The sequence below is a fragment of the Chaetodon trifascialis genome, chromosome 11, assembly GCF_039877785.1.
Source record: "Chaetodon trifascialis isolate fChaTrf1 chromosome 11, fChaTrf1.hap1, whole genome shotgun sequence".
Taxonomy (NCBI): domain Eukaryota; kingdom Metazoa; phylum Chordata; class Actinopteri; order Chaetodontiformes; family Chaetodontidae; genus Chaetodon; species Chaetodon trifascialis.
This window is the reverse complement of record NC_092066.1, coordinates 26,230,105-26,302,193: the sequence shown is the minus strand read 5'-3', so window position 1 is coordinate 26,302,193 and position 72,089 is coordinate 26,230,105. Positions and strand designations below refer to the sequence as shown.

The following is a 72,089-nucleotide window of genomic DNA, read 5'->3' as shown; positions in this document are numbered from 1 at the left end:
GTTATTTTATAACGAGGTTAGCTAACTCATTCAATAATGCCTAACTAGCTGTTAGTAATATGATAGTGTAAGGTTATGCTGTGATCTGTACATTGTAGCTAGGTTAGCGGTCACAGTATTTTGCTAGCTAAGTTTGTTAGCCAACCTAATGGAGATGCAACATTAATGAGTTCCCTACAGACCACTACTATACGTTACCATTTTGTTGCTTGACTTAACGGTAAGTAATAATAAGATGGGTGCAATTGATCATAAATACTTATAGCTCTAATGGTGAATTATTCATAATTGATTCACTTACCTTTTACACTGACATCTGGGCTGTAAAAGTTTTCCAGCCGCCTTTAGGTGGCTTTACTCCAACCGCCCCATGTTCCACCAGGCCAATCCTCTTTAGGTCACTTAACATTTTTTTGTCTTTCACATTTCTCTCCAATCCCACACTTACTTTGTTTTCTTCTATCCACTTTATTAGCATATACATAGCTTTCTTGTCCCTTTGCTAACGTAGCTTATACCTCTGGTCTACTTAGCTTTGCCTCAGCAACTGACAGTAAAAGCAAAGCCAATCAGATTTTTCAGCGGGCTTGCAAAGTCTCCACGTGCATCATCTATAGCTTCTAACAAGATGGCCGTGTGGTGATTTAACAGAATTGTTTCCCCTCTTATACAGCAGTCCTTTGATGACAACACTGACAGCGATGGGACAGGCGCAAGTTTGGACTCTGACTTCGAGGTGAGTTTGCATTTTAAGTTTTCACTTTCAAAGCGGAGTAATCAAACATGATGTCCTGGGGGACCTCTCAGAACCAAGGACAGAAAACATGACAAGTAGTTGTGCTAACGAGGCTAGAAATTGATTTACAGTATTTATTCATCATCATCATCATCATTATCAATACGATGATTTTGTATAAATACTGCATATCAACTTCTAAATCCTTTCCCTTTCACAGAAACTGATTTAACACAACAGTTTAAATCCAACACTTCTCTTAACTAATAATAGCTATAGGTGTCTCTCCTCTCTGTAGCACTTTCTCAACAGTAACACGGATGACGATGATGGTGGTGATGGTGATGGTGATGATGGTGGTGATAACGGCTCAACTTCTGATTCTGAACACATGGTAGGATCATTTTTGATACAAACCAGTCTGATTAGAGATATGAATCAAATCATTGTTGAAGTTCAATCACTTCCTGTAAAATATGAGCTGTTGTGGTTCACACTACATGCAGTTGGATAATCTTTATTATAATATATCCCAAATTTGCACAGTAGAGCAATCAGACATTTTGTCCTTGTACCATAGTTAGCTTGGAATGGGCACTGGGAATGGCTGAGCAGGATTCCAAATAATGACAATTTCTGATAATGCACTAATAACTCATAACACTCATAACAACCAGTGGTTCTGAATATTGTGCCATCATAGAGCCAATGGTCAATATTTAGTCAATATTTTATGGCAGCCCCCTGACACTTCACAGCTGGAATCCAGATTCTTGATTCTTCTGCCAATAGCAAGCAGTTTAATTTATGATGTCACAACATTTCATACTGTCTCTGAAAGAGGGTGCCTCTGCTGCCAAGAAGCCAAATGGTTCGATCACATCTCCTACTTTAACCACATTACAGGAGCTATAACTAATAGGGATCCTGTTTTTTATTCCAGGTTAATGATGACATAATGAGGTCCCCACTGTACAGAGGAGCATCTGTTACTCTTGGACAAACCATCCTACTTTTGATGGCTTTTGATGGAGCAGTGGGATTGACACAAAATGGTCTGCAAACACTTCTCCAAATTGTGATACTTCTTCTACCATAAACTTTCCTCTTGCCATCCACCAAATATCTGCTCAAAAAACTTTTCAAAACAGGGAAATATGATTTTCATGTATATTGGCCCAACTGCTTTTGTGCTTTGGAAAACAATGCATGCAAGACTTGCCATCAGGTATTTGACAAAAATGAACTAATGAAAAATTTTGTCTTTACCTTATCCCTTGTCGGCCAACTGAAACATGTCCTAGAAACTCTAAATCTTGGAGAGTTCTTTCAATACATACAGTACTGCATTACTCTCAAGACTACATCTGGTGTCATTATTTCATACTTTAGTCCAGCTTCACTAACTCATTCAGTCAAAATAAAATACTTTTAAATGCCTACCATCTTTGTAGTGTATGTATCGACATTATACAGATTCTATATGTATTTATCATTTTTCAGTATTGCTGAACCTTTGTGTTTGTCAGTACACAAATTACTGCACTTATTTAAAATGTTATGGTGAAACCTTGAAAATGTGCAGTATTTCTCACATGTGACCTGCCACGAGAAAACCAGCAACAGGTCGGCCCGGTGCAAGTTGTGTAAACAAAGAAAAATCGATTTTTTTAAACAATTAGGGATTTTAATTTTTTTTGCAGAATATGTAAGTTGAAATCCTGAAGAAGCCACTCCATGTTTCAAGTAACAGTATTGGGGGCCTTAAAACCATAAGCTTTGTATTTGAATTTGGGTTGACCGAGGAAATTGTCGGTCCTAGTTGGGGGTGTGGCGATGGTATGGTATGGTATGGTTACATGATTTCCACATGTGCTCCATATGTTGCAACATGGTAAAATGTTTGCTACATGCACTCCAAATTACCACATATTAACAACATGTGGAAACACATTTTCCAAATGTGCTCTATATGGTACCACATGTTACCATGTGCCTCTGTGGGAAAAACACATTTAAAGTGTTAGTCAGCATCTCATCAAGCTCACGTCTGCATTTTGACCCACGCGCACACACACACACACACACACACACACACGTTTCACATGTGTCCACATGTGATGACGTGGTACCACATGTTACTATGTGTGATAACGTGGTATCACATGTGATGACATGGTAACCATGTGGTACCACATGTCATCACATGTGGACACAAGTGGACACATGTGTTTCACCTGTGTCCAAACACATGTGAAATTCGTGTGTTTTTTTTGTAAGGGTAGGTCAAAGCTGGGTTATTTTAGCTCTTATTCCGGCTCACTTCCCTTTCTACCTGGAGCTCTCACTGCTTGTGGTGGTGTTTGCTCTGACTGGGTAGTCAGGAGATGTTATCATCTCAAGGTCTGCTGCACAAAATCCAGTCCCTGCATTTCCTTTTCTGATGTTGATGAGTGTATTTCTGTCATAATATGTGCTTCAGTAATAAAGGTGCAAAGATAACAAATTATACCAAAGATGTAGCAAGCTACTGGCTACCACATCTGCATGTGTTGTTGTCACATTCAGAACAAGTCTTTAAAGATTAAAGGCAGCAGGAGCAGCTGACCATGATTGTATATGATAACTATTTGGGTAGCACGGTGGCACAAGTGTTAACACTGTCGCCTCACAGCTAGAAGGTCCCCGGTTCGAATCCCACTGTGGGCGCTTGTGGCGTGTCCTCCACCATGTCTTCAGTGCCTGCTGCTCGAGGAAAAAGGGGCCTTTCTGTGTGGAGTTTGCATGTTCTCTCCGTGTTGACCCGGGGTTTCCTCTGTAATAACCCCCACTAAAAACATGCAAGATCACCACCTGACCAATGGTGACGAGAAGTGATGGGTCCCTGGGCGCGGGCACCGGCATCGGCTGGCAGCTGGCAGCCCACCTGGTCTGCCGCGGAGGATCGACAGATGGATGGGTCAAATGTGGAAAAATAATTTCACGGAAGCATGGTGTGAGCATGTAGTGCATGTAGTGTGTGCAACTATGTGTGATAAAGTACATTTGTGATAAATAAAGTACATTTCTCTTCTTCTCTTCTATACAGCATCCTTCAAATCAAGAAGAAGGATGCTTGACAGTGCTCTCATCAACTGCAATCAAACAAATTCACTTATCAGAGCAGTGTTGGAAGGCAAACACCGTAGACTAATGTGAGCTGGATAGTCTTGTGAAAGCAGAAAGTTGTTTTGACTCACCCGACAGTTAAAAAGATCAGTAATACAACCCTGATTCCAACAATGATTTTACAAAGTGTTCCTGTGTCCATGTAGTAATAAATACAAACTTTATTTGTATAGCACCTTTCATAGAAGAAATGAAGCAGAAAGTGCTTTACAACACAGAAGTTACCTATGCCAGTTGCTTTGCAGAAAAATAAGACAGAATGAACATAAAAACATGGATAGAAAGTTCATGTAAAACAAGATAGAGAATAGATTATCACCACTGACCTTTTAAAATGCAAATGTTTAAAAGTTGAACAGTGTTGTGAACTATGGTGTAAGATCGCTGTCAAAAAGACAAGTCCATAATTAAAGGTTCGTATTTGTAAAGTTAACAATTTGTGTATCATAAAAGTTGTTATACACAAAATTCTGCTGTCGTATACGTGAGTCTGTGAAATTGGGTTCGGGTTACGATTGTTTTTATGTGATTATGAGCCTAAAAGCTGTGAGTGCAAAGTCTTGAGAATAGAACTCATTTTTCACTGCATGAAAAGCAACATTTCCGTCAATTTCCGTCACTGTAAATTGCCGTGGAATTTCTCTCTCAGCCCCTGTGACCATGAGGTGTTAAAATGCAAATGTAAATGCTGCAAAGCTATACAAATGCAAATTGGGATTTTGTGTGTGTGTGTGTGTGTGTGTGTGTGTGTGTGTGTGTGTGTGTGTGTGTGTGTGTGTGTGTGTGTGTGTTCTGAGGAAAAAAAGATTTTTTTTTTTTTATGAGGATTTAAAAGTGTGTTTAAATAATTTTATAAGTTACGTACAGGATAAGTGTCCTGACTCTCAAAGGCCTTTAATCTTCCACTTAAATCGCTAAATCAAATTATGAAAATTAAAGCATCTACAGTTTTGGACACTGGTCACAATTTTTTGCATTTTGCCACCACAACACCAGATGAACAATGCTTGTGTGATTAGCTTGCAAAATTCCAGCAGAGTAAGTCCACTGATGATTCTGTAAGTAGGAATAAAAAGGGAACACACCAAAGAAACTTTTCTTTTTTTATTTTCGATGATGTCAGTTTAAAGAAGTTTACATGTTTTATAAAATATTCAGGTACAAAAATAGAAAATCAAAGTACCTTACAAAATCACAGCATGTTTTTCATTCTACGCAACAAAAATGGTCTCGCGAGAAATTCCGAGAGCGCGACGTTGCATATGATTGGACGCCTCCTCTGACGCAACGACGTCGGCAGAAAACGACCGCGGTGCGTCTGTGAACGCGAATCGAGCTTGGATTAGAACAGTTATGTTTCGGGTTTTGCTAAACTTTAACTCTGTTCATACAATGGCCGGACGTCGTCTTCAGTTCATCCTCGAAGGCACTACTGCGACAAGTGGACGGCCTGGCTGCGGAGCGACCATATCCAGAAAGTCCAAACAATTTAGAGAAGAAACTGCTGAGCACCTTCAGCTCCAGGCACATCACTATCAAGGAGCAGCACTGCTGCCCGGACATTGAACTGTTGGCTGTTAGTCTGAGGCCATATTATCTGCCGCGGGAGTTCTCACACGCCATAGTGGTGGCTGTGTATATTCCCCCCTCTGCTAACGCCGACACAGCCTGTGACGTCATCAACACCGCGATCAGCAAGCTGCAGACCCAGAAACCACAGGCCCTCTTACTGATCTCTGGGGATTTTAATCATGCCTCTCTGTCCTCCACTCTGCCCAAATTCATCCAGTATGTCACATGTGCCACCAGAGACAATAAAACACTGGACTTATTCTATGCCAACACCAAGGAGGCATACGAATCATCACCCCTCCCTCCTCTGGGAAGAGCTGATCACAACCTGGTTCATCTCCTGCCTGTCTACAAGCCCCTTGTCAACAGGCAACCAGCTGTGTCCCGCACAGTGAAGAGGTGGTCTGACGAGGCTGAAGAGGCTCTGAAGGACTGCTTCGAGACAACCGTGTGGGATATATTCAACGACTCTCATGAGGAGGACATTGACAGTTTGACAGACAGCATCAAGGACTACATAAACTTTTGTGTGGAGAACACTGTACCCACCAGGACTGTACGGTGTCACTCCAACAACAAACCCTGGATTAATCCTGATGTTGCGGAGAACATCTTGTTTAAACACTCTAACATCTTGTTTTGTACTCTGGCATACGAAAACATCTTGTCACTGTGATAGAAGGCCTGACTTAGCCCTGAGTCATAAATATCATATCCCCAGAGACAATCAGTTGTGGCAAACAAGATGTCCATGTCACCTCTACTCCTTATTTACGATGTCTGCAATATTATCCTCACGCCGGACACAACACACATACACACATATGTTTTACTTATCACATGTTTAGTGGTTAGTACTTGAAGATGTCTAGAATGTCCTGAACTGATTAATGTACTGGGCTGGTCAATCCCAACTCCTTAAATGTGAACGATTGTCTGTGAACGGTACTCATTCTGGCTGAGATCCTGAGGGAGCTCTGTCAGTCTGAGTCCAGCGCTGCATTGCTTTACCTGTGACCTACAATAAATACTTTGACTGTGAACTGAAGACTTCTCCGGACCATTCTTGAGCTTCCAATAAAGAACCGAGCTTCAAAGCTAACACTGACATTAAGGCTCTTCTAAAGGAGAAGAAGAGGGCCTTCAAGTCAGGAAACAAAGTGGAGCTGAAAACTGAGGGAGCTCAGAAGGAAAATCAGGGAGGAGAAGGACAAATACAGGAGGAGAATGGAGGAACAGCTGCAAGAGAACAACACCAGAGGAGCCTGGAGAGGCCTGAAAACCATTTCAGGCCACCAGAAGCCAAACTCCCAGGCAGCCGGGGATTCAAAGTGGGCAGATGAGCTGAACAGCTACTTCTGCAGGTTTGAGGAAGCATCTGCCCCTCCCCCAGCTGTACCAGCCCTGCAGCAGCCCTCCTTTGTTCTGCCAGCACTCTGACCAAGTACCCCCCCCCCCCCCCCCGCAGTATTCAGCTCACCACCTCCAACGCCACCCCCCACTGTTCCTCCCAGCCCCCCAGCCACTTCACAAGACACTCAGCCCCCCTGCTCCAACTTGTCTCTCACACCTCTCCAGGTGAGAAATCAGCTGAGGAAGTTAAAGACCAGGAAGGCTGCAGGACCGGATGGCCTCAGTCCCAGACTCCTCAGATCCTGCTCTGATCAGCTGAGCGGGATCATTGGACATTTGTTCAACCTGAGTCTGAGGCTGGGAAGGGTGCCGCAACTCTGGAAGACATCCTGCGTGGTACCTGTGCCAAAGACCCCACATCCTAAGGACCCTAGCTGCTACAGGCCGGTGGCACTAACATCGCACCTCATGAAGGCCTTGGAGCGGCTGGTCTTTGCCCACCTGCGCCCCCTGGTGAGCTCGTCCATGGACCCACTGCAGTTCGCGTACCAGCCTGGCATCGGAGTGGACGATGCCCTCATCTTCCTCCTCCATCGAGCCCTGTCTCACCTGGAGCTGCCGGGGAGTTCTGTTTGGGTCCTTTTCCTGGACCTCAGCAGTGCTTTCAACACCATCAGGCCAGCCATCCTGAGGAACAAGCTGGAGCTTTCAGGAGTGGACCAACACCTCACATGCTGGATAGTGGATTACCTCTCCAACCGTCCACAGTATGTGAGGACATGGGACTGTGTCAGGGACTGTCCTCTGCAGTGTGGGGGCCCCCCAGGGAACGGTGCTGGCACCGTTCCTCTTCACCCTTTATACAGCGGACTTTTCCCACCTGTCACCCACCTGCCACCTGCAGAAGTTCTCTGATGACTCTGCCATTGTCGGCCTCATCACAGATGGGGACAATAGGTCATACAGAGGACTTATTCAGGATTTTGTGGACTGGTGTCAGCAGAACCACCTGCTGATCAATGCGGACAAAACCAAGGAGTTGGTTGCGGACTTCCGCCGCCGCCGCCCGCACTCTCCCCCATCACCAGTGAACATCCAGGGAAGGGACATTGAGATGGTGACATCTTATAAGTACCTGGGTGTTCATCTGAACAACAAACTGGACTGGACTCATAACACCACTGCACTTTATAAAAAAAGACAGAGCAGACTCTACCTGCTCAGGAGGCTGAGGTCTTTTGGGGTGCAGGGGGCACTCCTGAAGACCTTCTATGACTCTGTTGTGGCCTCTGCCTTGTTCTATGGTGTAGTCTGCTGGGGGAGCAGCATCACAGCAGCTGACAGGAAGAGGCTGGACAAACTCATCAGAAAGGCCAGCTCTGTCCTGGGATGCCCTCTGGAACAGGTGGAGGAGCTGGGGGAGAGGAGGATGACAGCCAAGCTGTCCTCCATGACAGACAATGACTCCCACCCCCTCCAACACACACTCACTGCACTGAGGAGCTCCATCAGTGACAGGATGCTACATCCAAAGTATGTGAAGGAGCGGTATCGCAGGTCTTTCCTTCCTGCAGCTGTCAGACTGTACAACAGAAACTGCTCCAAATAGGCGGTACAATAATCTGCATAACATTCTGTGCAATAACTGAAATGAACAATTTTTTTGGAAAACAATCTGTGCAATAACCTGGGCAATAATATGTGCAATATTTCAGTACATAAAAGCCTGTAATCTGTGCAATATTTTTTGTGTAAACTGTGCAATATTTTAGGTTTGTAAATACTATTCCCGGTACACCCTTTTGTATATACTTTGTGTTAACTGCATGCACTTTGTCTTTTAATATTCTATCCTGTTATTGGTGCTGCTGTGAAATTCGGAATTTCCCCTCGAGGGACGAATAAAGGAATATTGAATTGAATTGAATTGAATTGAATTGAATTGAATTGAATTGAATTGAATTGAATTGAATTGAATTGAATTGTCTCGGCTGCTAACGCAGCTGATCGCGCAGTTGGCGAGGAGAATGGCCGTGATAAAAGCCAGACTGCTTGCTCTGGAGGAGCAGCCCCGACCGAACTGCAGCTGCGGAGACGAAGAGACGGGTGCCTAAGTTGCAGTAAGTAACGTTAGCATTTAATACTATATTGTGCAGTTTTTAGGGCGCCAAACCTTTATTATTCTTATTGTACCGTTCACGTTACATTTAACATTACTATGTATTTTGTATTTTAAAGGAAAATGTGCGACGTCTGCACAATAGTGACGGAAACGACAGACGATATGAACCTGAGCAGGGGTAAGTTAATAAAATACACAGGAAATACACAGGATACATTCTGCAGAATGTAAGTAAATGTAAACGTTGCATGACCTCTTTTTGTGTTTTACAGACTAAACTCGCCCCACAACGAAACGGTGACGTCATATTTGATGGCGACTTTAACTGGGAGTCCAGACATGGATGGTGTGGACAGCAGTCTTTTTTTTGTAAGATTTTTTTTTTTAAACCCTTTCTGTTGTTTCTTGTTGTTGTTTTTACTGAAACCTGTCTTAACCTGAATTATTTCAAACGAATATATATTTTCTTCCAGCGGCCTGTAAGACATATTATGAGACGGTGCGGAGGAGCTTCAGGTATGCCCAGGCAGCTCTTTCAGGTCAGGCAGCAGCTGTGAAGATTTCAGCTAGCAGCAGACAGAGAAGGAAGCGGGTAAGAGTCCCATGAATGCCGCTTTATTTTCACAACAATGTAAAAATGGGCTAAATTTATTTATTAGCTGCATTGTTTTTGACAAACATGCTCACATATGTTATCATGTGTTATTGTTTCTTAGCAGTACTAATATTATATTAACACCTGTATTTACAGCTGCTGGAAGCAAGAAGGAGTGTCCTAGCTCTCCAAACTCTGCCAGACACTGCAAGATCGGCTGGAGAGCGACCCAAAGTATGTGGCGACACACCGCAAGACGCTTCGCATCGAGTCCCCTTCAAAGCGACAGGCGCCACCTCAGTATGACCCAGAGGCAGCAAAAAAGCATTTCCAGAGGCCTTAGACTCTTTTTCATGCACCATGGACCAGCGGCATGGCCCAACCCAGAGACTTTTATCAGATTGTGTTCTACTGTGTGGTAGTGTAGAAGGTGGATCGCCAAATAAATCAATGAATCATCAATCAAATAAAATATATAGATAATTTATATTTTATATATACATAAATAATTATTTTTAATATATTAATTTATTATATAGTATTTAATTTAATATGTATTTATTATTACTATTACTATTACTATTACTATTACTATTATTAATATTCTTCTTCTTCTTCTTCTTCTTCTTCTTATTATTATTATTATTATTATTTGTGGCGCACAGATGACCAATAGCAGCAGAGTTGTCATCCAATCACATGATCGCTCACTCATGTGATTGGAGTTGCTATCCAACTCCAGCGGGTTCGAATCCCGCTGGTGGCCTGTCCTCCACCATGTCTTCAGTGTGGAGTTTGCATGTTCTCCCCGTGTTGACCCGGGGTTTCCTCCATAATAACCCCCACTAAAAACATGCAAGAAGATCACCACCTGACCAATGGTGACGAGAAGGGATGGGTCCCCGGGCGTGGGCACCAGCATCGGCTGGCAGCTGGCAGCCCACCGCTCCTGGTCTGCCGCGGAGGATCGACAGGCCGAGGATGGGTCAAATGCGGAAAAATAATTTCACGGAAGCATGCAACTAACTATGTGTGATAAATAAAAGTACATTTCTTCTTTTTCTTTTCCAATCACATGATGGTTTCCTCTTAAAATGCCTGTGGAATCATCCAATGGTTGTTGGTGAAGTCAGCACGCCAGCCTGAGTAGATCAACGTCGGTAGCATTCATGTGCTAATTTAGAGCTATTTGCACCTTCGCGAAGGCGCGATTAACCACGCCCCCCGCCGACAGATTGTTCGCTTCCGACGATATTCGGAGCCGGTGAAGTTCCCCGTAAACTTGCCGTAAATAGCCGAAAATCAACGAACTTCGCGGGGATTTACGGGACGAAAATGTGGTTTTTCATGCAGTGTTTCTACGACTACGAAGTCTTCACTGTGAATACGAATTCAAGTTTACAGGTAGGACTTGAAAAGTGCTGAAATTACGTCACTGAGGTCACAGTCAAGTCACAGGGGAAATTAATCAATCGGCAATTCCTCCAACTGCGCACGCGCATGCCCCAGACGCAAACATGCACGGCAACGCCACCAGCCCCAGAGAGACTTCACAGGCAAAGCTCTCAAGTCTCATGCATTGGGCGTGAGACACATGCACTTCAACCCAGTCACATGCTCACACGCCATATTTTATATTTCTCACACAGAGAAGTAACGCCCACCAAGTTGCGCCACTATTTTTTAAGTGGAACAGGTAGAGGAATTGGTGATGTGTCGGTCACAAATGAAACGGCTGGTAGAGCTGCTCTTTGAAGTGAACAATCAGAGCAGTCTCCTGCCTGAGAGCCGGAGCTGCTTTGTATTTTCTTATGCACTGAGCAGGATGAGGAAGGACGAGGTTACAGACACAGCGCGCGCGCACACACACACACACACACACACACACACACACACACACACACACACACACACACACACACACACACACATTTGCACTAAGAAATGCTGAATTGAATAAATATTTTTATTTGTACCAATTTATGTGTCATTTATCAGGTCAGACCCCGTCCCCACCCCAACCCTCACTGCCGCCACCAAATCTCACTCTGAACTCAGTTCAAAACTTGAGAGCCTTGCACAGGTAACGTCAATAATAACGTGCATAGTCATTATTTATTTCATAAAATCAAACCATTTTATACAATATACATTACTTGAACTCACATACTTATTGCATTAGCTTGCAAGATAAAGATATTTACATGCCGATGAAGCTAGTTTAGTGCTATTGTTACTGGGATTAGAAGTGGGCCAGTGCTAATTAGTTAGCACTAAACAGCATAATATGAAATATGATTATAACATTACCCCCCCCAAAATGCACTGTCCTCATAATTTTTGACCAGAGCATTAACAATCAACCCAGATTTGGTATGAGTTAACATGAACCAGTAACTCATTGTCTCAAAAATCGTGCAATAACCAGGATGATTCATCGTGTCCGGGTTTATTTCTCCATATCAACCTTCTCCCTCTTTCCGTGTTAACTTCACACAAAGTTACTGGTTCACGTTAATTCATCCCAAATCTGGCTTGATTGTTAATGCTCTGGTCGAAAATTATGAATGATAGCACCCAGTAACGATAGCACTAAGCTAGCTTCATCGGCATGAAAATATCTTTAACTTGCAAGCTAAAGCAATAAGTATGTGAGTCTAAGAAATGTATATTGTATAAAATGGTTCGATTTATGAAATAAATAATAGCTGTGCACGTTATTATTGACATTACCTGTGAAGTCTCTCCGGGGCTGGTGGGTTGCCCTGCATGTTTGCGTCTGGGGCATGCGCAGTTGGAGGAATCGCCGATCGATTACTTTCTCCTGCGACTTGACTGTGACCTCAGTGACGTCATTTCAGCACTTTTCAAGTCCTACCTGTAAACTTGAATTCGTATTCACAGTGAAGACTTCATAGTCGTAGAAAAATAAATTGTATTCTCAAGACTTTGCACTCACAGCTTTTAGGCTCATAATCACATAAAAACAATCGTAACCCGAACCCAATTTCACAGACTCATGTATACGACAGCAGAATTTTGTGTAAAACAACTTTTATGACACACAAATTGTTAACTTTACAAATACGAACCTTTAATTATGGACATGTCTTTTTGACAGCGATCTTACACCATAGTGAACTGTCACGTGTAAACAGGGAGAGCCTGGACACAGATGCAGAGTCGTAACAAAAAGAGTTTATTGTGAAAACACAAAATCACCTTGACAGGGATAAGTTCGAAAAAGAAAGAGAAAACTCAAAAACACCTCTGCAGGAAAAGTAGCAACTCAGGAAAAAACACAAAAACACCACAACGACAAAAAACTCACCCAGGAGATGGAAACTAAAGGTGTCTAGGAGCAAACTCACTAGAGAACAGTTCAGCAAAACTGTTCTCTAGTGAATAGTCTGGCGCGGGAGTCAAACTGGAGCTGGCTTAAGAAGCCGGTTGATTAGCCGATGAGGCACAGGTGTGTCTAATGAACTCGCACCTGGGGAGATCAGACCCATCTCTCTCTCTCAAGCTCCGCCTGCAGACAGAGAGGGAGGAAAGAAAATCACTGTCAACCCTGGGAGAAAAGAAATACCGGAGCTGAATCATGACAGTGAACTGTACCACCAAAATGCCATTCGTGTGCATTTTATTGCGGTGTAGGCAGAAATCTCACAGAGAGATTCCTCAAAGCCTCATCAAATGAAACCAAGACTTCATGCATTGCTAGATACCACTACAGGGAAGTGAGAAAATGTTTTTGTTTGTTTGCTTTTTTTTAGACAAACCTGCCCTTTATCACTGTGATAGGAGCAAACCTCGTGGTCCATGTGGAGTCATGTTATATAACTAAAGCATTAAGCAGGTGTCCTTGCTTTATGCTCTCCAGTCAAACAGCAGCTCGCTGCAGACCACACCTCCCTTCACTTAAAGCTCTTTAAATGCAGCAGCCTGACACTGCACTGTCTGTGTGTCTCAGGTTGGATGAATTACTTTCACAGACCTCTAAGCAGCTACCAGGCTGACAGGTTTGTCCACAAAGAGTATTTCCAGCAAAAGATGATTCAATGAAATATCTTTTTGGTGGACTGAATTACTCGAAATCATCTTTGAAAAACTGCCATTGATTTGTATCGAAATGGATTTCTTACAACTGCCAGGTAAGTCATTGAGTAATTTGATGCCACTTTGTACAATACCTGAGTGAAGTCTGAATGTGAATGAACTTGAAATGATCCATCCAGCTGTCCAGTGCGGCGAAGCATTGTTTACAGTTTTTCTCAGTCACTTTGGTACATTTCTTGAATCATCCTCGACATTTGTAAAACAGTAAGTAAGGTTGAAGCCAGCCTCATTCATGTAGATGAAGTTGTGGGGTCGTTCACTTGCTTCCAGTTCCATTATACACTATAGCCAGAAGACACAAAACGAGTTTTATGAATTACATGCATTTTCATTTTGGACAAGATACAGTCACATCAAATGTATACAGCACATATTGCATCTTCTTTTCAACAGCCATAGCAAATGTGTAAAGTTCACACTTACTGTATATCACTATACAATGTTGTACTGTTTACTGTGAGGTACAGTTACTGCATGCTCATACATGTTTTACCTGTACATACTGGTAACGCAGCTCCTTCACTCTTTCACCGTTTCTTTCAAATGGAACAGTGTAGAGCTGCTTCATATTCATTTGGTGTCTTTTTAGCACCCTGTCACTGGTTGAGATGCTGACTGTTTGGGTGTTTTCAAAGATGTTCTTGTCCTCTATAATGGCACTCTTTATCCCCCTTAGTCTTATGGTATTGTTTTCTACAATCATGGTGCAAATAGCCTCCTCCTGTTCAGGAGTGAAAAGGGGCCCTGCAAAACACAAAACTGAGTAAGATAAAATGTCACTGTATAAAGTATACTTACTGTATATTGTAAAATGCAAGTGGAACACTGTAATATTGTATGAAGCATTACAGAAAGTACACAGTATTACAGTAAAGTGGCCATTGTTAGATTACACACCTGTTCTGTCAATGAAAAGTCTGAAAGATTGAGGAAACAGTTGTTCTCTCAACATTTGGCTGCACCCTTCGACCAGCCTCGGCCATTGTAAGCCCATGATTGAGAACATGGTCAACAAGTGTGACTCTTATTTCATCAGGAACGTGCATATGTCCTAAAAAAAAAAAAAAAAAAAACCCTCTAATGGAAATGTATAGAAATATGCTTGACATATTATGACAACTTGTTCAACCATTTTGCATGTAAAGACTTATGCAATGAACAAATGCCTAAATGTTGTGGGGGGTGAGATTATTCAACAGAGAGCCATTATAATACATTCTAATCAACATGACATGAACAAGTGATAATGTAGGAAACAGCAGAGAATTGTACATAATCATTTGCCTGGATGTACCAAAGCATTTAGAACTTGCTGCTTTTTCGATGTGCACAAGTGACATAATGATGTGAAGATTGAACAAGTAGTTTTCAGAATTTCAGTTCTGATCTGAGAAATGTTCCAAAGCGACTGAGAAAAACTGTAACTGTATAGTGCACAACAGCTCTGCTGTTTGAAAGCACATCCTCAACAACATACCTGAAAATGACGAAGCATCGAACACTCCCTGGACACAAGATGTTTGTCGAAATTTAGTTTGAGAGTTACAATTAAAGTTGAATCATGTAAAGTTCAGTCTGTACGAGGGTGAGCAGCATTGATGGTTGTTCATTAAAGCCTCACACAACCATCCATTTGAATTATATGATAAATGTTTCAGAAATGAAATTCCTGACCACTAATACCCTTGATGTACCCTTAATGGAGGACCCGGGATCTTCTAGCTGTGAGGCAGGGGCGGCGCCAGAGAAATTTGATTGCAGGTGCTATGGGTGTGCTCCAACATTGACTGGGGGTGCTCCTAGAAATACAGTATGTGCATAAGCACACACATAAACAGTAGTAACTACACAACGTTAATATAGTTTTGCAAGTATTCCAGAACTGCATTATTATGCCACTGTCTGACATTCACTTCATTCAAAAGCCAAAGGTTATGCACAGATCGAGAAACAATGGGATTTCAATTACATTATTTTTTTTATTGAAGTGCAATCTCTCGTGTGTCTCCGCTGGTGTCTCCTTCCGGTGTCACACCTAAACAGGTCTGTGTGACACAATTACTATTGACACACTAATTAGGTAACTATCTCAAATCAGAACTGCATGAAAGTGGAAACATCCATATGTACTCATCAAATAATGTTTAAAACCATTGTGCCATGAGAGACAAAAACATCAAAATGCACAATAGATAACATACTTGCTAAGAGGATATCAAAACAGCAACCCATCGCCATGGGAAATTGAAAAAACACTTCCCATCTGACTGACATGACAGTATCACAGGAGGACTATGTGATGGTTGTTATGGCTGAGGGCGAATGCATCGATGATCTTGTCGACGTTCAGGGCTCGTGCCCTTTTAATGGTATATTGAATTGAATTGAATTGAATTGAATTGAATTGAATTGAATTGATTTGAATTGAATTGAATTGAATTGAATTGAATGCTGATAGTCAAAAGTCCAAGGTTACTGCTATGAGCATCTCTGCTACTGCTCCTCAGATAGGTTTTCAAACGGCGGAGACAGGAGAAAGATCGTTCACAGGAAGAAGATGTAATGTCAGGGATATACAGAGGAGTTTGTACAAGTCCATAAACGCGTCCTTGTATGGTGCCATGAGTGTTCAAAGTTCCAAAGTTGTGTTAACGGAGTGTCGCTGTTGTGATTTTCTTTCGAGAAGACATCGGGCTTGATGCAACTCTGCATTTAAGTTATCCTCAGTGATGTCATAATTCTGTGCCACAGTCAATAAGCACCTCTGATCTAAAAAAGATCTGTGCTTTGGGCTGAGACCCCTGACAGCACATGATAAAAAAGCACATGAGATAAAATGTCATAAAAATATACTTTGTTTAATCATTTTTTATTGGATTTCATGGGGGTGCTATGTTACCACTAGGGGGAGCTGAAGCACCGGCAAGCCCCTCCTTGGCGCCGCCTATGCTGTGAGGCGACAGTGTTACCACCGTTTCACTGTGCCACCTGCGTTGTCAGTTTGAGATTTGTATTGGGGCTTTCAAATTTCCATTTCCAGATTTCTGACAATAGTACATCATTTTTAACTACAGCTGGCAGAGCTACAAAATGAAAATGCCAAAACTGATTGGTCCCATTGACCCAAAGTGAGGTTTTTTTGTTATACTAATATCTTTGATTTTCAAATTGCTAATCAAACAAGACATTTCAAGAGGTAACCTTACACTGTAGAAAACTGATTCCAAAAAGATGGGCTGCTGTGTAAAACATAAGTAAAAACAAACCAACTGTGTTTAACAACGTTTTCACTTTCGTCCTCTCCACAATGATGACGCTCACAGAATCCTTGTGAACAACTGAGACTTCCAGGATGCTCCTTTTTATATCAAATCATGATTCAAATATATATAACAGAGAAGGGGAACATGGGGAGCTGTGCTCCAAGTCCTGCCTCAGTGGTGGGTGGGAATGTAGGAACTGGTTCAGCCCCAACCTGGACAAGAATGTAGAGTCTCTCTGTAAAGACTGTGATGAGGTTCTTTATTGTAGGCAGTAAGTTTTTCTATAGATGTGTATTTGAAAGAAGGCTGGTTCAGTGGTTAATGTTTCCAATTTTAGAGAATTGTTTTCTTGGCAACACTTAAATAAGCTGTTATTTATTTGATACAGTGGTTTCTGAAGTGTCTCCTAACAGGCCAAGCTTTGGGGTAGAGGGATTCTGCACTCCAAGATGGTGGAGAGTTTTGTGCTATGGAGTCCCAAAAAGCGAAATTCAAATGAATGAAATAAAATAATTATCTGTTGTACCCATTGTGCTTTGGAAGCAAGTATTTGTGGTGTCTTCCTGTTAAATGCTTCCGTATAAGGTGTTTGAAGTCTATGAAGTGATTGTGGGATTGTGGGAAAGACTTTCCAGCAGGCTGTCAGGGCTGGAGAGAATTTGGACTTGATTTGGTGGAAACTCTAAATGTTGATTTCAGCAAGCTCCCTGCATCACAAGGGTTTGGGTGTTGTCCACATGAACATGTGTAGTATTATATCCATATATATCCACGTATATATGGACTAAATGAAGGTTTGGGCAGAATAAAGTGACCCTGCTATACTCTGTAACATGGTTGTCAAGCAAAGTTTTTGTATTGGTTATTATAGTTTTTCTTGATGTGGTTAGGAAAGTAATACTGGAAATTAATGAGTTCTTGAGTTTTATCATTCATTCATTGATTATTGTCATTATTATTTCATGTCCAACTATGATGGTTCAAATGCTTTATCCTGGGTGATACATTACATTAACCGGCATGTATTTACAAAAATCAATGAAGCTGATGAGGTAAAACCTTAACTACATGTACATAAGTAGATGTGTCACTGAGTGTGAGTGCAGACTGAGACAGTTGATGTGCAAAGACCAAAGACCAAGAGGGAAGTCACTGGTTATACAAAGGTTTTAGTGAAGTATTCATTTCTTGACCAAAAATGATGGTGTCTGTTCAGGAATATAAACATGTATTTCTACAAAACCCTGTTTTATTTTATCAAATCAAATCAACTTTATTTCTATGGCACTTTTCATACATTACAGTAACACAAAGTGCCTCACATACATATACACACAGATACACAATTACATACACACTCACGCACATACATAGACATACGGACAGACATACATACCCACACACACAAACATACACACACCCACATACATACACTATCTGTCGCTGAGGAGACATGGCTGGGCACCGAAATCCGAGGTGAGGAAGAAGCTACCTTTGGGGGCCATGCACACCGAGAGGAATCATGGTCCATGACTGCGGGGGCGCTGACACAGGGACCACCCCAGCCCGGGCAGACAGGAGGCTCCACACCAAGGTGTAAAGCTCTCTAGCTACCCGGGCCAGGGCCATCCATGGAACAGCACCCCCATCGGTGAACCAGAATCAATTCCCGGTGTGGTAGGCCCCCAGGAGGAAACACTGGAAAATCGAGGGGCTAGAACAGTAAAATAAGATAAAAGGTATAGAAGCTAAAACAGAGGATAAAACAATAGAATGTATAAAATAGACCATAAATAATGACTAAAACCAATTGAAATAAAACATTGAAATAACACAATAAAAAATAAAAATAAAAAATAAAAATTTATATAAAATAATAATAAAAAATGTAAGAATAGAAGTCAGCTTAAGAAATTATAAATAGTTAAATGAGTCAGTTAAAAGCCTGATTAAAAAGATGGGCCTTGAGCCTCTTTTTAAAAACATCAACATTCTCTGCGGCCCTGAGGCTCTCCGGCAGGCTGTTCCACAATCGGGGGCCATAATAACTGAATGCCGCCTCCCTGTGTGTTCTAGTTCTAACTTGTGGTATTGTTAAAAGGCCAGCACCGGAGGACCTCAGGGTCCGCGAGGGTTGATACGGTAAAAGTAATGCAGATAAATAAGAAGGCCCAAGATCGTTAAGACACTTAAAAACTAGTAAAAGAACCTTAAAATCGATCCTGAAACGCACGGGGAGCCAATGCAGTGATTTTAAAACAGGTGTAATATGCTCCCGCCCTCTGGTCCTCGTCAGCACTCGTGTGGCTGAGTTTTGTAATAATTGTAAGTTATGCATGCTCTTTTTGGGAAGACCAGAGAGCAGGGCATTACAATAATCTAAACGACAAGAGACAAAAGCATGCATCAGCACCTCCGTGCTGGTCTGAGAGAGGAATGGGCGGACTCTGGCTATATTCTTGAGATGGTAAAAACCTATCTTCGTTATGTTTTTGATGTGTGGAATAAAAGTGAGCTCAGAGTCAAAAATCACGCCCAGATTTTTTACTGATTTTGAGGGTTTAAAATTGGTAAAAGTTTCTCTCTCTGGCCTTCAGGACCAATGACTAAAACCTCTGTTTTGTCCCGGTTTGCTGCCATCCATGACTTAATGTCTAAAATACAGTTAAAAAGGGCATCAATTGGCCCTGTGTCATCAGGAGACACGGCGATGTACAGTTGCATATTATCAGCATAACTATGGAAGCTGATGCTGTGCCTCCTGATGACGTCCCCAAGGGGCAGCATGTAAAGATTAAAAAGAGTTGGACCTAAAATCGACCCTTGGGGAACTCCACACTTTATCTTATGGGTTCCTGAGGAACATGTATCCATACTTACAAAGAAACTTCGATCAGTGAGGTAGGACGTGAACCAGTTAAAAACAGTACCAGAGAGGCCGACCAGGTTCCTCAGTCTATTTAATAAAATGTGATGGTCTACTGTATCGAAGGCAGCGGTTAGATCCAGTAGACCCAAGACTGTGAGTTTATGATTATCTAAATTACACCTGATGTTGTTTAAAATCTTTAAAAGTGCTGTCTCTGTACTGTGGTTCACTCTAAAACCAGACTGATGAGTCTCTAAAATATGTTTCGAATTTAAAAATTCATTTACTTACTTAAAAAAAAAGGTTTTCTAAAATTTTACTTAAAAATGGTAGGTTGGATACAGGCCGGTAGTTATTTAAAACATTGGGGTCTAAATCAATCTTCTTCAGAAGGGGCTTCACCACCACTGTTTTAAAGGAGGTGGGGAAGACACCTGTTCTTTATTAAAGAAGACAAACTTTGAAACATAAGTAAAAGTACCAGACCTTAGTTTTAAATTGGCAAGAAGCATAAATCTTAAAAATAAATGTACCATTGCATTGAATTTGTGTCTACCGTAAGGTGAGTTTAAGATTCGATCAGAAATAACCCATCATCACTCTCATATTCCTGTATGCTATTCCATTTATATACTATTCTAAAACATCAGGACAGAAGAGCTTCATGATTGGTGTTTATTGGGTAGCTAAAGTGATGGGAAAGGCTACTGTACTGCACTGTCTTCTGAATGAGGAAGATCATTGCCTTTGATGCAGGCATATTACTCAATGCCAACAAAATTCTTCCATGAAAAGAACCTCCAGCAGATCTCTCATTCATCTTCATCTATTTTACTGTCTGCTGGCCAGCCTAACCCTTGTTGCAGCTGAATATAAATAAACAGAACCTACAGCCACTGCACCTGTGCAGACAGGTCACAGAGAGCTGGTAGCACACTGTGATGTCAGTCAGACAGGTATGGAACAGCAATCTTCTACCCATTCAAACTGAAGTGAAGATGACAAATGTGATGTATGTAATGTTGGTTTACCTCACCATCTACAGCAAAATGCTCACAGATTGAACAAGTTGAAGCCTTCCCTTATATCAGCTATGAATTTTTCCAGACGTAGCTGAGACATTAACTGCTTCATAGTTAACAAACATGTACTGTATGTATGTTTTGTACTTCAAGACAGAATCATTGATAAATCAGCTGTGAGGGACAGGCGGCAGCAGGAGGAGGACTCAGTAGCAGTCAGAGACAGCAGAAAGACCTCTCCTGACTTCAGCAGCATCTACAGCAAAGGTGAGAGCTCAGGTCGTCCATCGTCACACCAGGTGCCGTCCTCCTGACAGTCTGAGGTGCAGTCAGGACCGGAGGCTTCTGTCACTGATGGACAGTATAGTCTTTAGATGTAGGAAGACTGTACAAATATCAACCACCAGAATCAAGTTGTAAACTGATCATATTAAGCATGTTAAAATTTCCAAAGAATTATTAAAAGTGGGTTTTAGATTAGATTAGATTAGATTAGATTCAACTTTATTGTCGCTCTGAATATGAATGGCGGTCTCTCTCTCTCTCTCTCTCTCTCTCTCTCTCTCTGTGTGTGTGTGTGTGTGTGTGTGTGTGTGTGTGTCTGCAGACTTGCTCCCAGCATCAGGCAGTGAGGAGATGACCAGAGGGTTTCTGCAGGAGCTGGTTAACATCTTGTTGAGTTATATCTGCAAATCAAGTCAGAGGAGTTCCAAGGTACTTAACTGTTTCTATCAACATATCAACACTAAAAACATACTGCAGGACTAATATATTTGAATCATGTACAATCATGTAAAATAATGCCAGACAGGAAATAAGTCAATAGATGATGAGGCATAGATGTAAAGGGACATTTCATTAGGAGATGACATACTTCCATTGGTAGTTATTTTGGTTTTGAAAATAAGAGAGAAAGATTGAAAGACAAAAGCGAAAAGACCAAGATATAGCACACCTGATACTTCTGTGTAGGTATAATCCATCAGTACAACGTTTTTTTTTCCCAAATCACCAAGAGTTTTTAAACCCTCCAGAGCAGATTTGGATCAGAGGATCCAAAGCATTGAACAGTACATCTCCTGTGGAGAGGACAGTCAGAGAATGCTGATAACTCATGAGATGAACTCGATCTGTGTATAATCTGTGTTTATTTATATATGCAGTGTAATATACTGCAAGCAGTTTGATAGAAATAGAAATGATGTGTCATGAGCCAATATGAAAAAAGTTGCCCAGTAGTTACAAACATTACTTTAATGACCAAAGTAATTTTATCATTAAAGCAGTAGTTATTATTTCTTTCTTTCTTTTAATTTGTCATTTTAAAACACACCGTCTCATGATAAATGTGTGGTGCATGCACTCCTCTGTGTGTGGCACAGGTTGGGATACTCTGTGATGCATGAGAGATTTGTTAGAGGGTTTTATTTTCAAATATATGTATTGAATGTTTATAAATATGTACATCATCAAATATGAGGCACAGAAAATGACGTATAGAAAAAAAAATACTGCTCCCTGTGTTTTAGGTCCTGGACTTCCACCATCCTCACCAGCTGAAGGATGGACTGGAGGGCTTCAGTTTGAACCTGCCGGAGCAACCAGAAACTCTGGAGCAATTACTAGTGGACTGTAGAGACACACTCAAGTATGGTGTCAGTACAGGTGTGTGTGTGTGTGTGTGTGTGTGTGTGTATGTGTGTGTGTGGATGAATCACAGAAACCCTCTGAATTTTGAATTCTTTGATTCTTTTCAAAAATTATGTTAACACGATAAACATGATTACTGTTTGAAAGCCTTGCCTGTTCAGCATTTTGCAGCTCCAGCCAATGACACAAAAGAATAGGAGCCTCTGTCCTACTGTTGCAACTGTATAACAAAAGTGCCCACTGGGATGCTCTTATGGTAGATAACACATGATAAAGTGCCCTCCAAAGGGCGTTTTCAGTGGAGAAAATGCAATGTAGTGATATACAGGCTGCCCTATATGCTATAAATGGTTTGAGACTGTTTCACCATAAATGCATCACAACCTCTGCATGCTGGTGCCCTTTTTATTCATTCATGTTTTTGCCTCTGCCTCTCACACAGAGTTTGCCACTGGTTCAATCTAATCTACTGTAATCCACAGACATTGGAAATAAATATTACACTCAATTGGCATGACATACCTGCTGCTGTAAGAGAGCCGAGACAATAATTACACACTGAAAAAATCCCAGAACACAAGGAGAGCAGGAACAGGAGGGCAAAATAACTCACTGATGAAATATGATGGTGTAAATCGAGGAGAATATGCCATTGTGCATGGGTGCACATATAATGGAACAGCTGTAGGGACATTCAATTATTAATAACCGTGGAGCACAATTTCATAGAAATGTATTCCATTTGCATTGCATTTGATTACTTAACATGGAGATCTCACTAAGATAAGATAAGATAAGATAAGATAAGATTTATTGATTTATTGACAATGAAAAGGCATACAAAATGAAATCAACTATATTAATGTTCATTATGTACAAAGAGTATAGGAATAACACTGTCTTGAGAAGGATGGCTCAGTTTCTCAATGGAAAAGTTTTAATTGCGCATGAGTAAAATACAGTATTTTTGTATGATTGCATGGTAGAAAATATATAACAGTAAAAAATATGTAAGTAAAGTATATTTAAGTACTAAAAATATATGTAATACTGCACAAGATAGTTGCAAAGATGCAATGGATATTATGTTGACAAAAATAATAGTAGTAAATAGTAGTAGTATAAATAGTATCACCACAGTGCTACATTAAATGATGTTGGAGTTAAACAGCTGGCAGCTGTTCGAATGAAGGACGTGTGGTAGTGTTCCTTCTTACAAAGCTGTGGCTCAGGAGGTAGAGTGGTGGTTCGATCTGGCCTCAGCAATCTCTATGTCAAAGTGCTGTGCCATTGGTGTGTGTGTGATAACGCTCCTGATAAGCAGGTGGCTTAGCCGCCATAGGAATGTATGTGTGAATGGTTAATTGCAGACTTGTTGTAAAAGCACTTTGAGTTGTTGTCTGGATAGAAAAACGCGATATAAATACAGTACAAATAAATACATTTACCATTGACACAGAGGATGCAGCAGTCTGTTGCTGAAGGTGTTGCTTAAGCCCCCCACTGTCTCATGCAGGGGGTGAGAGGGGTTGTTAATGACTGATGTCAGCTTGGCTAACATCCTCCTCTCACCTAACTCCTCAATGGTGTTCAGAGGGCAGTCCAAGTCAGAGTCAGAGCCACTATATTGACTCGCTACAGCCAACCCCACAAAATGACAACTTGTAAACACATTAAGGTCTCATTTCATCACGTTCATGTAAAGCCAAGAAAATGGAAATGTTAGAAAAAGGATGTTTTCTGACTGTTATGTTGGTTCATTTTAATACAACAGTACTATGATAAATCCTTTTGCAGTCTTTGCAGATCGGTCTTCCATTTCACACAGTTTAGTCAGATTAAAAGTGAATCCAAACATGTTGTCAAACTCTCACATTTGCGTGAAATGGGTGCAGAGGGCAGTAAAAGCCTGAGCCAGCAAATTGTCCAGTATATACGAGGCACACATGCCTTGGACCTGGAACTTTAACCCAAAGACCAATCAATCTTTTAAATGATCTTGATTGTCAGCAAACACACAGGAGAGACAACAAACAAACAAACAAACAAAACAAACAAACAAACAAACAAACAAACAAACAAACAAACAAACAAACAAACAAACCCTGCATTGACTATCCCTCCATCTCTCTTAAATCATTGTGTGCATGAAGTTTAACTATGACCTTTATTTTTCCAGCTCATCCCCGTTTCTTCAACCAGCTGTCTGCAGGACTGGATGTGATTGGTCTAGCTGGCGAGTGGCTGACCTCTACAGCCAACACTAACATGTAAGATCTCCTCACCAGTAGTGCAAAGTAATGAAGCACAATTTCTCAAGTACATATACTTAACACACCAGTTCTGTTAGGAACAGTGACATTACAGTGACTGTGGCAGAGATGATGGCAAAAAAGAAGTGGGCATTGTACTGCACTGTGTGCTGTACATTGAAGTGATGACTTTTCATTATTTAGTCCAAATTTCTACCCACTCCTTACCTTCCAGAGGAAAAGGGAAATGTTCATTAATGTTCTTCCTGTTGTTGCACATGCTCTGTTTTCTCTGTCAGTGTGGTAGTGTAGTTTTTACCTGCCACTGAAAGCACCTCAGCTGGGGTGCACTCACTCTCCCTTATCATAGACTTAAGGATGCTCTTAAAATGTATTTGCAATAATCTTGTGTTGACTTATGTGACCCAACTCAGGCTGAGGAGGAAGAGATAGAAGCCTGCTATGTAACCAAAGTGGTCACCAGCAACCTCAACTACCTGAGCTTTGACACCATACAAAGATTCACAGAGCCTGAAGACGTGCATTCAGTTCAAACCAGATTTATTCATTAAAAGCTTGGGATAAAACACAAAGGATGTAGAGTCCCTGGGTGGACAGAAAGGACAGTTAGTCAAGAACACAAAAGACAATTTCATTTTATGACACTCTCCAAAATAATTCTAAAACAATTAGAACAGAATAGGAAGTAATAGTAAAAAAAGTAAATAAGTAATAAAGAGAGTAGGCAGGGTACTTACCGTGGGGAGATTCTACAAACAGCCCCAACCAAACCACCACGTGTGCACTCTATCACTGCAAGACACAGCAAACACTACAATGGTAACTCTAATATGGTGAGTAAAGTGACCTCCACCTGCTCCGCTTACTGCACCACATGCAATGAGGGGTGTTAACACTACAAGTTCTCCCCACAGGGTTGCCCCCCAAACTGATATAAACACCTCGGAGGGGACTAACCTTCCTACCTTCCCAGTTCAGTTTACCTCGGTCAATTTGAGGCCCTGCATGCAGTCAGCGCCGGAAAGATTGAATGGCTCTCTGTAGCACAAATGGGATGGATGTCAACCCTCTTCTCCTAAAAGAAGAGGGAATAATTAGCTGCACCTGTGTTTATAAAAGCAGGAAGCTCTCAGCCCCACCCACAAGGGACAGTGCTTTCAATCTGGCCTGAGGTAGTGGCCCCCACACTTAATATCTAGTAATTATGGTAATCATGTTGACTGTTGAGAGAACTGCTTTATTTTAGCCCTGCAGTTCAAAAAGCTCCTAAGAAGCCAGAGAAGTTATAACATGTAGTCTGTCATTACAATGTAAAATAATATGATACCATATTTCATCAGGTTTACATATGAGGTGTCTCCTGTTTTCATCCTCATGGAGGAGGTTCTGCTGAGGAAGATGCAAAGCATTGTGGGATGGTCTGATGATGAAGGAGACGGAATCTTCTGTCCAGGTAATACATGCAGGGAAAGTACAGCAGAAATTTGTGGATGGATCAACTGCTGTTTTGATGACAGCTGTTAAAAGTAACACTGAACATATGCTGACACAAAGTGTTTTGCAAGTTACTTGGAAAGTGTAGTGAGGTAAGCTAGCATTTACTCCACATTAAACTCCACTGAAACTACTCTCCAGAGAAATGTATCAAGCTAAGCTACAGCAACATGGCAAAAGTAGTTTACTGCATCAAAGGTGTTTTCTTCCCCTTTTCGCCCTAACACCCTGTCAGTCTCCCACACACTGAACTACTAAGTTCTAAAATCGTACAGTATCAACATACAGTTTATAGTATATGGTTTATAGTATAAGGATATACTTTAGAGTATGTAAGAAACAAATGCACTTGTGTGTATTGCTGAGTGTGGTTGCTAATTGTCTATAAACTTTGGATTCTGCTTTTTGAAGGAGGCACAATATCCAACCTGTACAGCATCCTGGTGGCCAGATACCACTTCTACCCCGAGGTGAAGACCAAAGGGATGGGAGCTCTGCCTCAGCTGGCCCTCTTCACTTCAGAACATGTAATCAAACCTTGCACGCTAACCGTTACGCTCTGGGGGACTTAAGGATTACTCTGATTTTGCCATTATTTGACCTGTAGATACTATTTTTGTGCTGGCTTCACACAAAAATAAGCAAGAATAGTATGTAAGTCCACTCACTTCCCTCATCTTAAAAACGAGACATTTTGGGTAAAAATTAAGCTCCTATCATGTAACTTCAAATGATAAAACAACAGTAAACAACACTAAATAACAGTAAAGCAATATCTTAAACTAATTCAGAATTAGAATCAGAAATCCTTTATTAATCCGCAAGGGCAAATTGTTTAAATTAAACAATTGATTTAAATTAAACAATAGATAAAAATCTCCTACACTTCAGCAGCTATCATGCCCCTTCACTCCAGAAAAAGTCAGTTTAGATCTATAATCAGATTCTCAGACTCATCTTTGATCCCTCAAATCCTTTAATGTCCACATGAAGCATTTACATGAATGGTTTCAGAAAGAGGTTAGAAAAAAGATCTCATTAAGTTTGACCTTCAGAGAGTGAGTAGCACCAAGCACACCAAGTTTTTATCTCAAATAAAAGGCCCTTTTTCCAGGGTATCATTTCTGCAAACACATACAGATCAGTCTCTGAAGACCTTAAAACTTTTGTCTGAAAACATTAGCACATTCTTTCCAGTTATCACACATTTTGTGTCCCTCAAGATTTTGTCATAAGTGATTTTTTTTTTTGAGTGATTAGTCTGATCTGACTCCTAATCCTTAACATTCCTAATGACAGGTTTCCATGTCACAGTCATTGCTTATCTATGACCAAAGGGAACACATTAGCACATCCAAACTTCGGTTCTACTGAAAAAATTAAAAAGAAAAAAGAAAAATAAAATGGTGACACATGCAATTCCACATAGATTGTTTATCTTGTCAGATGTCAGTGCCATTTCAATACACATACCCAAATCATGGAGGGAATAGAGGCAGACTGTGATGGATTGATTTTTTACAAACTCTTACACTTAATGATTTAGAGATTCACAGGTAAACTTTCTATCGATTTCTTAATTTATCATGTTACAATTGTGAATTTCTATAGGCTTTCCCCGATCCCATTAGTTATTCTATCAGATATAAACTTGTTACTTACAGCAGAGTTGTTACGAAAAAAAAAAAATTGACTTCCAGTTTGTCTTATGTAATGGGTTCATCCACAGCACTTTAAGGACTTTTAGCTTATAAATCAAACATCAAAGATCATTCTTGTGTTAGGACATAGTAGTTCAACAACACAGTCCTCAATCAAGGTCCACTTATTGTTTTCTTCAAAGTATTATCCCAACCTAACTTATGATTATGTACTGATGCTGTCTGCATTCAGTTTCACGGGACATGTGCACCTGGGAACTTCTTCTTAGAACCAAACAATGCAGCCACTTCTCTCAGCTGAATAAATGTGTACCTGTTTGTAGTGTCATTGAAGTGGGACAAATGAAGATGAATGGCTGTCTTTTCACCCACTCAGAGTCACTATTCAGTGAAGAAATCTGCAGCCGTGCTGGGGATGGGCAGTGAGAATGTGGTCGTAGTGAAATGTGATGAAAGGTGGGTAAGCTACTAAGTCACTAAATAAACATTTGTTGATTAATAGTCAATATGATGCATAACAAAAGAAATGTTTGCTCACCTGTTGCAGCTTTATATGTGTCTGTGTGTGTGTTCTGGGGAAAGTTTTGCATGCATGTGGGCTAGTAAAAACAGGCAATTCTTCCTCACAAAGAATTGCATACAGTAGGTTGGTGTCAGGTGTATGTCAAGTCGACATGTCAGGAACTGTTTATTGACCCTTTGTCTATATTTTTGGTTCTTCAAGAGGGAAAATGATTCCTGCTGAACTTGAGTCTTCCATTGTTACAGCTGAGGAAAAGGTATGAAGGAAAGACAAAACAATGTTATAAAAACTCTTCCCATATGTGAAGTTGTTATTAGAAACTGTTAATTATGTTCAAATTGTCCTGAATCTCATGACATTAAGACACGTTTTAAACTTCTGGTTTGTTACCAAAATTCCATTTAAATGTGTTGCCTGCCTCTATGTATGATACAGTCACAGCTGATTGTGTGCAGACAGTTGAAATGTACAATACAGTGCACACATATGGACAACTTCAGTTCTCTCTCTCAGGGTTTGGTTCCATTCTATGTGAACGCGACAGCAGGCACCACAGTGTACGGAGCCTTCGATCCTCTCAATGCCATTGCGGACATCTGCCATCGCCACACACTGTGGATGCATGTTGATGTAAGGTTCCTCCTGCTCTCTCTCTCAGATCATAGTCAATATAAATTAAATGAGTCTGCACAATATGTGAAAGGGGCAATACAATGAGGCCAAATGAATTTCTATAGATATTGCTTTTCAAAGAATAAAAAAACAAGTTTCAAAAGTTTCAAAGCCTAAATTATTAGAATTATGGTACATTATTGACACTGAGGATGCTAGCTCCTAAACTGAAGAAGATCAAAGTTCTCCTGTAGGGGACAGAAAACCAAACTGATTACAAACTGACTGTTAGTGGCCCTGTGTGAAGTTATGCATGACTCTCTGACAGCAGGACAACTGAACCCTTGCCCAGTTGTTTGTATGTATGTATGTATGTATGTATGTATGTATGTATGTATGTATGTATGTATGTATGTATGACCACCAAAACATTCTCAGTAGTTAAATATTAACACCCAATCTTGGGAATGTATGTACTTTTTCCTTAGTATGGACTGCTACTTAAAAAAACATTGACAGAAAAATGTTGTTGTTGCCAACAATCAGACAATTGAATAGTCACACAAATGCACACAAATACTGCTTCACAATTAATATTCACACCTGGTTATATCATGTGACCAGTGCCACACACACACACACACACACACACACACACACACACACACACACACACACACACACACACACACACACACACACACACACACTATTTTGCGGAAGAATGTAGCACTTAAATAAATCTGTTTTGTGGGCACTCAGGCAGCGTGGGGTGGAGGCCTGCTAATGTCGGACAGACACAGGATGAAACTACAGGGCATAGAACGGTAACTGAATCAATATACAACCCGACCCCTCACACAACATCTATCTATCTATCTATCTATCTATCTATCTATCTATCTATCTATCTATCTATCTATCTATCTATCTATCTATCTATCTATCAAACAAAACTTCTTCAATATCAAACAAAAATAAAAATTTGACAGAGAATAAAACTTACTGAGGCAAAAAAAAAAAAGTGTCATCTCAAAAGTAAAACTTGTAACATGCAAACAAATTATTTGTGCAATTGTGTAAACTATTGGTCTTTTACTTTTGTCATATCCTCTGTTTCTTTCTCACTGCTCAGACTTTTGCTCTCACCGTCAGCTTTGCGGTCTTGTTGCCAGCTCTCTCGTTTGCGCTCCCTGAGTTTTTGTTTGCGATTCTGACACAAACCTCTCAGGTGGGTGGGCATTTCAGGGGTGTGTCACCATTGGCTAGTGAGTTTTTGAGTGACAGCTCAGTGCCCAGAAGTTGTCGCAGGAGAAAGTAATCGATCGGCGATTCCTCCAAGTACGCATTCGCATGCCCCAGACGCAAACACGTAGGGCAACGCCACCAGCCCTGGACTTCACTGGCAAAGCTCTGAAGTCTCACGCATTGGGCGACACGCATTTCAACCCATTCACATGCTCACACGCCATATCTTGTATTTCTCACACAGAGAAGTTACCAGGATAACGCCCACCAAGTTGCGCCACTACTTTTTAAAACAGTGGAACAGGTAGAGGAATTGGTGATGTGTCGGTCGCGAACGAAACGGCTCGTAGAACGATTGGAGCAGTCTCCTGCCTGAGAGCCAGAGCGGGAGCCGCTTTGGTTTTTTTTTTACGCACTGAGCAGGCTGGGGAAGGGCGGGGGTTATACACACACACACACACACACACACACACACACACACACACACACACACTTGCACTAAGAAATGCTGAATTGAATAAATATTTTTATTTGTACCAAATTACGTGTCATTTATCAGGTCAGACCCCGTTCCCACCCCAACCCTCACTGCCGCTGCCAAATCTCACTCTGAACTCAGTTCAAAACTTGAGAGCCCTGCACAGGTAACGTCAATAATAACGTGCGTAGCCATTATTTATTTCATAAAATCAAACCATTTTATACAATATACATTTCTTGAACTCACATACTTATTGCATTAGCTTGCAAGATAAAGATATTTACATGCGGATGAAGCTAGTTTAGTTTAGTGGGCCAGTGCTAATTAGTTAGCACTAAACAGCTATGAAACAAATACCGTTACCCCTCAAAAAATGCACTGTCCTCATAATTTTTGACCAGAGCATTAACAATCAAGCCATATTTGAGATGAGTTAATGTGAACCAGTAACACATAACACATTGTCTCAAATTTAGAATTTTACTCGTAAATCATGCAATAAGCAGGATGATTCATCATGTCCAGGTTTATTTCTCCATATCAACCTTCTCAGTCTTTCCATGTTAACTTTACATGTTACTGGTTCACATTAATTCTTTTTTTTTTTTTTTTTTTTTTTTTTTGGAGAGATGCTGGCGGATGATGGCGGTGCACACAGTTGCTGCGGCTAGTTGCTCTCCCAGTTGGTGCTTTGTATGTGTGTTTGTATGCATGTTGTTTTTTGATTGGTGTACACTCTTGTGGGCTGGTAACAACTACAGCCGACATGATCTCCTTCAGATAGGAGCTTGTTGCCAACAGAGTGTTACAGCCGAATTTGTCCGCTCACACAACATTCCAGCGGATCTAGCAAGAAGACAGGGCGCTCCGTGGACTACTCTCCCAGCAAGGAGGTCGCGGCGGCGGCGCAGAGAGAGGAAGCAGAAGCGGGGCTGTGGAGCCAGTGCGCTAGCCAGGCTACGGCGACAGCCACATCGAGCACCACTACCCAGTCTCTTCCTCTCAAATGCCAGAGCACTCGCGAATAAGATGGATGACCTGAGGCTACAGATTGCGACAAACGCCATAAGGAATACCAGCATTCTCTTGATCATTGAGACCTGGCTGCATTCATCCATTCCAGACAGCGCCATCGAGCTAGCAGGCTACACCGTACAGCGCCGCGACAGGACGAGGGACTCCGGAAAGACCAGAAGAGGTGGGCCCTGCATGTACATTAATAACAGCTGGTGTACAAATACAGTGATTGTAGACAGCCACTGCTCCCCAGACCTGGAGTATGGGACTGTCAAATGTAGGCCCATCTACCTCCCCAGAGAGTTTACCGTTGTCATGGTAACAGCTGTATATATACCACCCGACGCCAATGCTAACTCGGCACTTATAACTTAACTCGGCACAGACACTTATATGGCAGTTTTAGCAAGCAGCAGAACTTACATCCTGACACTGTGCACATCATAGTAGGGGAATTTACCCATGTGGACTTGAAAAAAGTGCTCCCTAAGTTCCACCAACACGTCAAGTGTGCCACTAGAGGAGCCAATACACTGGACAAGGCATACACAAACATCAAGCAGGGCTATAGGGCCACCCCACTTCCACATCTGGGCCAGTCTGACCACATGTCCCTGCTTTTAATTCCTGCATATGCCCCCCTCAGGAAAACTGCTCCCACCATCACAAAAACTGTTAAAACATGGCCTGATGGTGCAACTCAGCAGCTGCAAGACTGTTTTGACAGGACAAATTGGGACATTTTCAAACATACAGACCTAGAGGTATTCACGGACAGTGTGCTGTGCTACATTAAGAACTGCATGGGCACTGTCACAGTGGATAAATCTATCCGGATCTACCCCAACCAAAAGCCCTGGATGACCAAGGAGGTTCAGCAGCTGGTGAGGGAAAGGAGAGCTGCTTTCAGGTCAGGCGACAGGGCTCATTACAGCACAGCCCGCGCTAACCTGAGAAGAGGCATCAGGAAGGCCAAGTCGGACTACAGGAGGAGGATAGAGGACCACCTGGACAGTAACAACAGCAGGCAGGTGTGGCAGGGGATTCAGCAACTCACCAACTTCAGAACCAACCTCGGTGCTGCTGAAGGGAACGCCTCACAGGCAGAGGAATTAAACACCTTCTTTGCTCGTTTTGAGGTGGAACCAGCAGAAGCAGCAACAACACATTCCACAGCTCTCAGCAGCCCGAGCCTCATAGTAGAGGAGCATGAGGTGAGGTGCGTGCTAAGGGCTGTCAACCCGAGGAAGGCTCCTGGACCTGACGGTGTCACCGGGCGTGTACTGAAGGACTGTGCAGATCAGCTGGCTGGAATCTTCACCAAGATCTTCAACAAGTCCTTGTCCCAGTCCGTCGTCCCACCCTGCCTAAAATCCTCCACAATAGTCCCCCTACCCAAAAAACGCCATATCTCCAGTCTGAATGACTACCAGCCGGTCGCTCTCACCCCAGTGGTGATGAAGTGTCTTGAGAAACTGGTACGAGGCCACATTACATCACTTCTCCCCCAAAGTTTGGACCCTCACCAGTTTGCTTACAGGGCAAATAGATCAACTGATGATGCAGTAGCCACAGCCCTCCATGTTGCACTGTCCCACCTGAAGCAACTGGGGAGCTATGTGCGTATGCTCTTCATGGATTATAGCTCTGCATTTAACACCATCCTTCGCAGCAAACTGGTGCACAAACTGGGGGACCTGGGGCTTCCACATTCCACCTGCACATGGATTAACAGCTTCCTGTCAGCCCGCAGCCAGAGGGTTAAAGTGGGACACCACACATCCACTGCCATCAGCCTCAGCACCGGCTCCCCACAGGGCTGCGTGCTAAGCCCCCTGCTGTACAGCCTCTACACCCATGACTGTACCCCCACCCACCAAAGCAACCACATAATTAAGTTTGCCGATGACACTACAGTCGTGGGGCTCATCTCTGGAGGGGATGAGACCTGCTACAGGGATGAGGTGCTGCGGCTGACAGGGTGGTGCAGAGATAACAACCTGCTCCTCAACATCACAAAGACAAAGGAGGTCATCATAGACTTTCGGAGAAAGAGCACGCACATATTACCACTGACCATCTACGAGGAGGGCGTGGAGAGGGTGGAGGGCTTCCGGTTCCTGGGAGTCCACGTTGAGGAGGACCTGACCTGGAGTGTGAACACTTCAGCGCTGCTGAAAAAGGCCCAGCAGAGACTGCATTTTCTGAGGGTGCTCAGAGGGAACAACATCTGCCAGAGACTGCGGGTGTCCTGTTATCGGTGCTCTATTGAGAGCACCTTAACATACTGTATTTGCATATGGTTCAACAGCTGCACAGTGGCCCAGAGGAAAGCACTTCAGGGGGCCATCAAAACTGCAGAAAAGATCATCGGCTGACCTCTCCTCCCATTGGAAGCACTGTACCATGCCTGCTGCCTCAAAAAAGCACAAAACATCACGAGAGACACTTCTCACCCTGGTCACCACCTTTTTAAACCTCTGCCATCAGGTAGACGCTTCAGGTCCATCAAAACACGGACAAACAGAATGAAAAACAGTTTTTATCGAACAGCAGTAACCTACCTCAACTCCCTAAAGCTGTAAAAAAAAAAAAAAAACTGGGACAGTGCAATAAGGTGTGGTATGTGGGGTGTGTATGTGAGTTTTTAGGATTATTTATTTTTTATTTTACTCTAGTGTTTTATCTTTTATCTTTTATTATTTGGATGCACTGACGGGACTGCATTTTTAATTTCGTTGTACTGGTTACAATGACAATAAAGTTCTATTCTATTCTATTCTATTCTATTCTATTCTATTCTATTCTATTCTATTCTATTCTATTCTATCCCACTAAGCTAGCTTCATTGTGATGTAAATATCCTTAGCTTGCAAGCTAAAGCAATATGTGAGTTCCACATATGTATATTGTATAAAATGGTTTGATTTTATGAAATCAATAATAGCTATGCACGTTAATATTGACATTACCTGTGAAGTCTCTCCGGGGCTGGTGGCATTGCCCTGTATGTTTGCGTCTGGGGCATGTGCATGCGCAGTCGGAGGAATCGCTGATCGATTACTTTCTCCTGCGACAACGTCTGGGCACTGAGCTGTCACTCAAAAACTCACCAGCCAATGGTGACGCACCCCTGAAATGCCCGCCCACGTGAGAGGTTTGTGTCAAAATCGCAAACAAAAACTCAGGGAGCGCAAACGAGAGAGCTGGCAGCGAGACCGCAAAGCTGACGGTGAGAGCAAAAGTCTGAGCAGTGAGAAAGAAACAGAGGATATGACAAAAGTAAAAGACCAATAGTTTACTCAATTGCACAAATAATTTAGTTTTATTCTCTCTCAAATTTTTATTTTTGTTTGATATTGAAGAAGTTTTATTTGATTATTTTGACACGAATCTGATTCCATACAGGTCTAAGATTGCCAATGTCATCAGTCAGAATGAAATTGTTAAATTGGCAATGATTGCTTTCCAGAGCCTGGTCTGTAACATGGAATCCTCATAAGATGATGGGAGTCCCTCTGCAGTGCTCTGCCATACTGGTCAAGAAGAGAGTAAGAAACAATCCTCTTCAATTTAAATGTGCATTACAAAATACATGACCACGTCTGGGGGCTATTTACTGAATGTTTTAACCATGCTAGCATACTAGTTAGCGTCAGGGATGGCAATGTGAGTCTGTCTCTCGATTAGTCCACCACTTGAAAATTTTCAACAGTGATCAGATCAATTGCTAGAAAATTTTGCATTGACATTCAGGTGTCCTAATGATGACACCTAATGATGTTGGTGATCCTTTGACTTTTACTTTTGTGCTACTATGAGGTTGACATTTGTTCAGAGTAAAATGTTTCAACAACTCTTGGATGAATTGAATACCACAAAATCTAGTTCAATCATGATCTTTGTGTGGCTGTTGACTGTTAATTGTGTTCCCTAGAAGGTTTCTGTAAAATTCACCATGAATATTTTGTGCAATCCAAGAAAAGAGGTCAGTATGAAAGCTCCAGAAGAACCATCTTTTTTCATCTTTGTCAAACAAAGTGCTTTGAGTTGCAACAGAGTAGTCAAATTTAAGCAGAACCTAAAACTTATATGTATATGTTTGATGAAAACATAATTCTAGTGGCATTATATTTTCATTACATTACAAGAATACTGTTCATCCCAAAGGATATGACCCAAGTTTTAAAGGTTTGAACAAACTTCAAAGGCTGAGGAAGCTATAGGATAACAAAAGACAATATAAAGAACTATTCTTTTTGTTTTTTAAATAACCTTGTCACATGATCTTAAGTCTTTCAACAGCCTAAAAGCAGCTAAAAACCAGTGATTTGGATGTCTAAAGTTAATATTTACCATAATATTTCATCTCTATCTATAAATACATACATACAGTGTGTGTGTATGTGTGTGTGTGTGTGTGTGTGTGTGTGTGTGTGTGTGTGTGTGTGTGTGTGTGTGTGTGTGTGTGTGTACACATCTTGTATGGAACATTCATACAAGATACAGCTGTATCTTGTATGAATGTTCCATGGCCCTCTCTTCTGCAGGGTCTCTTAAAGGAATGTAATGAGTTGGGAGCTGAGTACCTTTTCCAGACAGACAAGTCCTACGATGTGAGCTATGATACTGGGGATAAGAGCATTCAGTGTGGCCGACACGTGGATGCCTTTAAACTTTGGCTCATGTGGAAGGCAAAGGTAATCATGCACAGTATCATTGTAACTCCAGTATGAGAAGGTTAATATTCTTTTCACTCTTCCCTCTTATTCTGACACAGTGCATTCTGTATCTGAGACTGAATCTAATCTTTGAAGCAGGAACCTTTCTGTAAATATACATTTATTCACATTCAACTCATTTACTGAGAGAGATGGTGGCTTAGGGCTCAGGTAACATGAATCTGTATATAATGCAAGATAGGAACTGATGCACAAGGGAATCAGGATGTAATCAACTTATTTTGGATAACATCCTTGTCCAGTTCCATGTAATCTGGAAAAGGCTGAAGCACGCTGAATACGTTGCTCAAAGAAGGAATGAAAAATCCCAATGACTTGAGGATGGTTGCAGTGAATACTAAATAAATCAGCTCTTTGTATTTCCTTTAAAATGCCTATGTCACCACATTCCATCGAAACATCTCCTGAACCAGCAGGAGTACACTCATAGACAGATTGAATAGAGAGCACCCAAAATACACTGTGAGAGGATTGCCACCAAAACTCCAAATAGTGCCACAGAGTGGACAGAATTTAATGTAACACAGCATCTTATATAGTTTTACTGGATGACTCACAATAAAAATGTAAGAACAAGTACAAATGACAAAGTTTTGTCATTACATGGTGTGGTGTACTAGGTGACATTGCTTTTTATATTATTGGATGCTGTTTGACTTTACAGTTTCTTCATTGTTCACTTATTTGTCTCCATCTTCCCCCTTGGTAAGACTGCGTAATGTCTCTCTGTCTTTTTAACTTGCTGTCTCTCTCTCTGTCTTTGTGTCTGTTGCTCCCTCTGTCAGGGCTCAGAGGGTTTTGGAGCTCAGGTCAACAAATGCTTAGAGAATGCTGAGTATCTGTATGATCAGCTGCAGAGGAGGACAGAATTTGAACTGGTCTTCAAAAACAAAGTAAGGCCAGTTTTCATGGGGGAAATGATATATCTATTTTTTGATCACACTGTGTTCCATGTTTAAAATGTTTTGTAATAAAAGAAAAAATCTCCATCTTGACATGATGGGGTAACAGAGATACAGACTAGATTAAATCATCTAACAAAGATAGGCTATATAACATTGAAATAGCTGTTGAAGTGGCAGTGGTTATTAAAAGATTAAAATACATTCAGACATTTAATTTAGAACCAGGATAAATTCTCTTTGTTGAATATAATTATTATTGCAATTCTCTTAAAACAGCAGTTCTATGTCTCCTTGACATCTAAAAAGCCTTCATTTTTAGAACTTAATTAGAAAGCAGATCCACCAATACAGCATGACTGGTAAAAAATTGTGAGTGAGATAATGTAATGGAACTGTTGACCCATAAGATGAGGACTCAAGAAGAACAATGTCGCGAAAAGTGGGTGAAATGGACTGTTTATACAAAGAGAGGATAAGGACGATCATATTGATAACAACACGGGAGCAAACTGTGGAGACATGGCAATCCATTATGTTCTTTTTCTTTTGGGGTTTGTCTTTCTTTATATTATTATCTTCTTTACATGTTTGTTTGTTTTTTTAAAGGAAACAATAAAAAGAAAGTGTTATAAAAAGCCTTCATTTTTCAACCTAGTTTAACCTGGTTTAAAACTATAGATGTTTACCAAGATAGATACATTTATCCCTGAAATGATGAATTAAACGTCTTGCACTAACCATGTACAGGACTACTGTTGTACATACTTGGTCCTAGTTCCAGTTTAGTTTCAAGTTAAGATTGTAGCTACTTCTTTTTTTTTTTTTATTCACCTCTTTGGTGATTTTGGTAGAAGAGGAAACAGTCAATTCTTACTGGGCATATGTGTCATCCACCTCTCACACAGCCAGAGCACTGTAATGTGTGTTTCTGGTACACACCCCCCAGTCTGAAAAGCCTGCCACTTGGACCTGACAGAGACACAAGACTTCATCAGGTCAGTAGACGCATCAAAATGGTTCCTCCGGAGTCATTCAGTAATGGCCTGGCACCACTGCTTCAAAGTAATTATATTAGATGGTGATAGTCTCTTCACGTCTCTACAGGTGGCTCCTCGGATCAAAGGCAGGATGATGGAGAAGGGATCTGTTCTGATTGGCTATCAGCCTTTGGGGGCCAAAGTCAATTTCTTCAGGTGTGTGTTGTCAAATCCTGCCACACAGCAAGAAGACATAAACTTCCTGCTGAATGAGATCGTCTGGCTGGGCCGTGACCTGTGACTTCTGATATGATCATTTGGTTTCACCTCAGTTCATGTCACTTTGAAGGAAATGAGTGCACCTGACTGAGACCTTTGTTTTACTGCCAATGGCAATAGCCTACATTGTATCCAGCCTTAGTACACAGGTTTTTGACAACTGCTTCCAGCTATGCTTCACAGCCTCTGTTTAACAGTAGAACTTTTCTCTCTTATTCCAGACATTAAACAGGTTTTTCAAAAGAGGCTTTGGTAATTGGCCTTTCCCCTCCAAGCTATGGACCCATCTGCTGTGTGAACTTTTTTCACACTTTTTTTTTTAAGATTCTCAGGGCATCTCAGTCAAGTGAATATATCTAAAAATACCTTTAATTGTATGTCTTAGTGTCCCTTTACATTCTGTAGACCATATTAGATCCTTGGGAACTGATTTCTGAAACCATCAGAAGTTATCACTACAGTATGTAATGTTGCTATGCTATGCTGAAATGCACTGTATGTACTACCTGTAGGTAGGGATGTCCCGTTGTCACGTTTTTTGCCCCCGAGTCTGAGTCATTTGATTTTGAGTATCTGCCAATACCGAGTCCCGATCCGAAAGAAATAAATATTTAATCAATTATTAATACATTAATGTTGTGTTTTCCGTTTGAAACACACACACTTAAAATTGATGATGTATATACCGACATTTATTGAAATACAGGATTACATTTTAATTTTAAATTTATTTTAATATTAAATTGATTCTTTAAAACCAAGTGCTGTCTTGTAGAATGCAGTCAGTGTTCAGTGCCTTGGGTTCCTTCCACTTCTCCCTGGAAGCAGCAACAAAATGTTTTAAGGCAAAGAAATACTATTTTCATCTGTTAAATCATAAAGAGATTACGCAAGGTTATGATGACAAAATAACAAGAAAAACTACTGGATAAAGCAATACACGCCTACTACTTTTAAAATAATGTAATCACTAGCTGAACTTCATTGTTCAGGGTCATGCTTTCTAGTACAAAGTATATGACTCAAAAGACAATGACCATGAGACCAAACTGCAAAGTAGATACATATGGCAAGCTTCCTGTAGAGTTAAAACAAATATGTCCTGCAGTGAAATTTGGTTGCCTTAATAGGTAGAAAAAAAAATTAAGTATTTGATATCTATCAACAATTTGACATCCATCAGATCATTTGATCTGTGTGGATGTTTTGTCTGCAGCAAAATCTAAAAACTGTGTTGATTTCACTTCAGTTTTTGGCTGAAAGCTTCAGTTCTGCACCATATTACCATCACACATCCTCACACAAGCGAAGATAAAGCTGTGATTTTCACCTCTTGATTTTCCAGGTTTGCCATAGTATCTGTTGAGGGCTCCCTGCTGGCTGCTGTCCTTTTCTGTAGACAAGGAGGGATTGTGCCATTAAAAGTTTCTGAAAATGTGTTTTCTCAATCAGCTCATTACTGTAACTGATGGGGTTTGAACAGGTTTGATTATTTCGGAGATGTCTGTGTTTGTGCACTGGAAGTGGCTGGGGTTCAGTTGGGGGAAAAAAAAAGGTATACTTGTGTGCACAACTCAGAATTTCCTTCAAAATCTGATATTTGGCCACAGTCAATAAAGTCTTACAAAAACCACACACTCAGTTGACTATGCTGTTTTGAAAACACAGTTTCAGTCGACAGATTTTCTAGCTTTGGTTTTTGCATCTTCACAGGTGTTGTTTTGAAATGCAAATGTGTTTAATTTTGCCAAGGTATTTTAAGTCACGCAGATACATTCAAAATCAGGGATAGTTTTGTTGTATTGTTTGTTAAGTCACACCAAATTGCAACCCAGCCACCAGAATAAATTTTGTTTCTAGAGACGATGCCTTGGTGGAAACTTTACATTTCTTCACATTTAAACTTTCAAGCTTCAGTTTTTAAATTTCAAGCTGTGACAGTACTGTGGTTAAGGTTGTCCTAGGTCTAGGCACACTAAACCACTTGGTTAGGGTTTGGAAAAAATATGTTTTGGCTTAAATTACGTGGTTTTGTGGCCATTAGCATAGCAAAAACAGTGGTCTGCTGCTTGGCAGTTGTCTTTCCTCACTGCCAAGCCATCACATCCCCCTCCAGATGAGGAAAAACTCTGTAATCTGAATTACATCACTTTGAACCTTTTTGTAAAAACATTGATATGATACATATGTAATGTACAAATTTGCATTTACAGAAAGGTACAATGGCAGAATTTTGTTTTGGTCACTTAGCTGGATCATGCAGGTGTTTGTGCTGTACTGTCTAGGTCCATTTTTAGATCCATTACCTTGACCTCTGTTCCTCCGCTGGCCATGCCTCTCTTGGTTTTTCGATATGTGCCCATTCGAGTGGAATCCTTCAGTCTGGCCACCATTTGCGTCTTTATTTTCTATTAGATAACAGTTAAAGCACAACAAAATTCTTTTCTCAAGAGACAAAGGGCACTAAACACATTTATAATTGTTGAATTATGAAGCACATTACCTGAAAAAGGATGCCATCTCCTTGGTCCTGTTCCAATGTTCAAATCCTCACATGAATTCTCCAGCTCCTGAAATGCAGTGCACTGTACACCACAGTCTACGAAATGCCCCTTAGAAGATGACACTTTGGTCATCCTCTGGTCAGCCCTCAGGACACACAGTTGCTCACTTCTTGGGTGACATGTTCTATCCTCATGTTCCATGCCCTCTTCATTTGGGAGATTCAGCTGGCCTGTAGGTGAGATTTTCTCCTCTGCTACAGAGTTCATGGGAATTTCTTCCTCCTCAGGAGAGCATGGGCTTACCTTCTGCTGCTCATTTTCAATGAGAGAGTCCTGGTTTGGGCTTTGATTAGCCTCTGGTTCAGAAGACCTTTTTTTTTCTTCAGTTGGGGTAGATAAAATTATTTCACTTTGCAGGTGAGTCAGGGAATCTAAGGGATCCTCTTCTAAAGGAGCCATGCTCAGGTATTGCTTTGGTCCCCCCATTTCAGAGGTATCACATTCACTCTCCATTTCTGCCTGATTTGATAGATTTAGCTTCTCAGCTGGGGTACTGTAAATCAGCCAGCTGTCAGACATTGGAACAGAGTCACAAGAGGAAAACCTGCGAGACTGCCTCCTTTTTTTTCTAGATTTGACAATAAGCTCGTCATTATGGATTGACAGTCTGCCATTTTCAGCTTCCTCTGTCATCTCAATGATGATGTCAGGCTCAAACATGCCCTGACGCAGTAGCAACTCCTTAGTGGGGATAAAGGGGGCTAGAGACTCCACCGACCAAACGGAATCATTCATTTTTCTCTTCATCTGAGAACTATTTAAAAACATTTGACAGGGAATGATGTCTGTTGTGTCTTCATGTGGATTTCTCTCTTCGCCATTTTCAGGAACCTTACAGGGATTGTTTACACAGCCAACCAATTCCACAGGCTCATTTCCTTTTCTTGACTCTGAGTGAAGGTCATGAAGAGCAAAAGGTAGTTTTAGGATTTTAAAAATGGTTTCTTGTTCCTTAAAACTTAAGATATGTTCAGCATCACCTTTAGCCTCAGCACTATCAACCACCACCGGACCATTCTTGGGCTCAGTTGGACGATTATGAACAGACTTTTCCTTCTCCACTTCAGTTTCGTAAGCTGACAGCTGGTGGTCATTCTGAGGTGGCACCTTGTCTGCCATTTTTTGTAATGTTGCCTGTGGCATGCCACCACCCCAGTTTATCAGAATGTCAGGAACAGAAACGCGTCTCTCTTTGACAACCTCATCTTCTTGTTGAGAGGAGCTACACACAGGAACCATGCTATCTGGAGAACTCACTGACCACATATTGTAGTCACCATTTCTGTAAGGGGGAACATTCTTCTGATCAGCACGGTCTTCATGGCACTTGTGCGTTTCTACAGTTGCTCTGATACATGTTTGGACAGTCTTTGTTCCTGTAGGATGTTGGATGTTAAAGCCGTGTTTGACTATGCCATTTGTGCAGGTCACATTAACCTGCAAATCTTGTGCTTTATTGTTGGGTAAGGTATAATTCTCAACTTTGGCAGAGCTTCGCTGGTGGGAGCTGGAGCTTGAGGAGGCTGGAGAGTTTGAAGTGGTTCCATGCCCAGAATCTGGTCTAATGAGTGGGCTTCCATCACTGCATAAGCCATTCTGTGTGGGTTCTGTTTGCACTGCAGAGTTCACGGTTTGTTTAATAGGTACAATATGAGGTAGACGAATTCTGCGGGTCTGGTTTGGATTCTGGTATGGTACATTGGGAGTATGGACCTGTGGGTGGAGCAAGCGCCTGTAGTCGACTGGTTGGATGTGAGAGTGGGGCAAAATGTAGGCTGGAGCCTCCATGTAGGGGGGAGGAGGGAAGGGAGGCATGACCATACCATAGCCTACAAATTTTACAAATGAAAAAAGTTTCATATGTTACATATTTCAGGACAATTGTGTTGGATGACAAAAAGTTTGTACAGGTGTTCATGTCATTCTGTGACCACCCCTTGTATATGTAACAGCACTCAGGAATTAAGGTCCTTTAATCTTTCATCTTGGATATGGCAATAGAAAGGGGGAATCACTGGAATGTCTACAACCTGAAGCAAAAAAATGTCCAAAATCTCAAAGAAAGAAAGAAACAAGACTCACCCATTCCTGGGAAGAGAGAAAAGGGATTACAGGAGAAGGGCATGGGCCACTGATACTGGAGGAAAGGGAGTGGAGGCGGAGCAGGAATGTAAAAGACTGGCCGAGCCGAGACAGGGTGTTGTGAATGGGATGAAGGTCCTGGGTCCTGGCTGGTGCCATGGAGTGCTGGATCCTGCAGTCCAGAATTTGGCACACTGATGTTAGGGTGAGAGTGTGGGTTCCCACCATTTGGTCCTGGATGAGCTGGTGGAGGTCTGTTGATAGCAGCTGTTGAAGCCATTGTCAATCTACACAATATTAGAGGATGGAATACTGTTAGGTAGTACTGCATCCACACTGTACTGATCGGAGCAATTTAAATATTAACCAGCACAACAGAAATTCTGAGTGTGTTTTATGTTAAGGGTATAACTTTACATCAAACAAACATCCAGCTTCCTGTTGTGTTCACACAATACCAAAGTAAAAATAGTGAAAACATGAAACCTACTGCACATCGAGATCACTACTAGGTGTACAACACAAGCTAAAGAAACACACTGTACACATTTTGACTGCAGAATAAAAGCTGTGTCAAAATGATAATTGTTCCCTCCACTGGTTCAACAATGTGGCAAACATAATTATACAATTCATTTTAGGTCAGTGTAGTTTTAAGTGTTCAGTCGATCAACAGTGCTTGAAATCAGCTGGCTAAGTTGGCTAGCAATGTAGACTGTAGACTTAAGTCAAAAGTTACTCAAACTGGAGGAAACTACTAACTAGAAAGACTACTATTAGCAACAGATTCAATCAGGGATTAAAAACATCAATGGCAGCATCTGATTAACAATTCGTGCTTCCAGGGTCCCAGTATTGTGCATGTTTTCTCACCAGCAGGAACAGTATCAGAATTACTAGAACACTGAAACACTGAGTGCTTTTACTAGTATGACAAGTTAAAATGTTTTCCCTACGAAAGTCTTTTTCTGTCCCTATGTTGAAGTGACCTTCAGCTACAAACATGGACATGCAAAACTGATTTACATTCTTAAATATGACATTTCCTGGCCTTTCATGACAAAACATTTAAATTGTTTTTGCTTCCAGAAGCAGTTGAAATGTTCACACAGCAAAAAATCATCATCATTTAAACCACCCAACTTTCAGATCCCATCATGTCCATTTCATTGACTTAGCATGTCAATAAATTCAAGTTTTTACAGTCAAACTGGGCTTTCTGCACCTTAATGGAATAAATGATTCAGATTCCCAAACACAAATTTAAACTGCTTGAAGCTGATCTAGGAAAAGCCATTTAATAAGTCGTATAAAATCAAATCTAACATGAGGAATAACATGAGACAAGATTCAGTCCTGAACCAAATCACTAAAGGGGAATTTAATTTACAATTTGCATCAAAAAAGCTAATTACACTACTGCCACCATCCAAAAATCACATTTCCAAATCTTCTATAAGCATTTTTCATACTGACTGTTGTGATTAAAATAGTCACTTTACCTTGTTGAGAACTTCTATTAAAAACCCAGAGCAACACACAAAGTGATTGAAAGTGGGCATGAGACACACCTGAGCTTAAGTAGCTGCTGATCAGACAAGTGTGTGCACCATCAGCTGATATGGAGTTTGGAGGCCACTCAGTAATTCAGAGGCCTCCTACAGGACTGAATGTCAGTGTGCCATCAGAACACTAGATGGAGACAGACTCCAGTCATAGAATAAGTGTGCCAGTAGGCTGTTCTGAATGCTCCTACCATGCATTTCAATCTTCCATCAGATATTTGTCTGGATGATCTGTTTTTCAATGGCATAGTGTCTCCACCTCTTCAGTAAATCCACCTGTTCCGTAAACTCTCCAGCATCTTTCTGTTTCACTAGGCAAATTGATTTTTATTACAATAGTAAACATAGCCATGGGGACAATCTCACAAGAAAGTATCAAATATACTTTGCATGGAGTCAGTGGTACGAATGTTTTTTAACAGTTTAACTGTAACCATTAATTGATTAATTGAATAAATGTTTAATTAATATGTTATGCATTAAAAACAAACTAAATTAAAAACAATTCAAACATAACACTGCATGAAAAGTACCATTTCTGTCAATCATCATCACTGTATATTGCCATGGAAGTTCTCTCTCAGCCCCTGTGACTGTGAGGTGTTAAAATGCAAATGTAAATGCTGTAAGCTATACAAATACAAATTGTGTGTGTGTGTGTGTGTGTGTGTGTGTGTGTGTGTGTGTGTGTGTTCTGTGCCTACAGAATACAGACAAAGAATTTTTTTTCATGAGGATTTAAAAGTGTGTTTAAATAATTTTATAGGTTACATACAGGATAAGAGTCCTGACTCTTAAAAGCCTTTCATTTTCCACTTAAATTGCTAAATGAAAAATGTTTGCGTGATTAGCTTGCAAAATTCCAACAGTGTAAGTCCACTGCTGATTCTTTCAGTAGGAATAAAAAGGGAACACACCAAAGTAACTTTTCTTTTTTATAATTTTCGATGATGTCAAAGTGTAAAGAAGTTTACATGTTTTATAAAATATGCAGGTACAAAAATAGAAAATCAAAATACCTAGCAAAATCACAGCATGTTTTTCTTTCTACACAACAAAAATTGTCTCATGTGAAATTCCGAGAGCGCAACCTCGCATATGATTGGACGCCTCCTCTGACGCAATGATGTTGGCAGAAAATGACGTGGGCACATCTGTGAACATTGTGACCAGGAACTCTCTAAGACGCATTATTATGAGCTTCGAATATGCTATTTTATCAATGGAGTTTGGATCAGAAAAGTTAGGGTTCGCATCCTGCTAAACTTTAACTCTGTTCATACAATGGCCAGACGTCGTCTTCAGTTCACCCCAGAAGGCACTCCTCTGCGACGAGTGGACGGCCTGGCTGCGGAGCGACCATATCCAGAAAGTCCAAACAATTTAGAGATGAAACTGCTGAGCACCTTCAGTGGATTGTCTCGGCAGGTAACGCAGCTGATCAGGCAAGGGAGGAGAAATGGCCGAGATAAAAGCCAGACCAGAAGAGGAAGAGACGGGTGCATAAGTTGCAGTAAGTAACGTTAGCATTTAATACCACATTGTGCAGTTTTTAGGCTGCCAAACCTTTATTATTCTTATTGCACTATGTTCCGAACGTTTGGTAATCGTTCACGTTACATTTTACATTACAATGTATTTTGTATTTTAAAGGACCAGCGGCATGGCCCAACCCAGAGACTCTTATCAGTGAACCCCTCTGCCCTCCTTGCCTTTTTTCCCTCAGTAGTCACTGATTTTATTTGGTTGATCCTTGTTGATGTGTGTTTGCCACGATTTCATTAAAGACTTTTTCAAAATGTTTCTGTCAACTGTATTCTTTGTGTTCTACTGTGTGGTAGTGTAGTTTTCAGAAGGTGGATCATCAAATAAATGAATCATTAAAATAAAATTAAAAAAAAAAAAAAAAATATATATATATATATATCATTTATATTTCCTATATATATAAATCTCTCTCTCTCTCTCTCTCTCTCTCTCTCTCTCTCTCTCTCTCTATATATATATATATATATATATATATATATACATATATAAAAGATTTGCTATCCAATCACATGAGGGTTTCCTTTTAAAATGCCTGTCAAATCATCCAATGGTTGTTTGTGAAGCCAGCAGGCCAGCCTGAGTAGATCAACGTCGGTAGCATTCATGTGCTAATTAGAGCTATTCACACCTTCGTGAAGGCATGAATAACCACGCCCCCTGCCGACAGGTGGTCCGTTTCCAATGATATTTGGAGCCGGCGAACTTCTCCGTAAACTGGCCGTAAATTGCAGATAATCAATGAACTTCGCGGGGGTTTACTGGTCGTAAATATGGTTTTTCATGCAGTGTAATGCATAATTATATTTCCCCATTAATTCTTTAAATGATTGACTTTGTCATTAAATTTCAAAATTAAATTAAAAAATTGAATTCGGAAAGACTTTTAAATTAGTCACTTTCTCAGTCATTTACTAATTTGTCTCCCTCTGTTATTCCATCTCACAGTTCATTTGTTTGCTTTTTGTAATCAATTTAATTTAAAGGTGTAACCTAAGATTGTGATGAAATCCCAACAAATGAAGCAGATACCGGAGCGCTGTTTGGGAAGATGTACAGCCAGCTGTCAAGCTGTGACTGCTGGATATGTGGATTCGAAGCTCAACATTTTTTAAAGCATAGCTTATTTGCACATTTAATGAATCATCTTAAAATTATTTCTTTAATTAGTCTACTTTGATTATGCAATTAAACACCAAGAAAGTCTATACGCATTCTAAAGAATTAATCAATTAATTCAAGCTGCTCTTGTTATGCAGACAGTTATTTTACTCTCTGTACAAACATTCATTCAAATATAAGAAATTTGGAGGTGATAATTCATCTATAACTAAGCAATCATGTCATTGACATGATTTTTCATGTGTAACAAGGATTGTGTGAACCTTGAATATAAACTTTGGGTTCTCATTCTTGAACATCTTTAAAACTGGTTACAAATGCAATATTAAGTTATTCTACATTGTCCAGAAGAAGAAGAAGATAAACTTAGAAAAACCCAGAGATATTTTCACCTTTCTTTTGAGGGCCTCTAGGGAAATCTTTTTTTTTTTTTTCCCAGTAGAGATTTACAGTACAGTCTAGGAGTCTTGTGATATCTAATATGTTTGTGTTTGTTAGATTATCTAACCGTCAATATTTGCACTCTAAACATATTCAGAAGGGAAAAGACTGTACCTTCAGTTTGACCTTTTGGTAACGTGCATGAGCCAAGACAGTAACCAAGTCGAAACATTTTACATGTTAGAGTATAACACAGCACTTTGACATTTTCAGCATGTTAAATAAAATTGTTTGTACCCCTTTGTTAGTAAGAAATGCATATCTTGCATGTTATCATGGATATTTGATGATAAAGATGAATGTAATTCTAATGGGTGAGATGTGGATGAATGGAAGTTTAAAATAATATTTTTGGTGTAGACCTATTTGTATGATCTACTCAGAAATCATATATGATTTGGAGAAGTAACAGAATTGTGGCTCTAGTTCAGCAAGTAAGTTTGATATACTACAAACAGGATGAAAGCTTTACCTACTCAGCTGACTAGCCAGAAGTGGGAGTGAGACAAAAGGTCATCATTGGGATTTTTTTTTTTTGGCGACTGACCATGGAGGGATTGTCTTTTAATTATTTGCAGATTCACTGGCCTTTTGTTACATCACTTCACTCAAAATGTACCTCAAGTTGGAACTACTTCTCCAATACTATCCTTGTGATCCTTGCTTCAATCAAACTGGGAGCCTTTTCATAAAACTTGTTGATTCTTGTATATTTGGTTGTGTTAAGTACCATGCAAAATTTTATGTAATGACAGAATAACAGTGGTATGGAATTGTTGGTTTCTTTGTAGATAAAAGAGCTTGGTCTGTACCAGCTCTATATGGAAAGTGTCCTGAGACAACTTCTGTTGTGATTTGGCGCTATACAAATAAAATTGAATTGAATTGAATTGAATATGGTTTCCTCTGCTATCGTTGCTGTAGTGGTCTGTGTGACTGTGGGATAAGTGGTGTCGGTGAGTGTGAATTGCTGCAGGCACATGCAAGACTCAAATCAAAAGGACTTCAAAATCCACACAGTTGATCTCTCGCCTCAAAAATTCTCAGAAATGAATTTAGTGATGAAAAAGTATATGGGAATTGTAAAGTTTCTGTTGTTGGCCAAAATGGTTGTTGTGACAGTTCCAGTGCTTTGCATTGTGGGACATAGTTGGTCTAATAGACTGGTTCAATGCATACTTGAGACTTTTGTGGAATCAGTTCAACATCTGGGTTTTTTGGCACTTTTTTTGGCACACGTACTTCACCTGACACTATAAGAAATTGTCCTGTTAAATGACAGTAAACTGAAACTGTTATTCCACAGTGTACCTAATGCAATCTATAACAACAGTTTATTAATGTAAAAAACTTCCGGTACTGTGCTGTATAATTTTGACATTAACAGTATAATAATGTCATCTGTCTGGTTGCATGATACTGCTATTTTAGTGTTCCCACTGTAATCTCCACAGTTCACAGTTAGGTATAACATGATAACAATTTTCCCCACCCCAGATGGGGAGAAAAGCAACATGATACATCATACAAAACTTGAAATAGCTTAAGAACAAATGGGAAAATAGAGCCTAGTCCTTTATATAGATTTTTACAACAAATCAATGGAGGATTACATCCTACCTCAGACTTTTAATTAGATTACAAATCAACTTGAGTTAAACAGGAATGACCAAGCTCGCTAACTCAACTGAATTTATTGATTGCTTAGAAATCCAATCGTTTGACTATGAAAATCAAATAAATTGAGACATTACTGGTAACGTGGCTTAACAGAAAGACAGAAAATGTTGAAGTTAAAGGGGAGATCCTAGCTAACTGAAAACACTTGCAAGCATGCTAGCATCATGCAATTAACACAAAAAGAATAGCTAACACAATATACATTTAGCACAAAATTTGATAACAGGGTAATGCTGACTTTGATAAAACGACAGTTACCTTGTTAAGTAAACCACAGGAGCCGCATGGATAACGCTGTGCCAGGCTTGTTGTTCAGGAGGAGAGCAGCACTTGGTATATCCATCCACATCGCTGCTGTCTGGTCAAAGTAGGGTGAAAATCGTTTCCTTCAGTTTTGTCTCTTCCTGTTATTCTTCCTGCTGGCGTGAACAAAATCAATGATCCACAGTTCTTTACACCTATTTTTTTTTTGTGTATTTTTACATTGACTGCTAAGTGAAGGGGTGGGACTGGATGCAACACGACTTTACTGAGATGAAAAATAGAAAATACTCTATTATACCCTTAAGATTTTACAGTAGATTGTTGTTAATATTTTGCTTCTCAGAGGCATTGACAATTACAATAGTCAACTGTATTAATGAAGAACAGTACCTTACTGTACAAAATTTCCTATATTTTTACAGCAATTTGTTACAGTGTAATATAGTAGGTGGTTTCCAATGCAGCCACAGTCTCAAGAAGAACAGAAAATCAAAAAGACAAAAAAAGAGAGAGAGAGTGAAGCTCCACCTTACAAAATAAAGGTAAGTGCTGCTTTGTCTTATCCTGTTAATAGCACAGCCTAAGGATGGTAATGATGGCCTAACCCCTTGGTCCACAACAAGATGTCTTGATAAGAATTGGACAGATTTTTTTAAAGTGTCACCGCCAAAACTTATACTTAACATTATATCTTGTCCTATCCTGTCCATATCTTGGCTTTCCTAAATCAGATGAGATGTAATATCTCTCCAGCCTCTTTTGGGCCTATCTGTTGGACTTGCCTGGATAACCTACAAAGGAAGGCCCAGATGGCTCATTCCAATGCAAAGGAGCAGAGGCTCAACTCCAGACTTCCTCCAGATGTCTGAGCTTCATACCTTATCTCTAAGGGTGAGCCAAGCCACTGTAAGGAGGAAACCCATTTCATTATCTGCAATCTCATTCTTTCACTCACTACCCAAAGCTCATGACCACTGGTGAGGCTTGGAACATAGCTCAACCAGCTCAGCTCCCTCTTTACCACAATAGTTTGGTGTAACACCATGCTGCTGATGCTGCGCCATTCCACTGTCGATCTTAAACTCCATTGTATCCTGACTCGTGAACAGGACCTGAGATACTTGAACCTCTTAAATTAGAGCTGCAACTCACTCCCAACCTGGGGGAAACAATCCAGTTTTTTCCAACAGAGATCCCTAGCCTCAGGCTAGGGGCTCTATTTTCGATTCTGCTGCCAGCACGATGCAAAGTCAGGTCTGCTTTGCCCATGGGGAGTGGCAGCGCAGACTTTGGTATTTTCGTGTACTGCACCGCCGGCGCATCTACTCCCCCTCCTCATCTCAGTCCCACCCAGCGGCGCAACTCGGAAAGAGGGAGGGGAGAAGGCGTGGAGTGGGTTTGACACAGCCGAGTCAAATTTTCACCAATCACACCAGCTCCTCACCTCACCTTTAAAAACGCAGCTGGCGAGGCGCATGGCAAGTTTCAAGGATGACTGAGCCCACGCAGGAAAGTGTCCGACGCCCAAACTTCTCCCAGGAGGAGACTGACGTCACTCATGTCTAAATATGAGGTCCTTAGATGGTAAATCCTCGGCCTCCTCCTCCTCCTCCTCCTCCTCCTCCTCCTCCTCCTCCTCCTCAAAGCAATGATGTACTCCATCTTTGTAGATAACATTAAGCATTACAATGATTACATTTGTATTTGGAATGAAATGACGTGGGTAATAGCGGACAACGATCATCACTTACGTTTTTTCATGTGTCTGTCTTTCTCTGTCTCTCGAGTGCTCTGAGATAGATGCAGTATATATGCTCTGTAGGATGTCACGGCTGTTTCTGGTTGGCACAGTGACGTTAACCGATTAGTTCGCATCCCTGTTTCACCTGTGTACATTCAGTCAGGGTGAGTGACCATTACGCATGCCGAACGCGCTTGCGATGTGGTCAGATGAGATATTGATCAAAATATATAAAGTTAGGTCTGACTGTATGTGCTGACTCAGATAGTTGCATTGAATCGTGGATGTTGCTAATTATTGATCGCAGTGAAATGCCAGACACTGTGGAAACCTGACTGTGAGGTGTTGGTGACGTGAGTGCACGACTCAGACCAGGTCAGGGGCGGCGAGTTGTCAGTGCATTTTTGCGACACCGGCGTTGACTGAAATGGAACGAAAATCCAAATCTGCTGACTGATTATGTCGACACCTCCCCCTACTGCGCTGCAACGCCCATCCTGGCGCACCTCTGTACACCTTGGTTTAGCAAAATACCAAGTGCACCGTGCGCCTGCCTGCGCTGCACGAAAATACCACTGTGCGTAGCCTGCTCCGTGCTAGCGGTGGAATCGAAAATAGAGCCCTAAGAGTGCTGACTCTCATCCCGACCGCTTCACACTCACCTACAAACTGCATCAATTTGTTTAATGTCAGATGAAGCCAACAGAACCACATGATCAGCAAAGAGCAGGTAAAGAATTCTGAGGTTGCCAGACTGATACATTCTGTGCATACTCTCCAGAGATCTGATTAAAGAAAATTACAAACAGAATGAGTGACAAGGGACAACCCTAGAGATGCCCAGCATGCACTGAAAATGTGTTTATCTTCTGTGATTCCCCCAGGGTCTTGGCCCTGTGCACTGTGTGTATATTTGTCTTGCTGTTTTTTTGGCTAGGTGGAGTGCCATCATGCTAACTGTGAACACCTGGCCAGTGTTCCTACAGTAAGTTACTTAAGCCCACCATGCCCAGATGCCAGTGTCGGTCACTCCTTTCATCACACTCTGCTTGCTTCTTTACATTGTCTAATTTGGATACAGCTCTAACTCCAGTTACATAAAGACCAACTTGTTGGTAGCAATGCCCCCAGTACCCTACTCTCCTGCAGTAACCCCCTTCAGGACTTGCAATTCTTCAACCAGGACCTGGGCATTGTATGTCTGCATGAGGTCAGTGGGAAATTAGGAATAAAAGGGAAATACATGTACATGATGCACACAATACACAGTACATTGTTTTAATTTGAAGGCAACCACTAATGTTGTGTCGGTACATTTGTGCATGTGTGTGTACATGCCCTTCACTGTAACGTGTTGGCCAACAGACATTTATATGATGCCAGTTAACAATTTTTACTTTTTCTCCTTAACTTTGGATAAAAGCTGTGATGTCCATGACACTGCCCAGTCACTCATTTTTGTGTGTGGAATAACAAAAGTCTTTGAGATTACAGACGAAGTTGCAGCAATGCGATCAATGAAATGGACAACGTGAGTGATTTGTTCATGGAGATCAGTGCATGTTTGGACAAGCTGGGACTGAATTGGATCAAACTGTTACAACCAATGGTTGTCCAAATATGACGGGGGAAAATGTTGGACTGTTGAAGTGGATGCAAGATAAAGGTACTGAACCCAGAAGTTACTGAACCCTGAACAGAAACTGGTATTTTTGCATTGTATTATAGGGGTGTTGTGAAAGTCAGTGCTAAAAATGGATCATTTTATTGATGTTGTAACTAAAATAGTTAACTTCATCAGGGCAAAAGCATTGGATCACAGACAGTTTGTTGTACCTTTGGAGGACCATAAGACTGAACATGATGACATAGGCTACCACAGATGGCTCAGCTGGGAGAAATTTCCTGACATAATTAAATCCCACCTGAACACTGACAGAACCATTATCCATGTAGGTACATGGATATATTCCAAAGAGAAGAAGAAGAAGAAGAAGAAACGTACTTTATTAATCACATCACAAAGGTGTTAGTTGCACTACACGCCATGCTTTCCCTGAAATTAGTTTTTTCCGCATTTGACCCATCCTCGATCTGTCGATCCTCCGCGGCAGACCAGGAGCGGTGGGCTGCCAGCTGCCAGGCACCATTGGTCAAGTGGTGATCTTCTTGCATGTTTTTAGTGAGGGTTATTACAGAGGAAACCCCAGGTGAACACGGGGAGAACATGCAAACTACACACAGAAAGGCCCCTTTTTCCTCAAGCAGCAGGCACCAAGGCATGGTGGAGGACACACCACCAGCGCCCACAGCGGGATTCGAACCGGGGACCTTCTAGCTGTGAGGCGACAGTGTTACCACTTGTCCCACCGTGCTACCCAAGATACTGAAATGTGACTTTTTACATCTTTTTAGCAATGTAAAAGAATCCACTGAGGTATTCTCATGTCCGACCCAACCCACACCTTTGGCAGAAGAATGAGTTTCAGTGAGAAACTCAGTAGGCTGCCTAGCCTCAACAACTGACTCTCCTTGGTCTGTGAGCTTTGTTTTTTTTTTTATGTTTTTTGAGACAGGCGGCATCTTTTGAAGCAGATGGTTACTGTTGACTAGAAGTATGACATGTCAACATGTATGATTAATATATGATAACTGTCATCTACAAGATACTTGGAAAAAAAAGTCTTTCCCATGGTGATAGTAAAATAAACAGCTAAACCAACAGCAATGAGTGTAATAAAAGCAGCACAAAGGAATTTTATTACACAGACGGATTCCATAAAACCTTCTGATATTCTACTACTATTATCTTCTCATTTTATGCCTGTGTTTTGGAACAGGTTAGTCATGGTGTCACAAAACAGAGTTATGATCACTGGGAGATGTTCCATGCAGATCCAGAATGGGGGAGGCAAGGAGGTGAGGTGAGTCAGCAGGTCTTCTGGTTGACTGCAGCTGGGCAGACTTGACATCCATCCATCCATCCATTTTCTATGCCGCTTATCCCTTTCGGGGTCACGGGGGGGCCGGAGCCTATCCCGGCTGTCAACGGGCGAGAGGCGGGGTACACCCTGGACCGGTCGCCAGCCGATCGCAGGGCCAGACTTGACATGGTAAAGAGATAATCCTGAGACACAGACAACAAGACAGACAACAGACAGTAACTTGTTAACAGGCAAGGCAAACAAACTTGATCATAGGACAAAGCACAGAGAGTGCTACATGGCCAAGCCATGTTAGGCTTGTGGGTCTGGCAGAGGTGAGGCACTCGGGGGTTTTATCCCATGGCTAGTTATTATGAATTGGCTGAGAAAAGGAGAAGGAAGGAGGCATACTAACAGATAATTCCTAGAGTTGACCTCTTGTGTTGGATGCCCAAGAAGGAAGACACGACAGATTTTGTCTTTACTTTAGATAAGATAGATAAGGTCTTTATTGATCCCACACTGGGAAAATGAAGTCGTTACAACCAGCAAGAATTAGCAAAAGCAAGCAACAGTGGCATAGAAGGGTCAAGATAAAAGTATACAGGGTACAGAATAAAAAAATCAACAATGTATATGCACATTATGTACAGAATATAAAAATTCTGAATGACATTAAAATACTACTGCCCATAAAAATACTAGGCAGCCCCCCCGTGACCCCGAAAGGGATAAGCGGCATAGAAAATGGATGGATGGATAAAAATACTGTTGCCATCATTCTTATGAGAAAAACTATGTCCTATGTTGTATTGCACTTGAGAAGTATTGTTTCATAGGAAGAACAATATTCAAATAAAATTGAATTGAATTGAATTGAAAGTCTATACATATGCGTAATATGTAAAAAAAATACTGTTGCTAATATGGACAATAAATATAATAATAATAAAATATATAAATAAAATATACAACTTAAAAACTGTACGACATGTAATGGATAATGTAAGCATATATTAGCACGAATAAGAGTAGTGTAAAAAAAAACAACAACAACAACAGTAGATTTATAATGTAGGAGTGGGAAGAACAGCATCAACACAGTGCTACATTACATAATGCTGAAATTCAACAGAGACAGCTCTTGGGATGAAGGACCTGTGGCAGCGGTCTTTCTTACACACTGGATGCAGCAGTCTGTTAAAGGACTAAAGGAGCTGCTTAAGCCCCCCACTGTCTTATGCAGGGATGGGATGGGTTGTCCATGATCGATGTCAGCTTGGCTAACATCCTCCTCTCACCCACCTCCTTGATAGTGTCCAGAGGGCAGTCCAGGAAATAGCCAGCTCCCTGACCAGTTTGTTTAATCTTTTTCTGTCCCTCTCAGAGCCTCCACAACCTCACCATTTTGTGCTTAAGGTGAACACTAAGTATTTGTACATGTCCACAATCTCAATGTCCAAACCCTTGATGCTGACCAGTTTAATCAGTGGCACAGTCCTTCATAAATCTGTCACCATTTCCTTTGTTTTACTGGTGTTTATGTGCAGGTGATTCAGTCCACACCAGTAGACAAAGTTGGTTATAGCCTCCCTATATTCCAGTTCATCCCCCTGTGATACACACCCAACGATGGCTGTAGCATCGGAGAAAATCTCGATGTGACAACTGTTGGTGTTGTGTCTGAAGTCTGATGTGAAGAAGTCTGATGTGCGTGTCCAATGTGGTGTGTGCAAACTAACACATTGGACATGCAGTCACACTGTGGTCTGGGGGTGTGAACTGTAAGCATCCTTTGTATTTGCATACAGTACTGTACGGATTGTCTCTGGTGCAGAATTTAACATACTTGGTGAGGGTGGGGAGAGTGGAAGACAGGGAGGCGTGATTAATGTCTCCGGAGATGAGGAGGAAGGCCTGGGAGTGTGATGTCTACAGCTGTGAGTCCACTGTGTGCATTTAGGAAATCCCATACTAGTTCAATGACTAATATTCAAAGTCTGCATTCACCCATTCACACACTGATAAGTGGATGACCCCTCTACCTCTTAAGCCCCCTAGAAGTTAAAAAAATATCAAGAGTCATGTTTTACCACTGAGAATGATACTTTAGCTTAGGTGTTGGCTGTGAATCATGTTGATTTTTAATTTGGTCAATAGTGACAAGATGTTTTTTCAGACCACAGTCTATAAGCTTTCCTGGCCAAATTCCAGTGTGCCATTACTTGAATGTTTAGACAGAGGCTTACGTTGTACATTTCAGGCAAGTACAATGTGATGCTTAAGATCAGTGTAGTTAAGAATGTACTAAAAGTTGCTCAGAATTTTTTTTTCTCATTTACAGGAGGGGGAACTGTCACAGTCACAGGTTTTGATTGGTTGCCATTCTCAAGACAACAGGTCTCAAGTAATATGCAGAGGCCTGAAACTTGGGATACATTCTTACATGTTGCTGTTTGATTACAACTCCTGCTACACAAGTAAATCATTTGCAACGCAAAGTTTGTGATTTATGTGCTCACGCTGCATGAGTCTGTCTGATCATTTACACATTGTATGTGTAAAATAGAAAATAAAATGATCAATTTTCCCCTGTTCTGGGTCCTCACACCGCCCTTACCTCTGTCCACATACCACTTACATTCAGACAAGGATACGCACAGTGAATACTAAAATCACCATTAGGCAAATAAGGATTGGGCAGACTAATTCCTACATTAAGGAAGTGACTGTTTGTCATCAGAATCAGATACCTGGTTGAATGTGAAATGCAGAGAACACCCCAGCATAATATAAATGAAAACACAAAAGGACAGATAAATCCAGCACTTAGTTTATTTATGCATTACTTGAAGGATATGTGCACATCACATTGCACATTAATCTTCACTTATGGTTTTGAGAGAGGCTACTCGCAAGTGAGACAATTAGGACGAGAGGGTAATTATAAAAATGGCTGGCAGACGTGCAATGCAGTCATTGGTAGAACATGTTTCTGCACTTCTTAGGTGCACTTATGCTTAACAGATTTGTCATGCTGGCTCACATCACTTTTATTTTTAATATTATATAATATGTATAATATATTATAATACATATTATATAACTATATATTTAGTTATACTTAGTTATATTTTTGATAATTGCAGTCATTCCATGTTTATACGCTTAGTCATATTTGTTAAGAACATTCTTTTTCTCTTAGTTTTTTTCATTCTCATCCTTATTCTTCCTTGTTGTATATATTTTGTATTTGTCTGTATATTTAAACTGCTGATGTAACGGAATCATTTCCCAAATTGGGATCAATAAAGTAACAGTCTAAGTCTAAGTCTAAGTCAAACCCCAGCAAAATAATTATGGTGTGGTCCATTAAGGAAAAGCAACCATAGATCTGTTTACAGATAAACACATTGCTCAGGTCAGCCTGCAAACTGTTTCAATGAAAAGCTGTTTCTACAGCCCTGTTATGATAAGTGTTATAGAAGTAGGCGTCATTTAGGCAGGCTGAGAGGATTATGCTGACATCACACTTGGGTTAGCGTAGCAACATAGCAACTGATCTTTTCTATATTTTATGATATGAACGTGCAGTTACCATGGTTACTGTCGTCATTCAGCCATGGAGAGAGTGGCATTGTATGTTACTGTGGGATGGGGGGAGGGGTGGTTGTAGTGTCAGAGAGAGGAAGTTGGTAAGGGAATCCTTTCATTATGTAATATTTTGAGTTAACACAGAGGATTAGTCATGCATCTTTCCATCAGAGCAGAACAGAATCTGTAGAGCAGGAGATTAACAAAATCATGTTTAGAATCACAACATAACCTTCATATTCATAAATTCCAAACTATCTTCAGTGAGAATTTAGTTTCCTCTGTCAATCTTTGTCTCTCTCTCTCTCTCTCTCTCTCTCTCTCTCTCTCTCTCTCTCTAAAACAGTAGCCTAGTCTATGATCCCATTCAGATTCATCAAAGCCCCTTTCATATCCTGACAGCCATGCACAAATTCACACACACACACACACACACACACACACACACACACACACACACACACACACACACACACACACACACACATACAAAGCACTTCATAAATGCATTCCTTTTACCATTTACACACACACACACATACTCACACAAACAAACACAATAAACCTCTCCAGTTTTCCATTGAAGTGGACATGGCTTTGTTCACCATTTTTGTAATTTTGTGGTGCTGCCACCAAGTCTGGGTCATCTGTTCTGTCATTAATATTATCTCCAGATTTATCTGATTCTGGAAAGGAGACAGTGGACAAGGACATGAAATACTGGAGAGATGATGGGCCATTAGCAGACTAAAAACAACATTATCACAAGTTTAAGGATAATTGCTGTTGAAATTATTTTTGTAGTTTTGCCCATTAGTTTTATCATATGTAATATTAGGGCAACTTTTTGGGAAAGTCGTATAAATGGCAGCATGTGTTACTACAAAACCTTTCTGTACCTTTCAGTGTTAATGGCGCCTTTAAAGATGTGCAAGTTACCCACTAACACAACCCCATAACATCACAGTTGCTGGCTTTTTAACTTTGTGCTGCTAAAAATCTAGATGGCTCCTTTCGTCTTTCGCCCAGAAGACACAAGATCCATAATTTCTGTAAACATTTTGACTAACCCTAACACCCAAACCTAACACACGGATGCACAATAACATAGTAATTCTCAGAGCCCATTATGACCAGGTGATTGCTGCGGAGCTGGAGAGTGCCCCCCCCCCCACAATCAAACAACATTTAACAGGGCAGTCCAGTGGGGGAGGGGGAGGTATAGACAGAAGTTAACTGCCTCCTCCCTGTCCACTTTGAGGGACCTCCTCATTGGAGAACCACATCCAGGGGAGGTGGATGCTCCTCTGCCTCGCCTATCCCCCCTGGACTTTCCCCCACTTTAATCAACCACCACTGTTCCACCTAACCCCAGCTTTCCTAACCTCTTTTACCCCCCTCCTACCCCTTCTAACCACCTTTGTCCTAACCTTGACCCCAATCTCTCAAACCAATTTAAACCCCCGCCTATCCCTTCCCCCCACCTCTCTCCTAACCTCAACCACTTCAACCCCCCATCCCCCCTCCTACCGCTTCCCCCACCTTTCCCCTAATCCTAACCCCCCGAACCTCTCTCCTACCCCTTCCCCCCACCTCTCCCCCAATCCTGACCCCTCCATCCTCCTTCCTAACTCTTCCCCCCACCTTTCTCCTAAACCTAACCCCTTTAACCCCTTTAACCATTTTAACCCCTTTAACCCCTCTAACCTCTCCAACCCCAACCCTCTGCCTAGTGCTTGCTCCCCACCTTTCCCTAAACCGGACACTGTTCCTCCTCCTTCTGACCCCCCACTTCCCCTTCAAACCTCGCCCGCATACCTACATTCAGAGATCCACACATTCAGATTGACAGTTTCCCCGGAGCCACATTTTACCACATCACTGCCAATTTAAAGAAGCTGCCACCCCAACACACAGTCACCCAGGTCATACTCTCCGTAGGTCTCAATAACTGTCTCTCCGTACACGAACCCTCCACATTTCTCAAGCAAGCACAGCAGATGTGGAGCACCAGCCAGACCACCTTCCTGGATGCCACCATTTACTTCCCTGTAATAAACTTTTCACGGGAACTGGACAACCATAAGCAAACCCTACTCACCCGACTTAACAACACCATAGCCTCAAAGTACAACTTCATTCCGGAAATTAACCCACTACTTTTCCAGACCACTGCCGACAACATTCACTGGACTGTCCAGGTGGACAGGTGTATTCAGGTACTGGAAACAACACTTAAACTTGTAATGGGAGATAACTGTTCACCTCCCCCACAACCTTAAAACATAACCAGCCTTTCTGCTGTTTTCTCCCCCACAGCCGCGCAGCTGGAGATTTTAGAGAAAGGACTCACCTTAATTCCGACTCCCAATCCTCCCACCCGGCCGGAACTCAGAGGGGACCTTCATGCCTTTCACAGAAGGCTAAAATTGATTGACCACTTCCAGGGGGCACAGGGGCGGGAGCCTGTACTCCTTCACAGGACCATCCACATGGCAACCACACCCAGACACCATTTCATCCAGCATAACACAACTTATTACCAAAAAAAACTTGGCACTCACTTGCTAGCACCCCTGTCCACATAGAGCACCCAACATTAGCCAGGAACATCAACGCACCCTCAGCACACTAGGTACATGCAAACACATAGTTATTAAACCAGCTGACAAGGGGGGCCAAATTGTCATACAGGATAGGGATAATTACATATTAGAAGCACACAGACAGTTAAATAACAGCACATAGTACAAACTACTACACACCACACACACAATACAACAGGAAACACAAACATTAGTTAGGAACATTACAGACACATTACACAAACACAAATACATCACTGCAAAACAAAAACAATACTTGGACGGTCCTGATGAGCCCAGGCCCTGCCTCTTCTACCTGTTACCCAAGATCCACAAGCCCCCTGGAACGTGGACGGTTCCTTCTGTTGTTCCGGCTGGTCGCCGTTGTCAGCGACTGCGGTTCAGAAACATATGCCATAGCACAATACATAGATCATTTCATCAATCCCCTCGTCAAGCTCCACCCCAGCTACATCAAAGACACATACCATTTTGTACAGACTATAAGAAACCAACAGTTACCCGGCCACACCCTCCTTTTTACAATAGACCTAGATTCCCTATACACCAATATCGAGACCCCACTAGGACTAGCTGCCATACAATCAATCTTCAGAAAACACCTGGACCCAACCTCCCCTGAACATCACATTTTAAAACTCCTGGAAATAACCCTCGCCCGAAATGATTTTATGTTTAACAATCAGCACTATCTCGAGCTGTGCGGCTGCGCGATGGGCCGGAAGTATGCGCCGTCTTACGCGAACATATATCTGGCCCACTGGGAGGAAACAGCATTCACCAACATCCCCATCGCACCCAGACTGTATCCGGTACCTGGATGACATCTTCGGCCTCTGGGACAGCACACTGGAACAGTTCATCACTTTCATCGACACACTCAACTCCCACCACCCCAAAATCAAACAAAATTTACAACCCCTCACAATAGAATTTCTGGACACAAGTGTCTTCTTCCGTGACTCCAGCGACCAAACCAAGACACTGGCCACCAAAGTCCACTTCAATGATACGGACCGACACGCACTCCTCCATAAAACCAGCTACCACCCAAGGCACACAGACAGAGGTCTGATAAAGTCCCAGCTGATTCACTTCCACAGGATCTGCACCTTCCCGGAGCATGTGGAGGAAGCTGTAAGCACCCTCTTTAGTGTGCTGAGGCCTAGGGGTTACTCGAGGCACTTCCTCAGGAGTGTCAAGGCGGAGGTCAGCCACACCTTTAAAGAAAAGTACCACCACAATGTCCCCCGGCCAGCCGGCCTAACTTTCGTCCCCCTGGTGGTCACCTACTCGGAGACCACCAGGAGCCTCCTATCCACCATCAAAACCAACTTCGAGGGGGCAAGGAGGAACTGCAACGCACTGGGGGACTGCTGGCTGATCTTTGCCCACCGCAGAAACAAAAATCTCAAAGATTTACTGGTGCACTCAGACCTCAACAAGCCAGCAAAAACCGGGGAAGCGCTTCAAGGCTCGGCTGTTGGTTTTATTTCTCTCCCCCACATTTTTAACCCTCACGCCAGAATAGGCATAAACCCGTGGCAGGCCTTGAAACCCACAACAAGTAATGTTATATATGCTATTAGGTGCAAAGCTTGCCACAAAATGTATGTGGGGTAGACCAGACACTCAATTGCTACTAGAATAAAACAACATTTTTATATTATGAACAACGGAAGTGGCACCAGTGTCCTGTATGCACATTTTAAACTCCATGGCCAACACAATGTCCAGAGCATGAGCCTGGAGAGCAGAAGGGATTGGACCACGGGCCAGGGACAGGCAACGGAGAGGAAATGGATTCATCTACTAAATCAAATCAAATCAAATCAAATCAAATCAAATCAAATCAAACTTTATTTATATAGCACTTTTCATACATAATAAAATGTAACACAAAGTGCTTCACAGGATTTAAAAACAATAGAAATCAAAATAAAGCAACAATAAAAACCCATCCCTCCCACCCTCCGTATGTACAAGCACCCACCCTCAACTACATGCATACACACACGCACACACGCGCACATACATACACACACACACACACACACACACACACACACACACACACACACACACACACACACACACACACACTCTTACTGCAGACGATGGCAGGGGTAACGAGACATGGCATGGCACTAATGACTGAGGAAAAGGCCACCTTTCGGGTCGTCCACACCGAGGGACATCAGGGACTGTGAGCACAGGGGGCACCCGCACCCGGGCCCACCCGAGCCCGACAGACCGGTGGGCCCCACACCAAGGCAGGGAGTCCCCCAACCAGCCGGGCCAAGAGGGCCCGAGGACAGCCCCCCCTGCAACAGATCAGACACATCTCTCAGTGTGGAGGACCCGCCGAGGAAACACTGGAATTAAAAAATAAACAAATAAATAAATAAGTTGAAAAAATAAATAAATAAATAAACATTTAAAAGAAGAAACGTTCATAAGACAATAAGTAGAGTAGATAAGATAGAGTAAAATAATACAATGTATAAAACATGAACATTGAGTGAAATGAGATGAGTAAAGGAATAAAAGGAATAAATAGTAAATAAACTATAAATGAAAGCTATAGATAAACTAGTAATAAACTGAGTAAATGAAATAAATAGTAAATAGTCATGTCTTAAGAACATACAACTAAAATATGATAAGATAAGAAGCCTGATTAAAGGAATGAGAAAAATCAGACATATCAATTAAAAGCCTGGTTAAAGAAATGAGTCTTGAGCCTCTTTTTAAAAACATCAACAGTCTCTGCGGCCCTGAGGTTCTCCGGCAGGCTGTTCCACAGTCGGGGGCCATAATGACTAAAAGCCGCCTCCCCATGTGTTTTAGTTCTTACTTTTGGTATGGTTAAGAGGCCGGAGCCGGAGGACCTCAGGGTCCGCGAGGGTTGATATGGTAAAAGAAGGTCAGATAAATAAGAAGGCCCGAGACCGTTAAGACATTTGAAAACTAATAAAAAAACCTTAAAATCTATCCTGAAACGCACGGGGAGCCAATGCAGCGATTTTAAAACTGGTGTAATGTGCTCCCGCCCTCTGGCCCTCATCAGCACGCGAGCGGCCGAGTTCTGTAGTAGTTGAAAATTTGAAGTACTCTTTTTGGGAAGACCAGAGAGCAGGGCATTACAATAATCTAAGCGACAAGAGATAAAAGCATGCATCAGCACCTCCGTGCTGGCCTGAGAGAGAAACGGGCGGACTCTGGCTATATTCTTAAGATGGTAAAAACCTATCTTTGTTATGTTTTTGATGTGTGGAATAAAAGTAAGCTCAGAGTCAAAAATCACGCCCAGATTTTTTACAGAATGTGTCGGTTTAAGATCTTTAAGTTTTGGTAAAAGTTTCTCTCTCTGGCCTTCAGGACCAATGACTAAGACCTCTGTTTTGTCCTGATTGAGCTGAAGGAAATTTTCTGCCATCCCTGACTTGATGTCTAAAATACAGTTAAAAAGGGCATCAATAGGCCCTGTGTCATCAGGAGACACGGCAATGTACAGTTGCGTATCATCAGCATAACTATGGAAGCTGATGCCATGCCTCCTGATGACGTCCCCGAGGGGTAGCATGTACAGATTAAAAAGAGTTGGACCTAAAATTGACCCCTGGGGAACCCCACACTTGATCTCATGGGTACCTGAGGAACATGCATCCCAACTTACAAAGAAGTGTCGGTCAGTGAGGTATGAGACGAACCAGTTAAAAGCAGTATCGGAGAGGCCGACCAGGTGCCTCAGTCTGTTCAATAAAATGTGATGGTCTACTGTATCGAAGGCGGCAGTTAGATCCAGTAGTACCAAGACTGTGAGCTTATGTTTATCTAAGTTGCACCTGATATCATTTAAAATCTTTAATAGGGCTGTCTCGGTACTGTGGTTCATCCTAAAACCAGACTGATACCTTTCTAAGATGTTCTTTTTGTTTAAAAAATCATTTACTTGGTTAAAAACCAGTTTTTCAAAAATTTTACTTAAGAAAGGTAAGTTGAATACAGGTCGATAGTTATTAAGAATATTGGGATCTAAATTGCTCTTCTTCAGAAGGGGCTTCACCACCGCCGTTTTAAAGGAGGCGGGGAAGACACCCGTCTGAAGAGAACAATTCACCATGTATAACAGCTGTTCCTCAAAGGACCCATAGAGCGTTGTAAAAAACGGTGTGGGAATTGGGTCTAAAAGGCAGGTTGTGGGGTTTACCTGGGAGAAAACTCGACCAAGTGTCCTTGCATCAACCAGGGCAAAACTCTCCAGTGTTTCCTCAGGTAAAACCTGTGATCCAGACATATTGGTAGTTAAAACCTGTTGCGATAAAAGACTGGATCTGATGTTATTAATTTTGCGCCTGAAGTGGTCTGCAAAGTCTTCACACAAGGTATTTGTTATTGTCTTATGAGATCTGTTAAAATTACTGTTTATTAAAAGATCAATTGTGGAGAAGAGAAATTTGGGATTATTTTTATGGTCAGAGATTAGTTTTTTGAAGTGAGAAATTCTTGCCTGTTTAATGGTGTTATTGTAAGTTTTGAGGTGATGACGAAAAATTTCATGGTGGACTGTCAGCTTTGATTTTCTCCATTTCCTCTCAGCACTCCTGCAGTTTCTTTTCAGATGCCTAATATCTTCATTTATCCACGGAGGTGTAGGTTTTTTCTTAATTGTTTTTGTTAAGAGCGGAGCCACTGAGTCCAGCGTTGACTTCAGATTACTGTTAAAATTGTCAACGATAAAATCACAGGGTGCTGGTAAAATCTCTGCAGGAGTGCTCTGTAAAATCTGGATAAAATTTGCAGCCACTTCAGGAGTTAGGTAGCGTTTCCTCACTGTTCTCACTGGTGCCTCCCGCTGAATAAAACTGGCGATGTTAAAAAACACACATGAGTGATCGGACACAGCCAGATCCACAACAGAGGACACCCCCAGACAGGCCATAATTTATGATCAGGTCCAGGGTGTGCCCCCTGTTGTGGGTCGGCTGTGTAACGTGCTGTTTAAAATCCATACAGTTTAAGAGGTTTAAGAATTCTCTGGATACTGGGTCCGAGTTGTTGTCAATGTGTAGATTAAAATCACCAGCTATTAAAATCCTGTTGTAGGTGGTATGAATGATTGATAAGAACTCAGAGAATTCACTGATAAAAGAGGATGAATACTGGGGTGGTCTATAGACCGTTATGCAAAGAATAGGAGGACGGCTAAAAACAAAGGCATGGTGCTCAAATGATGTAAAACTGTTAAAAGGAACTGCATTTGCAGACATTGAAGTTCTAGTGATAGATGCAGTGCCGCCTCCCTTTTTGCCACCCCTAGTAGAGAATAAAAAGTTAAAACTTGGTGGGGAAGCCTCAGTGAGAACAACAGGTGCATCAGTGCCGAGCCATGTCTCTGTAAGGAGAATACCATCTAGGTTTTTGTCTAAAATTAAGTCATTTATGATAAAAGATTTGTTTAAAAGAGAGCGCACATTCAGCACAGCCAATTTGATAGCTGTGCTGAATGTGCACTCATCATGGTGTTTTAAAGGAATGTTAAAAACAGTGCTGGGTCTAAAAGCAGTCCTGGGCTTTGAATGTCTGTGTGAAGTGATTGATGTAATAATGTGAATGTCCTGAGGTTTCGGTGGAGAAGAGGGGGTTACTGCCGGGAAGGTGTGCATGGTGTGAGTGAAACATGTAGTGGGTGAGGGTGAGTGTGGAGCAGATTGCTTGTGTGCATGAGTCATACCAGTTAGTCAGGAGGTGGCTGAAGTGCAGGACCGGACAGTGAGGTCAATGTTGACTGATAAAAGCCGTGAGCCCTCCTGGTTGGGGTGTAGGTTGTCCCGTTTAAAGAGGCAAGGCCTGTTTAAAAACGCTATAAAATTGTCCACATACGGGATGTCTCTCGTCAGGCAGTAACCCTTCAGCCACAGGTGCAGCTGGCGAAGCCGGCTGGTGATGACGTCACCATAACGTGGTGGGGGAAACGGGCCAGAGATAATTAGTCGCTTCCCAGTGTCCAGCAGGCGGTCGATCATCGACATGAAATCCTTTTTTAGGACCTCCGACTGTTGGTTTCTAAGGTCGTTGATGCCTGCTTCCAAGACCACTGTGGAAGCTGGGCTGTGTTCCGCACACAGTTGGAGAGCGGTGGATGCAACCTCCATGACGCGGGCTCCAGGGTGGCAGAAGGTCCGGCCGCCGAGCACCGCCACGTGCCTGACCATGGAGGTCCCCACCACCAGCACCGAGGGGAAGGTGCGCTGCCCCACTGGCTCCCTGGGGGTGCGGCGGTGGCGAGGTGGAACCTGCTGGCGTCGCGACGCGGGTGCTCCGGACCGAGCCGGAGGGGAGCGGCCATGTTGGACTGGCGGATCCCGGGTCTTGGGCTGGTGAGAGCCACGGCCAGTTGGGTGGACAGGTCCTGGAGGCGAGCTGGGCCAGACACCGACGGGAGGGAAATCCTGCAGGCTTAGGATGTCGAACCTGTTGTCCAGTGGCAGATCCGGAGGCGGTGGAGGAGGAGATGGCCGAGCTCCAGCGCCCCGGTGCACCACCGACCAGGGCTCCCTCGGCCTGAGTGGGGTTGAGCTCACCGGGCCCTTCACCCCGTCCTCCCCGGTGAAGCAGTGCGACTCATCGGGGCGAGGGCAAGAAGTGGAAGGTGCCGATGTTTTAAGCTTGGCTCCCTGTCGGTGCCAGCGGGACTCGGCCTGTGCTGGTGCCGGAGTACCGGTGGTGATCGAGCCCGTCCACGGCAGGGTGGTGTTGTTTGTGGCCGCCATGTTCCGGTCACCAGCGCCGGATCGCCTCAGGTAGGCGATATGTTTCGCCTGCGTCGTGGCGACAGTGGAGAAATCCAGGAGGATTTTATCTTTCTCTTTGAGATCGGCCCGCAGACCGGAGATGCTCTCCCTCAGTTTTGAGAGGGTGGGGAGGCAGGACTCGCACACCGCCATCATACCTGAGGCCACTATAGGCTCAGGCAGGTCGAAAAACAGTACCACCACAGGGAGGTGAGTTTCTGTCTTTAGAGTGTGGTGCCGGTAACGTTGGCACAGCGCTGTTATTGCTTTATGTTTGACTTATTTCATTCAAACTACTTTTTTTTTTTTTTTTTTCTGGACTCTTCACCAAAGACCATAGACCCCATAGACATATACACATAGACGCCGCATTGAGCTGGTTGGGCCGTTGCTGCATATGTCAGCGTGTCTGCCTTATTGGATAGGGCAGATCTGCTCCGTAAACGAATGCAAGGAAATGGACCGAGCTTCATAAAGCGCCTTTCTACAAACTGATTTAACGTGATGCCTTGTATTCACCCATTCACACACACACTAATATATTTGGGAAACAAATAGGCATCAAAAACATCACATGTAACTTTTAATGTGATGTGATAATGGCTATAATCTTATAGTATTTTGTGACATTTTACTATAGCAATATAAGATTGTACCACAGGAACACTCGGGAGGAAACAAATTATAGCCTTGAAGTATTGTACAGGGATGGTAGCAGTACCATAGAACACCATAGAGGTATTAAATAACTATTATGGACCTTAAACCTTGATTATACACACTAAAGAGATCTTATAGGATTCCTTTAGACCTTTTTTCGTTAGAGTAAAAAAGCACCAAACTAGGGTATGTTTTTTAAGTTGTTACAGCTATCAATGTATGATAGATAAATATTGAAATATTAAACATCTGTTTATAATAACCAGATCCTGAATATTAGATGTGACATGTGGATTTTCTGAATAAAGAGCACAAACATTTACATTTCACTGATTTTGATTAATCATTTTGATATTCAGTCTATATCTATATCTATATGGGGTGGCATTGATGAACATATATACATACATATATCTATACATATATCTATATGGGGTGGCACTGATGAACATATATACATACATATATCTATACAGGGGTGGCACTGATGAACATATATACATACATATATCTATATGGGGTGGCATTGATGAACATATATACATACATATATCTATATCTATCAGTCTATACATTTATACAACTAGTCTCTGTGTGTGTTCTGCGTGTGTGTGCGTAAGCTAAAAGCCTCGGAAAAGAATGGTCTTGCAAAACTTTTTCCGTGTGTTGCCTTTCTGCAACTGAAGAGTGTTCATTTTGGCAATGTGGTGCAGCCTTAGTTTATGGAAGACAGACACGACTAATGACATCAGTGCAAAATGGTAGTTATCAATCCTAAACTGTGTATCTTGAATGTGCCCCCCCAGAAAAAACACATCCTCAGAACCAATCTCAGCCCGGACAAACTGACTGATCAAGGACAATTTGACAGCTTGCCCTGGCATTGACTGGTGAATAAACCGCTGAGCTGATCTGACCACCTTTACTGTGCCCTTAGAAGGGATCATCAGCCCTCCTTTGTTTTTCAGTGTGAGCAAGTGGTAACTCTGATCAAATGATGTGGGTAACGCATCGGTTACCAAGATAGCACGGCACACATGACAGGACAACTTTTTCAGAATTTGGCACACAACAAACTCTGAAATGTACACCAATGCATTATCCACAAGACCACCAAAACGGGTAGGTAGGTAGTTATGGTCGCAGACTAAGACAGGAATGTTCACAAAAGGAGATGGAAGCTCTTCCGTTTCTTCTGCTGCTGGAGAAGACTCAAAAGCAGACAGGGACACGGTCTTATTTGTCATATTTCCTGATGAGCTTGGCGAAACACCACACCGCAACGTCAGATGGTGGAAGATAGCCTGGAACTGGCTGGCTGAAGGGTTGTCATTCCAGCCCCCTAGAACACACACACACAAACACCGCACTTACATATACAGTAACCCTGGTAATATGCATACGTAGAGATTAACCACAAAAAAAAATCTGAAATCCCTACTGGATGCCCGGATTGAATTAAAGAGGAGCTCCATGTGGTCCTGGCTAAAACGGTAGGTGCAGATGTACCGCTGACGCTGAAGCTGTTCCGGAATCATCAACATCAGGGTGTCTATGTTGATGATGAAGCCCATGACAGATAAGTACCTTCACAAAGAATTGTTTTGTCAATATAATCATGGCAAACCAAGATACCTCAAGAGCACCACATGATTTTGTTCATATATAGATGTTGAAGCAACGAGGAACAATATTGTTGTAATATTGAAATATCCTCGATATTTCAGCATATTCTGTACATAAAGTCATGTTATAATGGCAACATACAATCAAAAGTTTTGTATTTCATTCTTACCTGTGAAAGGTAATCCCTTGCAATTGAGTTTGGAGCGTAAACCGGTTGGTACAATTCCACGCTGCACAAGAATGCGGCATCTTCTCTGCTTGCTCTTGCCACATTCAATATGGCGGCGACGTTGACGTACGACTCCAGCACTCAATGCAGCGTCTACGTGTATATGTCTATGCATAGACCCCACTGGACTAAATAAAAAGTATGGTTGATGAGTCCATTTCCACTTGATAACAAAACTTTTTTTTTTTCACAGCATTTACTAGAAGTGCTCACCTCCACACTTTCCAGGGCCTCTTCTCCTACAGGTTTCTGGCAGGGCTCCAGCAGCGGCAATCCAAGATAGGAACACTCTTCTTTTAATGGTCCTCTTTTTTCCATAAACTTTTATTGTGATTTAACCTTTTTAACTTTTTAATTCTTCTTCTTCAATTATTTAGCACTTATTATTTCTATATTTATTGAACACTGGAGACTCGAACCTGGACTTGGACTCAAGGCATAGTGACTTGACTACAACACTGATCTACAGAGACTCTACAATTCCCCCATGAGCAAGCACTTGGAAACAGTGGTAAAGAAAACTTCCTTTTAACAGGCAGAAACCTTGAGCAGAACAAGACTCTGAGTGGCCAGACGTCTGCCTCGACCAGTTGCTCATAAGGGTAGAGGACTGGAAAGAGGCAGAGAGAGGTAGAGAGAGAGAGAGACAAAGAGAGAGGGACGCACATCAGGGATAATAACAATGACATGGACATTTGACTATTAATGAAATCATATATGGTATGTAGTATACATAGTACATTGTATAAGTATATAATCTATTTATTTAACTAGTATATGTACTTATTAGTAACAGATGTTATAATATAACATAGCAATAGCTGTTGCAGTGGATGTCAGGCAGGAGGCATAAACATAATCCACAATCCAGGCTTGACAACCATCCAGGACATGATGGAGAGGGAGAGAAGGTTAGAGGAACTTGGTGTATCATGGGAAGTCCCCCAGCAGTCTAATCCTATACCAGCACAACTAGCGACTGGTCCAAGGCAAGCCTGAACAAACACTAACTTCAAGCTTTATCAAAAAGGAAAGTCTACTCTTATGTAGAAATGGTTTCTGCCTCTCAAACTGAGACTGGAATATGGTTTTACCGGAGTTCTAGTGGGTTAATAGGGTACTATCAGCTCTAAGAGATGGCTGACCATTTTGGGCTCTGCAGGTAAGGAGAAGGATTGAAAATTCTATTTGAGATTTTACAGGGAGGCAGTGCAGAGTGGGTTATGGGAGAAATATGGTATCTTTTCCTTGTTTTTGTCAGAACATGATGCCGCAGTGTTCTGGATCAGCTGGAACGTATTTAGCAGCAACAAATTGCAATAATCCAGCCTGGAAGTAAGAAATGCATGGACTAGTTTTTCTGCATCGTTTTGAGACAGGATGTTCCTGATTTTTATAATGTCACGTAGGTGAAAAAAGGCAGTCCATTAAATTTGTTTTATATGGGAGTTAAAGGGTATATCATGATCAAAGATGTCTTCCAGATTCCTTACAGTGGCACTGGTGGCCAGGGCAATGCCATCCAGACTTGTTATATCATCAAATAGTAGGTTTCTATGGTAGCCAAGTACTGTTACTTCAGTTTTGTCTGAATTTAGTAAGGGAAAATTGATGATCATCCAGGTCTTTATGGCCTTACGACATGCTTAAAGTTTAACGGTTTAACTGACTGGTTTCATATGACTTCATTGATAAATACAGCTCTGTATCATCTGCCTAGCACACAAATGTATTGAGTGTTTCCTGATATTATTACCCAAAGGGAGCAAATATAGAGTCAATAGTATCTGTCCAAGCACAAATCCTTGTGGAATACCATGGCTGGCTTTAGCGTGCACAGAGGAATCATCATTAATGTGTATAAACTGAAGTCAGTCTGAAAAGTAGGATTCAGACCATTTTAGTGCAGTTCCTTTAATGCCAAGTAAGTGTTCCAGCCTCTGTAATATGATGCGATGGTCAGTGGTG

At 41.7% G+C, this 72,089-nt stretch overlaps 1 protein-coding gene across 1 annotated transcript; it reads left to right on the top strand.

The window, feature by feature from the left end:
• Nucleotides 1-13,642: 13,642 nt before the first annotated feature.
• LOC139338857 (glutamate decarboxylase 1-like) lies at nt 13,643-38,703 on the top strand. The gene is made up of 16 exons (XM_070974146.1): nt 13,643-13,700; nt 20,973-21,086; nt 21,427-21,533; nt 22,349-22,484; nt 24,649-24,739; nt 26,083-26,195; nt 26,648-26,763; nt 28,274-28,353; nt 28,622-28,676; nt 28,934-29,050; nt 29,795-29,859; nt 35,251-35,329; nt 36,329-36,478; nt 37,306-37,413; nt 38,331-38,420; nt 38,530-38,703. Exons 1-16 carry the CDS (start codon nt 13,679-13,681, stop codon nt 38,701-38,703), a joined length of 1,617 nt encoding a protein of 538 aa, XP_070830247.1. The 5' UTR covers nt 13,643-13,678.
• The last annotated feature ends 33,386 nt before the right edge of the window (nt 38,704-72,089 follow it).

Bases quoted from the DNA above. Each gene is read 5' to 3' on its own strand.
- LOC139338857 (XM_070974146.1), top strand. From the start codon at position 13,679: ATGGATTTCTTACAACTGCCAG. The intron at 28,354-28,621 runs GTGGGTAAGCTA...TGGTTCTTCAAG, and splicing joins GTAGTGAAATGTGATGAAAG to AGGGAAAATGATTCCTGCTG. The intron at 37,414-38,330 runs GTAAGGCCAGTT...CCTCTCACACAG, and splicing joins AACTGGTCTTCAAAAACAAA to CCAGAGCACTGTAATGTGTG.